Source organism: Castanea sativa, chromosome 4 (assembly GCF_040712315.1).
Source record: "Castanea sativa cultivar Marrone di Chiusa Pesio chromosome 4, ASM4071231v1".
Classification (NCBI taxonomy): Eukaryota; Viridiplantae; Streptophyta; class Magnoliopsida; order Fagales; family Fagaceae; genus Castanea; species Castanea sativa.
In genome coordinates this window covers 39,797,201-39,868,924 of record NC_134016.1, presented here as the reverse complement: position 1 = coordinate 39,868,924, position 71,724 = coordinate 39,797,201, and the positions used below count along the sequence as shown (strand labels likewise).

Sequence of the window (71,724 nt, the reverse complement as noted above, 5' to 3'; positions counted from 1 at the left end):
TTTTGAACTGGCCTGCCAGTAATTGCCACTTGTTGAAACTGAAAATGTTAAAACGTGCTATAATTGTGATCAAATCCTGCCCACACTAGGGATTGGGGGTTTAAGCAATGGGAAGGCCAGCTTGGTTCCTGCTCCATTTGCCCTAGTGGCATTCAGAATAATCATCCTTGAAAAGGCAGGAGAAATGTTTTTTCCACTCGAGGTTCACATGTTGATGATTAAATTGAAGGTCAACAACCACCACCAAATTTTTTGGGGTTGGCTATGGATCCTCTACAAGATTAGTTAGAGCCGGTCACATGTGTACTTATCCTCAATTCTATTTTATCTGAAGTCATAGTTTGTATTACTTCCTTAATTGAGATGTCCTTTTTATTTACTTCTACTAATGTTATTTTTGGTATTCTTCTATCTTTTTTGTTCCTTTAACTTGAATCAATTCACTCTTTTTTACTACTGCATTAATTGCTCTCCCCCTTTGCACATGATGAAACCATTTCAAGCTAATTTTCCATATCTTTTCATCAATAGAGGCTACCCGTATCTTTAATTGGATTTCATCATTTCAAATCCTGTCTTTCCGTGTATTTACATTTATCCATCTTAACATTCTAATTTTAGCTACATTCATTTTAAAAACAGGTTGTTTCTTGACATCCTAACATTCAGTACCATAGTTGGTTATAGTAGTTTTATAAAAAATGTCCTTTAACTTAACAAACCAACGCTTATGAAGGAGAAACATACTTTCATTGAGATACAGGTAGAAGACACGAGAAAATGATAGGCTTGTCTCTTAAAACTGTTCTGGGTTGGCATGGTAGGGGGGGAAATTTTCCAAGTAGAGGACTTTAGTGGTTGTTTTCTTCCTTGCTCATTTTTCTACTCTAATGTTTTTATTATTATTGGCCATTTGTTCTTTTGAAAAGTTAATTATCCTCTACATATTTTTAAAACTGTTCCAAAAAAAAACCCAACCATGGTTTCTTTATGTTGGAAAATTTCCTGCTGCTTTCATCTAATTTTACCGTGGTAGCAACAAATTGAGAAATTTCTTTGACTGGCTGCAGTTGATGGTCAGGTGAAGTGTGAGAAGTGGATTCGAGATGATGACAGCCGCTCAGAGGAGTCTAAGGCAACATGGTGGTTAAAACGGCTAATAGGCAAAACCAAAAAGGTTACTGTTGACTTGCCATTCCCATTTTCGGAGGGAAACCATTTTGTTCTAACTATTAGAGCTGGACTGGAGGGTTATCACGTTGATGTTGGTGGGAGGCATATCACCTCTTTCCCATATCGCACTGTGAGTAATATCCTGTAACTCACTTTTCTTAGGATCATGTGGATTTTATTTTTAAGATTTTAATTTTTAATTTCAACAGGGATTTACTCTGGAGGATGCCACTGGGCTATCAGTGAGTGGGGATGTCGATATCCACTCTGTGTTTGCTGCCTCTTTACCTTCATCACATCCTAGTTTTGCTCCACAGCAACATCTTGATTTTTCAAGCAGATGGAAAGCCCCACCACTCCCAGATGAACATGTGGAGCTTTTCGTTGGTATTCTTTCTGCTGGCAACCATTTTGCCGAGCGAATGGCTGTAAGGAAGTCTTGGATGCAGCATAATCTTATCAAGTCTTCAAATGTAGTAGCTCGTTTTTTTGTAGCACTGGTAAGTGACATCAATTTTGGCACTTGCAGTTCAATGGCTGTAGGCTTAATTATGAATTTCATGGTGGATATTATTAAATACCTTTTGAATTGACTTTTGGACAGCATGCAAGAAAGGAAGTGAATGTTGAGTTGAAGAAAGAAGCAGAATATTTTGGAGATATTGTTATCGTGCCTTACATGGATAACTATGATCTTGTTGTGTTGAAAACTGTTGCCATCTGTGAATATGGGGTGAGTTGTGGAATAAATACAAATTGCAGAATTTAATGTTAACTTCATATTGTTTAGGTTATTCTTCAAAGATCATTACAGTTAACTTCTTTTTGATGTTCACAGGTTCGCACAGTATCTGCTAAGTATATCATGAAGTGTGATGATGACACATTTGTGAGAGTAGATGCTGCTTTAAATGAAGCAAAGAAAGTGTCCGAGGGTAGGAGCTTGTATATTGGGAACATAAATTACTACCATAAGCCATTGCGCTATGGTAAATGGGCAGTAACATATGAGGTATGGAAGAGCCTGATCCCGCTTCTATAATTAACTAGTTTATAATGCCTGTAGTAAGCATGCTTCAGATTTGTTTCTTGACTTGATGCATTCTTTTTCTAGATGATATCTTTTTCTAGATGATATTACCAATTTTGGTCAAGTCTGCTGTATTAAATGTAGTCCTGCAAATCTATCTCTGTGTGATCCCACTTCTATAGTTAACTAGTTCATAATTTCTGTAGTATGCATGATTCAGATTTGTCTCTTGACTTGATGCATTCCTTTTCTAAATGATACTACCAAAATTAGTTAAGTCTGCTGTATCAAATGCAGTCCTGCAAATCTCTCTCTCTCTGTGATGCACTCAGTCTCTTCTACTGGTTATGACCATCCAATTGTTTCCTGAATTGGCTTGTTTTCTCATAGAACTGGGTAGAGGTGGGGAAGATTGATGACTTAGGTTTGTTGTTTCTCTCTCTTCTCTCTCTCTCTCTCTCTCTCTTGGTTTTGGGTGGGGGGGGGGGGTTGGTCAGGATTTGGCAATTGGCTTAAAAGTGAAATATCAAGCTTAGGTCATAATTGGTTGGAGCGGATGATGATAGGTCTTATTTATGGGCTGGATTTTTCTTGTGAGAGGAATATACCAATCATGGTTCATGTAGATCAGTATTTTTCCAATTCATTGTTTTGAGAAATCTAATTTGGTGTAAACTATGATTGCTTAATAGAAATTCTTCTGCATTTCTTGTATCAGCGCTTTACCCTACATTATCTATTACTTAGTTTATTGGGATTTTTGAGATGCGTTCTAGATTTTCACAAATGTTTGTCATTTGATGGTGGTATCAGGAGTGGCCAGAAGAAGATTATCCACCATATGCAAATGGACCAGGCTATGTTTTATCATCTGACATTGCAAACTTCATTGTATCTGAGTTTGAGAAACACAAATTAAGGGTAACTCTCTCTCCCCTCTTCTCCTCCTTGTGTGCATGTGTTTAGAGTGCAAGTGCATTGTTTTGATGCTATGTGGCATGTTTTTATTTTGCTGGTTATTGATTTAATAACAACTTTGTGTAGTTGTTTAAAATGGAAGATGTGAGTATGGGAATGTGGGTGGAGCAGTTCAACAGCACCAAACCGGTTGTGTATCAGCATAGCTTGAAGTTCTGCCAGTTTGGGTGCATAGAAGATTATTATACAGCCCATTACCAGTCTCCAAGGCAGATGATCTGCATGTGGGACAAATTGCTATTGCACGGAAAACCTCAGTGCTGCAACATGAGATGATGATTGTGGTATGGTCGATCTTCTTCAGAATCTGAGATAGAACAGGGAGAGAAACAAGTTTTGCAGGCATAGCATCATGTGTTGTATATTCTCTGGAATTTGGGTTAGTTATCTCTGGCCCTGTACAAATGCCCTTACAAATTCATTCATTATTTCACGCACCTTGTTTCCTTTTTTCTTTTTCTCCCTTCCTTTTTGGGCCCTGATGTTGGAAGACGATGAAATTAGATGTGCAGGGAAAAATTTTCATACGGATCGCAGTTCTGTAATCTACATTAGAACCACAGAGATGGAAATGAAATTAGATTAGAACTTCACGCTTGTTCTGCTTCCTTTTTATATATATTTATATTTATTATTATTATTTTTTGGGTACCTATTCATGCTTTCAAGCCTCTGAACAAGATGGTCTCTGTTCCTGTTTCTGGCATGTAATCCTGTGGACTGTGAAGAATCTCTAACATAGCATACATGACAAGATGGTCTATCTTTCCACACCTGCCATTTTGATCTTTCGCATTGAATTGTAGCTCCTCGTCATGTCTGTTTCACATTGATCACTAATCACTATTGTTTCATAGAAACAAGCTTTATAAATTGCCGTGTCAACTTTTGCAACTCCTGTTGTAAAATTCTACAAAAGTAGTTCTAGGCCAAATCATCTTACTAGTCTCAGAATCATAGAAGAGGTGGAGAGATTGGTCTTTGGCTCCATTTCACAAAGTGGGAAAGCAGGAAGGGCCCCCGAACCTTCTTAGGAGGCTTGAGCTACCCTTCAGAGAAGAAAGAAAATGATTTTTCAAAACGTGCTTGAGCTATTCACGTAGGAGGGTGGTTTAGGCTTTTTAGCTGAGGTAGATGGGACCATATCTATGACAACGTTGGTGCTACACTAGCTATAATGAAACGACCCTAGTCAGCCATATATGTAAGGCCAAAGGCCTCAACGCGCACGTGACTGGTTTTAGATTTATGTAGAATTGTAAGAACAAACACCTTTTTGTTTTTTGGCTGAAAAAAAAGGGATATCTGTGGGTTCATCGATCCTACATCACGTGTCGGTAATAAGTAATATTACATGTATCACCGAGCCCTGATGAGTTATCATCATAGACACAACATATTTGTTGAAACACCATTGTTTGAACCACTCAACTTTTGCCATTCTGCCAAACATCATGTAAAGTAATATGAGAACTCTTACCACTAAGTCACATCTTTTGGTGGTTGTAAGAACGCTTATGGTCTCATAAAAGTGTAATTCCATACTACAGAATTTATATTTACTGTCACGCCAATTTTATCTCCATAAAGGGGTCATTATTCTCAAGACATATGGTAGATTAGAAATTAAGAAACTTCATTTCAAGTTTGGAGACAGTATATGGAATATAAAAATGAAGTCTTTTGTTAATGAGTGAGCTAAGGGCACACAAGTTAATTCATATTTTATAAATGATGTTTATATATATATATATATATATATATATATATACTGTTAAATAAAGTCAAACTGTATACATATATTTATGAGATAATTATGTGGTGTCATTTGTCTTCAATAAGGATAATCTGCCCCCTACTTTCATCGCAGCATGTAAGGATGATTATCCACCTTGTTCTTTCTTTTAGTAATGAATTGCAGGTTATAAAAAAAGGAGATATTTTCGTGGTATGACGAACATATATTCACGATATAATTAAGTGGTATAACCCCACCCTATGTGTGAAGGGGTACACATTTTCTTAATGTTGACATTGTGTAACAATGAATATTCTAAATTGCTACTTTTCTTAACTTTCTAAGTATAAAAATGCCACAAGTGACAATACCTTGCAAATTCATACATGCTATAAATGTCGGCGCGCGTAGACATAGAGATGACGAACTTATTTTGCCACGTTGCAACCAACTAACATAGAGAGAGAGAGAGAGATAAACTTATTTTGCGGCCTTGCAACCAACACTCTTCACACGTTCTATAAATGTTGGCGCACATGTGCATACACACAAAAATGACAAACTTATTTTGTCCCATTGCAACCAACTGAAGAGAGAGAGAGATGGAATACTTATTTTGCCGCATTACAACCAACTAACAAAGATGATATTGGACTATCACTTAAACTCCAATTATGGTAATTAAAATTTAAGCAGTATGAGTTACATACCATAAGAGATAAAATTCATGTACATTGCATAAAGTCTACATACCATAAGGTAAAGATGGAACATACTATAAAAGAAAACATTCATACGTGGTGTGGAGGGTGAAAAGAATGAGAATTTACTGTAAGAAATCATTCATATATTGTGAGTATGAGTGGCGTTACGCCTATCCCAATTACACCTAGTCTAATACCACTTTTGAGATTAAGTCCGTCAACACTTTAATTTTTCAAAATTACATGATTTGTATTAAATTAGAATGCAGACTCGTGTCCAATGAACATGACCAATCACAACCTAACAAAAGCAACTCAAAAACGTTGACAAAGTGCAACAAAAGAATAAAAAAATTAAAAAAAAATTGTAAAAAGACTATTTTGCCCCTCTTCGTAACTTTCAAGTATAAAGATGGCCACAGAGAGTGAAGAAGTCCTAACAAAAATTCATACTCTTCACGCTTCTCGAATACTATAAACGCAGAGCCAGAGAAAACCAGAAAAACGCACAAAAAAGAAAAAGATGGCAGACTTGTTCTGCCGCGACTGCAACCAACTGACGGAGGTGGTGTTTGACCACTCCGCCGGAGACACCATATGCTCGGAATGTGGGCTGGTCTTGGAGGCTCACTCCATCGACGAGACCTCAGAGTGGCGAACCTTCGCGAACGAGTCCAACGACCACGACCCGGCCCGAGTTGGCGGCCCGGTGAACCCGCTCCTCTCCGACGGTGGGCTCTCCACGGTCATATCTAAGCCCAATGGCACTTCCTCTGGTTTCTTGACCGCCTCGCTCGGCAAGTGGCAGACTCGTGGCTCTAACTCCGATAGGCAACTCATCGAGGCCTTCAAGGCCATTGCCATTATGTCCGATAGGTTTTGTTTCTTTCTTCTTTCTCTCCTCTCAGTTTGATATAATGTGTGTCTGTTTGGTTTGTGAGAAAGCGGAGGAAGACGCGAAAGAGAGTGTGTATGTGACACGTGCTACGTATTTGTAAATAAAAAAATTTTACTTCAAACTTTAGGGTGTAAATTGTAATTTAACGAAAGTTAACATGGTTTAATGGGAAAAAAAAAATGATGTCGTTTTGAGTTTAGTTGGCACTTAGCCGTCCTTATTATGGCGAACATGCTTAATGTTAGGAGGAATGGATTCAAATTTTAAAACTTTAGGAGTAAAATTAAAATTATCCCAAACTTAAGGGTGCAATAACTCCAAAACTTTAGGTTTGTTGCTTTTGGCTAATAACTTGGGTTAGGTTCAAAAAAGGCACAAGAGATTGAAATGGCTTGCATTGGGGATGGGATTTTTATTTTTGGCCAAAATAAAGGGACCCCTAACAAATTTAAAAGTGATTGTTATTGGTCCCTAATCAAATTTAAAAGTGTTGGCTTTTAGTAACTAATGTGTCTAACATAGTGACGATGTATTAGTTTTAGTTGGGTCATGTTGCCTGAAGGATTAAAAAACAATTAATTTAAGTCATAACTTTTTTTTTTTTTTTTTTAAGATAAGATAGAATTCTAACTCTGTCAAGATATTCTAGACGTCTTTGAGTTTGATTTTTACTTTTTTATTTTTGGTGGGTATTTTGAAAGGAAATTGAAATTGGCATTTATTGCTGTTATTGTTGGTTGTAAACATTGTCAACTGCATATGTAACTGACCCAATTTATGGCTGTTTCAGGCTGGGACTGGTTACAACCATAAAGGTATTTCAGCTATTTTCAGTCATTTTCATTCAGTACTGGTTACTCATTATTATTAAGCTGTATTGTGGTGGTAATTATGCAAAATTGTGTACTAGTATAAGAGAAATGCTATGTCCACAATATTTTTACACCAAATCTTAAGTTGCAGATTGTTACTAATTATTATTGTTAGGGCAAAAAAGTCATCTTAGTGTTAGATTCAAATTTGAATCAATAACAACTAACCACCTGTGATCTGTTGTGAAAATATTGTAAAAATGTTGAAATTCTTGTTGGGCATGTTTTGACATTCATGTTTTTCAGTTGGACATTCAGGGCCTGTTTGGTAAATAATCCCAAACTCACATTTTCACATTTTAAACAACATTACATATATTTTCACACACCTTTTCACCCACACATATTTCAAAAAACTATAAAAATCTCGTCTCAAACTACTCTACCAAACACCCTCTCATTATGCGTGTTTAAGGGGGGATTCAATTTTTTTGCCGCAATCATTGCTGCTGAAAGAACTAAATGTTATGTGGACTATTGAAGTGTATGAATAAAGGCTAGAAATAGAGGTTGACAAATATGTATAAGTAGCCTGAGGAATTAAGTGGAGATTGGGAAAGTTATGGGACGGCAACTAAATGGAAAATCTATATTGGTCAAAGTAAAGAGGGTTTATTTTAAAGATGAAATCCTGAATTAAGATGGAGTGTTTTTTATAATAAAAAAATTGGAAGTTTTACTTTTAACCCAAATTTCTTAGTTTAAAAAAAAACTGTAGTGATGGCCACAATGTTTGGATGCTGGAGTGAAGAGACAAGGTCATTGGATTGGAGAGGCTTGAACTGTTGAGGATGAGGAGGACAACAGGGTGGATGTTTATTGTTGAACTCTAGAAGCATGGTGCTGTTGAGTGTGAACATGCGAGACTATACTGGAATGTACTCCCCACTTTTGCTGGGTTCACAGATTTCATGCACTGGGCTTATGAGGGATGGCCGGACATCTATGAAAGCTAGTGCCTTGGAAGCTATTCTAATGATCTGCCAAACAATCATTCTGAAGATTAGTGTGCTAATGTTTTAGTGCAAAATGATAAGCAGCTTGACAATTGTCACGAAGGCATTAAATTTGATCTAATATGAGTTTACGAGCCACTACTTGATAGTTGTTTGTTATGATATTTGGAAGCTCTACTCTTTCTTAGTCTTTTGAATACAATTTAGGATTTCTTTATGTAATATTGAAGTCTTCTTGCATGCTCATGGAATGTTTACTCAGTGATGGTTCTTACTTTTGAGTGTTGCGGTTTTATATTTTCTTTCTATATCGTTTACTTTATATAAACTAATAAATGTTGATTTAATTTAGATTGCTCATCTGCTTATACCTATATCTGATTTAGGATCGAGCCAGTGAAATATATAAGAAAGTAGAAGATCAAAAACCTCTTAGAGGACGAAATCAAGAAGCAATTGTGGCTGCTTGCCTCTACATTGCTTGCCGACAAGAAAACAAGCCTCGGACTGTGAAAGGCAAATGGCATATCTTTCATAATATTTTAGTTGATTTTTATCTGTGTACATAAGAGCCTAATTTTTGTGGATTTTATGTAGAAATTTGTTCTGTTGTCAACGGGGCCACACAGAAAGAAATTGGCAGGGCAAGAGAGTTCATTCTAAAACACCTGGAGCTAGAGCTGGGTCAATCTGTGGAAATGGGAACTATACATGCTGTGGACTATATGGTTAGCTGTTGCTCTCTCTCTCTCTCTCTCTCTCTCTCTTCCCCCTGGTTCTCCTTCATCTGAATTAGTGGCTTATTATCAGTTGCATGTGTTGTGTCCTCGAAGATTTCTTTTTGTGAAAGATGTGCCTATGCATTATTTAGTATTTATGCAACTATAATGTTCAATTTGTAGAGACGTTTTTGTTCCAATCTTGGAATGACCAATCAAGAAGTCAAGGCTGCCCAAGAAATTGTTCAGAAATCTGAAGAGCTTGACATAAGGTTTGTTCTGGGTTTTTCTTATAAATGTTCGAGTATAACTCAAAGTTCTAATTTGGCAGAGTTTGGTCCTTTCTTGTAGGTTGTTCTAATATTCTGTGCAGGAAGTTGAGAAGAAGTTATCATAGATATCCTTCACTTGAGAATTTTAGATTGTATATAAGTCTGGTAATGGCATATACTGCCACCTGTCATTTTAGTAGCTGATACCCACTGTAATGGCCTTTTGGTAATTCAGGCTTCACAAATGCCTGTATGATAGATAACAGGCAGATGATTATTAACATGAATGATAAATAAGACCCATTGGGGAGGGTGCATAACTTACCGATAAAAAAAAATGATAAAGGACTAAATGTGCTTGGGAAAATTAGATGATAACTGCTTAATGGGGACTATTTTTTTATGAGTCAGATAGCCTCTACTCCCTTTCTTGACTTTCTTGATCACATGGATTTACATGTTTGTTTGCTTTAAAAGAATTATTTAAAAAAAAAAACACTGTTTAGTAGTTTTCACGTGGCTTCAGTTTAGATCTCTTGTTGATTTGGACCAGTGACTTTTAGTTTGTTTTTGGGTTTAAATTTGTGCTACACTCCTGCAGGAGACTTCTCACATGTTCCTTATTATAATTATATGAAGCATCGTATATTGTTTCTTCAAATTTTGAACAAATGTTGTTTACTCTTTTACATCTGCAGGAGGAGCCCGATATCAATTGCAGCAGCTGTTATATACATTGTAACTCAACTATCAAATGAGAAAAAGGCACTCAAAGGTCAGAAAATTGTGATTCATATTAGTCTTTGGCTTTCTATAGGCAATAATAATGTCCTGTGACTGCAGATATCTCACTTGCTACTAGAGTGGCTGAAGGAACAATCAAGAATTCTTATAAGGATCTTTATCCTCATATCTCACGGCTAATTCCTAGCTGGTTTGCCAAGGAGGGTGATCTCAAGAATCTGTGCAAGTCCTAAACATGGATAAGTCTTATAGCTATACTAAATTGCAGCAGCTTGGTACTGGGTTTTTCATTTGGAGATGAAAGTTTTCAGTAGTATTTTTACTCGGCCTCTTCTTTCATGTATGGATGGATAGCCCTTTCCCCCAATCTCTTCTTACCCAAGTCAGCAGCAAGCATTACAGCATTATTGGACCGTTTGACTGTGGTCCATGCATTTAGTTTTTTGAGGTTCATGCATTTAGTTTTCTTTACCAATATTTTCTTGCTTCTTTTATCAATGGTCCATACTTTGCACCAACATCATTTATAGTTTGGTCTTTAACTGGTTGAGTTTTTGTTTTGGGCTGGCATCCCATTAAGTCTAAAGTAACATTTTCTGCGGCCCAAGAGAGTTGATGGAAATATTCTAGTTAGGACTTTGGATGCAAAGACAATCCTTATAATTATTAGTCAGGTTAGTGATACTGTAAGTGTCAAAAAGCAGAATCTGTCTTGGATGTATTATTAATGCGATCATTGTAAATGATTACAAATATTTTCCATGTAGTAGTTTGATCAGAAGTTGTAACCTCTTAATGCTCATTAGCTTTGAATTTGATCAGTGTAAAGTTCAAGTTGCAGTGCTAGTAATTCCTTGGTTATATACTTATATACTAGTGGAAAACTATAAATAAAAAATCGTTCTTTATATGGCTAAGATTATGGGGGAAAGGGTGTAGGGATAACTTTTTTGTCATAACTCTAGCATGGTTGATTTTAAGTGGTGAGTTTATATGAAAGTAATAGATAATTATTGTTTGGTCCATACTATGCAACACAATCATTTATAGACAATTATTTGTCTTGGGCTAGCATCCATTATGTCTAAAATAGCATATTCTTTGGCCCAAGAAAGTTGATGCAAAGATGCCAGTTAGGACTTTGGATGCAAAGACAATTCATATTATTATTAGTCAGGTTAGTGACACTGTTAAGTGTTTTTTTTTTTTTTTAGAAACAAACTAACTGTTAAATAAACATACACTTAATTACATTTTTTCACCAAGCTCAAACACATTAACTAATCCGAAATAATACTACAAAAGGATCCAACCCAAAGTACCACTACTTTAAGTAATAGACAATTATTGTTCGGTCCATACTATGCAACCCAATCATTTATAGTTTCATCTTTAACTGGTTAAGTGTTTGTCTTGGGCTAGCATCCATTATGGCCCAAGAAAGTTGATGGAAAGATGCCAGTTAGGACTTTGGATGCAAAGAAAATTCATATAATTATTAGTCAGGTTAGTGATAAAGTGTTTTTTTTAGAAACAAACTAACAATTAAATACACACACTTAATTACACTCTTTCATCAATCTCAAACACATTACTTAATCCAAAGTATCACAATATAATGGTCTAACCCAAAGTACCACTACTGTAAGTGTCAAAAAGCAGAATCTGTCTTGGTTGTATTAATGCAATCATTGTAAATGATTACATATATTTTCCATGTAGTAGTTTGATCAGAAGTTGTGACCTTTTAATGCTTATTAGCATTGAATTTGATCAGTGTAAAGCCCAAGTTGCGGTGCTAGTAATTCCTTGGTTATATTTATATACTAGTGGAAAACTATAAATAAAAAAATCCTTCTTTATGTGACTAACTTTTGTGCCATAATTTTTATCATAATTCTAGTCGTAATCGACTTTAAACGATGACTTTATATGAAAGTGATAGACAGTTATATGGTCGGCCGATTCAAACAAATGGTCCCACAAGAATTGATATTTTGGAGATATTGCCCTTTAAAATCTGAGTGAGGACAACACCTTCGTTTGTCTTGTATGTTGCTTATTGCACTAGGTGTTGACTTCTTTGAAAACCATTGGGCATGCCCAAGTTGCCAACTCATGGTATTGTCGTCTCTTGGTGAAAGGAAAACATGTTTTAAAATTTGGTGATTTTCCTCTCTGGCAGTACTTGGGGGTGTTTGATCTGAATACTAATTATACAAATAGATCGTGTCTCAACCCCGGGGCCTGCGTTCCAAGTAGTGGCCATCCTGTGAACTTGGTTTGTGGATATGGAAGTCCCAGCTTCTTGATATTAGATTGTAGGTTGTAGCTTTGACTGACTTTTCTTTTTCTTCTTCTTCTGTCCTTGTAAATATGTGAGATATTTCATTGCTCTTTGCCAACTCTGAAATCTAGGTGGGCTTTTTTTTCTTCTTCTTGTACTGTTGGAATCTCCACCATACTATGTGCTGTTGTGTCTTTATCTTATTAATGATAGTATAGAGATTGTTCCCTTTCGAAAATTATTGGCAGTCCTGAACTATACTCCTTCCCTCTCAAAGAGGGTGGAAACAGTCCATTCCTTTTAGTTTTCTAATATTTACTGTGAAATGGAAGAAAAATAAGTACTAAATAGGAAGTAAATCAAAATAAAGATGGCAAAAATGTTCTGCCTTGAAGGGGAAAAATATATATATTTTTTTCTCTCTCTTATCATTTTTATGATTCTATATTCTTTTCTCATTTTTATCTCATCAGTTATTTCATTAATGGTCCGGTTAATGTGTGCCCTAAACTATTTATTTTTGAAAATATTTTTTCGAAAATAAAAAAAGCTGTCAATACTTTTTCAATTTTTAAAATTTTTTTCCAAAAATAAAAATTATTAGGTGTCCTTAGACACACATTAACAAAATCCTTTCATTAAAAATGTCAAAAAGTCTTTTACTTTGTCCAGCCCCGACTTGTGCCTCTCTCATCCTTGATGTCTCCCCTGTTCTCAAATAGGGGATGGAATGAGGACAAGGCATCCATGATCTGATTCTGTCCTGCACATTGTCACCCCTAGATCAAGGTTATGTCATTTCCTTCCTTTCAAGCATCTTTTCATCTTGATAAACTAGTAAAATTAAATGCAAACTTCGTACTTAACCCAAAAATAAGTGCAAAGATGGAAGGTCAAGGGCCCCATTTTTCAACTTCCAGAGGCGTGCCTTCTGCCCCCAATCATTTTTCTGGGTTTATAACGTTATTTTATAGGTAATGGATTTTGGATCATCTTTCCTTAATTGAGGGATAGAGGGTGGGGGTTGAGAATTGAGATTCAATTGGGTACTTGGTTTATACTTGCCTAAAAAAAAAATTGTGCTAGGCATCCAATGTTCTTGTGACGCCCTTAACTCTCCTTTTTCTTTTTCCCTTTTTGTCAAGTTAAAAAGAAGATTAGTGGATTTTCTTGTGATTTCTTAAACTTTTTTGCATTATGAATGAAGTGGATAAGATTTATAGGAGTATATTCTCTCTCTCAAACTCGCTTAAGACAAAAGTTTAAAATGTTTGTTACACTCATTGTTTTACACATTCATACAAAATTATGTTCAAAACATAATTTCAGTCATAATTTATAATTTTGAAAAAGTAAAAGTGTCTTGAAATCGTGGTGCGCACACACACATCTGTGCACAATTTTAAAAATTGTGTTCAAAACATAATTTCAATTATAATTTATAATTTTAAAAAAGTAAAAGTGTCTTGAAATCGTGGTGTGCGCACACACATCTGTGCACAATTTTAAAAAGAAAAATGCTAATAAATGCTCTTAGAACATTGGTTAATAATCTATTTAAAAAAAAATTTTATGGAAAAAGAAAATAAAGCAATTAATATTTTGATAATTTTTTTCATTTTCCATAAAAGTGGTGTTTAAAATGGATTGTTAACGAATGCCCTAAAGACATTCGTTAGCATGACCCAAAAAAAATTGTGTTCAAAATATGATTTCAATTACAATTTATAATTTCAAAAAAGTAAAAGTGTCTTGAAATCGTGGTGCACAAATACTTTAGGTGTGTAATTAACAATGCTCAAAAAAAAAAAATTTAGTCTCAAAGATAGAGCAGGTTCTGATGTCCTCAAGTTGCATTGCATTTAAACTCCTTACTAATTTTTCTGGCTTAACCAATAACTACAGCTCTCAACATTTCTGAGATTTCATGTCCAACGAAAACATTTTGCTTGGTTTTTTTTGGAGTTACGACGACAACATAATTGAAATACAAATGCACATCATAATCGTTTAAAAATAATCGGTCCCACAACCCACGTGCATATATGTCACCAAAAAATGACTATTTGGGCCACATGACATAACCTGCATAAAAGTTAGACTTTTCAAAACTTATCGTGGTGTTAACGGTTTATATTTGCTTGATTGGGGTGCAACAAAAAAATCACAATTAAAATGGAATGGAAAACATTTCCCAACTTTCATTCATGTTTGGCCAAGATTTGTGAAAGCAGCTGTGAAAACTGATTGATCGTTTGTTCCCAATAAGTATTAGCTCTTTCTTTCACGTCTGTTCAAACAAAAAGCCTCTATCTTTCACGTTACTCTACGACCCAGTTGATCATAGAAAAAGGGAAAAAGGGGGGTGGGGGGTGAGTGGGGGGCCATGGACAGTCCATATAGTCCATACTTTTGAAAATGACGCAATAACCTTCCGGGAAAAACCATGTCCTGTGTTTCCTTGTACTTAGAAAAGCTTTACTGGCCACGTGAAGTGACATGACTGGCTTCTTTGTCTTTTCAACACAGAAAGAGAGTGACCAACTCACACTGCTTATAATGGTTGTCTGCAGTGGCCAGTGGCCACGTATTTACAGATACTTTAATAGAAAAGCGTTATCCATTGCTGGGAAAGTGAGAAAAGAAGTTGATGAAAGAGAATTATAAACTATAAATTTATAAAATGAGAGGGACCAGTTTTAATAGTCAATCAGTCAGTTCAGATAGAATCAAGTGAGAACATATTTGGACGGCTTTTATTTTATGAAAGGGCTAACCCCCATTTGCAACTGTCTTTCGGCCTAAGTTGGATCTTGGAAATCTTGGAATCATGTTACATTATAGTCGGCATAAAGCATTTGCTTTTATAAAAAGTCTTCTTTTTTTTTTTTTTAGATTCTTTTAATTTTTGTTATTCTCTTTTTAATATCATATCTAAAATCATTTGTATATTAAAAAAATTACAAGTAAAATAAACATTATCTAATCTAACTAGCATAAAATAAAGTTTAAAAATGTAGAATAATAGAAGCTAATTTATCAAAGGTATTATTGTAACTTCACTTAACAATATAATTACTTAATAACCTTAACTTTCACAAATAATGATAGATTCTATTCAAATCAGAGGATAATTGATTTTTTCCCATCAATTATATAAAGTACATATAACAAAAAATGTTTTGTTTCATCATTTTCTTAACTCAATAAGTCCAGGGAAATAAAATTTTTCACAATTGCTAACGTAACATGTTTTGATATTTCATATTTATATATAATAAAAGTAATATTGATGGTGGACATGTACATTTAAAAGTGATGTTGCTCCATTATTTTCTTGTCATCTTAATAATTGTGTTAAAAAAAAAAAGGAAAGAAAAAAAACTAGACATTGACCACTTTTCTAAGAAAATAGGTATAAGATATAATTTGTTTTAAGTTAAATTTCTGTATAAATATAATATAATATTATACTATAACTTAATTTATATATATATATATATATATATATATATATATATATATATATATATACACACACTATAAGATAAAATTTATAGATCCCTCTTCTATTTGGAGGTCTTAGACAATTGCTTAAATGCCCAAATAGAAAAGCCATTAATTTCAAACATGGAAGTGAATAACTCTACGAAAGAAAACCTTAACATAATGGAATTCCCCCTTTCTTTTTAAAACTAGATTTTGGTGTAAATTATTATACTAACGTATTCCATAGCCAGTACATCAACGACATATTGGCTTTAAGGATAGAAAATTCCTCTTTGGAGGATGATGAGATATTTCGATTACAGTTTGTCTATTGACACATTCAAACTTATGCTCAATTTCACAACATGCTTAGATATCAATTTGTAATAAGATTTTAGCACTTGCACACAAAAACACCACCAGTACTTGCTAGGAAATTTTTTTTTAGATGCACCAATCACAAGATAACACTTAAGCATGTTATGGATTTGATTGTGTCCCTAATATTATTCTTTGGGTTCAACATTTTTTAATTGTCTTCTACCTCAGTTGACAACTAGCACTAGTGAGCTTTGTGCTAACTATTTGATAAACTAAACCAACACGTATTGTGGTGTATGCCACTTGCAATCACAGCAAATAACCTAACATGTATGTGAATAAGGGAGCTCTTATTGCTATGAATGCTGTGATTCCACAAACAAATTATTAAAATACTTCAATAGCAAAGCAATAAATTGTCATGAAACTAACGTGTCTAATTATATTAAAAAAAAGCATGACTAACTTTTTAAAATTTTACCTATTTGGCTTTCTCAAAAAAAGAAAAAAAAAAGAAAAGAAAAGAAAAAAGCTTTTACCTATTAGCAGGAGGCATGAAATGACTTCATGGATTCTTGGTGTCACACTAATATCTTGCTTTCCAAGAAAAAAATTCTTCTGTATGATGAATACAGACACCTTTGTTACAACCAATCACAAAATATATGTAAGACATGCACTGACGTGTTTAAGTTTAATTTTTCTTATGTGCAATTATCAGCTTGCAAGTTGCAGCATAATGAACTTTTTTATCTTATAATTTTCCATGTCAAAAATACCATTTTTCAAATCTCTATTCTATGGAAAATTGACTAGGCCTAAAAGATCAAACATAAAATAAAAGATTAATAGTTAACCACACTCGTCCAAACTCACTATGCCCCATTTCCTGGCTTGTGCTCTCTCTCTCTCTCTCTCTCTCTCTCTCTCTCTCTCGTGCGCATGACCACTTTCCTATGATTTGGACCACTGTCCACGTAGTCCTTCCATTCATATTGATCCATAAAATTATGTTGGCACTCTTATGAGTTTTATTTAATAGTATTGTTTATCCTATTAAATTATAAATTATAAATCTAGTTGATAATCGGTATAGATATTAGAAAATCGTAATAGTTAGGATTAAAAGCAAGGGAGTTAATCTCGTACCGGAGGTTGTATCGATTTGACTAGTGGAACGATATATTTTGGTACCGGTCAATACCGGTGTACCATTTCAGGTTTACCGTTATTTTATATATATATATATATATGTGTGTGTGTGTGTGTGTGTGTATTATAATAAATATAAAAATTTACCATAAAACATTACTTCAATTCAGAACAAATTATTCATAGTTTTAGATTTTAGCATCAATTAAAAGAAAAAAAAACACAATATGAAAAATAGAAAGCTTAATTGTTCATTGCATACTAAGAAAACAAATAATATTAATAAGTTAATGCAAATAAGTTACCATTCTGCCCTTACAAAAATTCAAAAATTACAAAACTAAATTTTTATTTTTTATTTTTTTATACCAGCTAGTATTGCCCGAAATTGGCTGGAATTTAAACCGATACGAAACGTTGGCGTTTCGATACTAGTATATGTACCGGTACGGCTGGTACCGATACGGTATCAATTACATTGATTAAAAGAACTCATAATTTTATCATTGGAATACATTAAACTCCGTACTTTCATTACCTTATCCAATAAAAACCCCAAACAAAACCCATCCTCGCATATAAAAAGCACATATGCAGTGTAGGTTCTAATTAACTCAACTGGTAAAGTCTTTGATAGTTGAATAAGAGATATGAGGTTCAATTCCGGCATACACCAAATACCGATTAGTATCTTAGTTTGATGATAATGATAAAGAGCACAATCATCAGAAGCTTATACATAGTTTACAAATATTAGGATTAATGATTAATAAGATAAACAATCAACATACTTGAAACACTTAAAAGTTTTGTCAATTATTTGGTAAATATTTATTTTTTTTACCAAATGCTTTGATTTTTTAAGAAACAGAAGGTAGTGTACAGATTTATTTGTGTGATTAGTTTTTGTTCCTTTCGTCTACTTTATTTATTGAATACTTTATTTTTTACCATGCCAAAATACTTGTCAAGTTTTAAAATTCAATAGTTGTGAGTTTTAGTTATAACTAATAAAGTCTCTTATTGTCAAATAGGAGATCTAGAATTTGAATTCCACCTATATAAAAATTCAATTAGTGTCTTGGCTCGATGATAGAAATCACCAACCAGCACAATTTGTGTCGTCAAGCTTGTCACTAGCAAAAAAAGAGATTGGGCAATTACATTGGTATTGTTCTAAGATATAAAGCGTAATGACAAAGACCACCAACCAACATACCTCGAGCCATCAAACTTGTCACTAGCAAAGAAAGAAATGGGTAGTGGTATTGGTGGAGAGAGAGAGAGAGAGAGAGACTGGTTAATGCATAAAAGAAAACCCGGTTTAGCAATACAAATTAAGTTTAAAATAATAAATAATATTAAAAATTACTTAAAAATAAAACTACATCATTTTGTATGGAATTTTGATAAATACAATATCATTTTAAACCTACAACATTCACTCTATGATGATTACTTTTTATCATCATGTAAAAACACCAATTAGTATGAGTGAAATTTGAACCTAGATTTCTTATTCGACGATAAGAGACTTGACTAGTTTAGTTAACTAGAATCTACCATTAATTTTGTATGAAACTAATGGTAATTTGTTTAACGTAGTGGGGAGCAACACGACAAGTAAACTTTTAGACAAATTTGAAAAGATTTTAAAAAAAAGGGGCGGGTGAAAACAAAAATTCACCGAAATTTAAAGGATGAAGTTTGAATTTTCGTCAAATGAAAATATAAAACTCAACTGTCTAGTGCGTAGAACGGATTGGCAGCCAGTTAATTATAAAAGAAAAGATGAAGAAGTGCACCTTATAATGCAGCCATATAATCGCTTTTTTTTTTTTTGGGTTGATGAATCCACATAGTAGCTGAAAGGCACAAAGAAAATATGTGACTCAGCTTGAGTGGTAGTTAAATAAAGGACCAATGTAGAAGTTCTTACCCACACGATTCAGCTATTTGTCCCAGATGTAACATCCATCGAATTCAATTGTGAAACGATTACAAAATGCGTAGAACGGATTGGCAGCCAGTTAATTATAAAAGAAAAGATGAAGAAGTGCATCTTAATGCCCCTATATAATCGCTTTTTTTTTTTTTTGTTGGGGTTGGGATGAATCCATATAGTAGCTGAAAGGCACAAAGGAAATATGTGATTCAGCTTGAGTGGTAGTTAATAAAAGGACCAATGTAGAAGTTCTTACCCACACGATTCAGCTATTTGTCCCAGATGTAACATACATCGAATTCAATTGTGAAACGATTACAAAATTATATATATATATATATATATATATATATATATATATATATATATGTGTGTGTGTGTGTGTGTGTGTGTGTGTGTGTGTGTGTGTGTGTGTGTACGGTGTGCAGTTGTTGGCCCATATTTCATAGGCCCATATTTCATAGGCCCAATTGTGCACGGTGTACGGTTGATAGCCCATTGTGGGCCCAGATAGTATAGTGTGCACTGTAGATTTTGCCAAGAACTGTTTCGAGCCTCAGAGCTGCTATTATTCAGGTACATCCAAGAGTACCTCGATAGTGCCTTGGGGAATGTCGCTGTTGAGCATTATCCGACGTCTAGCACTAGTTACAATACCCAAGCTCCTGTTCCTAAAGTGGGGTCCACTCTTGTCTGGAATAATCAAAATGGGCCCTACCCACACAAGTGTCGTCAATAGGCAATCATCACTGACCCACTATGGAAAGGCTTTAAATAGGAAAAAAATGATAGGAAAAAGGGGTTGGCGAATAGAAGGGAGAAAGTTAGAGAATAGAGGAAAGATAAGTGAGGGAACTAAGAAGGACGAGTGTTCGGCTAGGGAACTTACTTGTCATCGGGGGGGGGGGGGGTGCTTTGCTCAATCTTGAGTAACTGCCCATTGTAGGAAACCTATCAACCTACAATAATAAGTAGATTGTGAGCCCAATCACATAGTTGGCCCATTAGCCAAGTATTGGGTGCGCACAATTGGTGCTGTCTGTGGGAATCTCCTACAAAGTTGTAGTTCTAGTGGAATTCACTTGACAGGACATGTTTGACCATCATTTGGCAAGCTATGCTGATAATGGGTCTAGGGGGCTCGTCTCGGGGATCGAGCTGGCGAGAAAGGAGGCATAAGAGAAACGAAGACCGAAGGCATGAATAAGGTGAAGAACACTGGCTCGGGAGAGGGGTCGTCGCAAACGTATTGGTCAGCGTTCGAAGTCCCTGAGCAAGAGCATCATGACAAGTGAGATCAAGAGTTGGAGCGCCTACGCAGACTTGTCAGGGATTTGGAATTGGAGGTGCGGGGTAGGCGCTGAAGATGGAACTGGATAGCCATGGAGAGGCGTCTTGTCGATCTAGTTCCCGCTGGTCAAGGGAAAGATCACAAGATTTCGCTGATAGGGATTTGATTTCCCCTGAACGGCATAGGCACCGGAGTGCCACAATGGATGCCATGAGCCGTACGCTGCGCAGGGCGACCCGGTCACCATTCTCAGATGAGATTGAACATGCGCAGATGCTGAGGAGATTTAGTAGACCATCATTTATTTCGTATGTTGGAAAGGCAGATCCTGTCGAGCACGTCAGTCATTATATTCAGATGATGTCTCTCTACAATCAAAATGGCGCGCTCATGTGTAAAGTATTCCCTTCTAGTCTTTGGCCTACTGCTTTAAGGTTGTTTAACGGGTTAAGGAAAGGATCAATTCAAAATTTTGGGGAACTGATTCAAGAGTTTGGCGCTCAGTTTATGACGTGTAGCCGAGTATTGCAGTCGGTGGATGCTTTGCTCTCTATGAAGATGGGAGCTGGGGAAACTCTTCGAAGCTATGCTAATAGGTACTGGGAGTTGTATAATGAGATTGGTGGGGGTAATGAGAAAGTGGCTGTTAGTACCTTCAAACTGGGTCTGCTGGAGGACTTAGAGTTACGGGAATCATTAACTGTAAGGCCCCCTGAGAACTTATGAGGCGTATAGAGGAGTATAAAATGCTGGAAGATGATCGGCAGCAAAGTAAAGGTAAAGCGCTAGCCACATCGCAATACTCAAAGGAGTCTTGGCTAGGGGGCTTCTAGCCAAGACCCAGAAGAGAATTAAGAATTCAAGAGCCTAATGCTCGTACTGGGGAAATCAATGTGGCGTTCAAGAAGCTTGTGCATAAGATTCTAGAACGAATAAAAAAGAGCCTTACTTTCAGTGGCCGAGCAAAATGGGGGGTGACCTGACAAGAAGGAATCAAATCCTATACTGCACTTACCACCGGGATAAGGGGCATACCACCAAGCAGTACAGGGTGTTTAAGGATCATTTAGAGGAACTAGTGAAGTCCGAGCATCTGAAGGAGTTTGTTATGGACCATGGGAATGGAGCCTCTAGACAAGCCTTAAGGTCACTGGGGAATATGCTTCCACCCCCATTGGGTGTGATCGAGGTTAACTATGCTGCTTCAATAGGTACTAGCGTGAGTCAGCGAAAGGGTGTGTTATCCGTAGTGTGGGTAAAAAATGATGGGGAAGATGTTCGACCTAGAAAGAAAATGAAATTTACTCAAGAGCCTATTGCCTTTGATGATGACGACTTAGAAGGAACAGCCCAGCCGGATGATAATGCGCTCATGGTCACTGCCTAAATAAATGGTTTTATAGTCAAGAGAGTGTTGATAGACCAGGGAAGTGGGGCCGAGGTAATGTATCCTGATCTCTTCAAAGGGTTGGGGTTGAAGACAAAGGATCTATCTAACTATGATGCCCCTTTAGTGGGATTCAATGGCAGAATGGTAACTCCAGATGGGCAAATTTTACTTCCGGTGAATACAGAAGGGAAAGAGGTGATGGTGAATTTCATTGTGGTCAGTTCATTTTCTCCGTACATGGCGATACGTGGCAGGCCATGGAATCACGCCATGAGAGTGGTCCCGTCCACTTTGCATGTTAAGGTGAATTTTTATAATGACCACGATGTCACCGTGGTAAAGGGAGATTAGCAAGTAGCAAGGTAGTGTCTAGTGGCAGCCATGAACTGAGAAATCAAACAGAAAGAGTCTGCCAAGTAGGACCATTTGTATCAATTACAGGAGCCCCCTAAGGGCAAAGGAACTGATAGTGCCAAGGATCTAATTAAAGTAAGTATACTTCCTTATGAGAATAGGTGTTTCTATATAGGAACTAGTATGAAGTATAAAGATAGGGTGAATATATTACTACTATTAGTTCAAAATCTTGAAATTTTTGCATGGAGCCCCTATTACGTGCCCGGAGTGGATCCTGAGTTCATTACCCACAAACTTAATGTAGACCCAATGTTCCCCCCGAAGAAGCAAAAGCTGAGGAGATCGGCCAAGCAATACGTGGAGGTTATGAAGCAAGAGGTTGAGAGGCTGAAACTGGCTGGGGTAATTAAAGAAGTCTACTTCCCCAAATGGTTGTCCAATACCATGGTAGTGAAGAAGAAGAATGGTAAATGGAGGGTCTGTGTAGACTTTACCGACCTCAACTGAGCTTGTCTCAAGGATCCGTTCCCAATGCCGAAGATTGATTAGTTGGTGGATGCCACCCGTGGACATCCCAGGATGAGTTTTTTGGATGTTTTTTAGGGCTATCATCAGATTGCCTTAGCTACCGAGGACTAGGAGAAAATGTCGTTTATATCTCCTGAAGCAAATTACTATTACACGGTAATGCCTTTCGGTCTAAAGAATGTAGGGGCCACTTATCAAAGGATGATGACTAGAATGTTTAGAGAGAAGATCGGGGGCACGGTAGAAGTGTATATTGACGATATGGTGGTGAAGAGTAAGGAGGATCAGAGGCATGTGCATGATCTAATGGAGATATTTGAAATACTCAAGTGGCACAGGCTGTGCCTTAACGCTGATAAGTGTGTCTTTGGCTTAGGAGATAGAAAATTTCTCGGGTATATGATCACACATCGGGGAATAGAGGTGAACCCCGATCAAATAAGTGCCATAGAGCGGCTTAGGCCACCAAACAACCCGAAAGAGGTACAGGTATTGACGGGGATGTTAGCTGCTTTAAACTGATTGGTTTTAAAGTTCGCCGATCAGTGTTGCCTTTTCTACCAATTGCTGAAAAAGTGGAAAGGCTTTCAGTGGATCGAAGAGTGTGAAGAGGCTTTTCAAGATTTGAAGAAATATCTGGTGAGTGCACCTATACTGTCATTCCCAGAGGTTGGAGAGGACTTGTTTATGTATTTAGCAGTATCTGAGCAAAATCGAGTGTCTACAGTAAGCGCGGTATTATTGAAGGAATAGGGAGGAGTTCAAAAACCAATCTACTACATTAGTAAAACTTTGGTCGATGTAGAGATAAGGTATTTACCCTTGGAAAAGTTGGTGTTAGCATTGGTACACGTGACCAGGAAGTTACCTCATTATTTTCAAGCCCACACGGTGTATGTGTTGACTGAGTACCCTTTACAGTCCTTGCTTAAGAGATCCGACTTCACGGGCCAAATAGCCAAGTGAGGCACCAAGCTCAGATCATTTGACATTTGGTATACACCAATAAGTTCGGTCAAAGGCTAGGTACTTGCCGAACTCATTGCAGAGTTTACTCCTTAAGGAGATCAGGGGATTGTGTGTAATGTGCAAGCTCGACCCTAGAAGGTGTTCGTGGATGACATGTCCAATGCAATGGAGTAGGGGCTGGCATCATCATAATATTGCCAGAAGGAGTAAAAGTGGAGTATTCATTCAGGCTGAGCTTTATGGCATCAAACAACGAGGTCGAATATGAAGCACTTCTTGCAGGGCTGAGGGCTGTGCTTAGCTTAGGGGTGACTAACTTGGAGGTGTATTCAGACTCTCGACTGGTGGTTAGTCAAGTTGAGGGAAGTTTTGAAGCCAAGGATTCTCGGATGGTTGATTATTTGAGGCTTGTGAAGCAAATGATAAGCAGGTTTCAGAAAACGAAGGTGATCCTAATTTCTCAAGGGCAGAATAGGCACACCGACTCATTAGCAACCTTGGCTCATCATTGGCCGTTGAGGTACCTCAGCTGATCAAGGTGGAAGTGGTGAAAGAGCCAAGTATTAACTCGAAAGTGAATGTTTTGGCTATTACACTCCTTGAACCCAGTTTGATGGACCCAATCATTGAATTTTTGGCTGAAGACCATTTACCAAGCGAAAGCAGAGAAGTTGACAAAATGCGTAGAGTTACTGCTTGGTTTTGGTTGTCCAAAGACCGCAGATTGTATTGAAGATCTTTTGGGGAACTTTACCTGTTGTGCCTCTATCCTACCAAAGTTAATGAACTTTTAACCGAGCTTCATGAAGGGGTCTGCGGCAAACATGTGAAAAGCCGGTCATTGGCCCACCGAGCAATGACATAAGGATTTTGGTGACCCAAGATGCAAAGAGACGCTACAGGGTATGTGAAAAGATGCAAGCAATGTCAGAAAAACACTCCGTTAATACACCAACCTACGGGAAGCTTGAATCCCATCTGCAGTCCGTGGCTTTTCGCACAATGAGGGCTAGACATCATTGACCCATTTTCCCGAGCTACAGGGAATAGACGGTTTATCTTGGTGGCTGTGGATTACTGCACTAAGTGGGTTGAGGCCGAAGTACTAGCTAATATTCAGGATGTGGATGTCAAGAAATTTGTTTGGAAAAACATAGTAACGAGGTTTGGAGTGCCAGAGTTATTGGTGTCAGATAATGGGTTACAATTTGATAGTAAGGCTTTCTGCAAGTATTGTAGTGACCTCGGCATAAAGAATAGGTATTCGACCTTGGCATATCCCCAGATCAATGGCCAAGCTGAGGCTACAAACAAATCAATTGTTAATGGGTTGAAGAAGAGGCTAGAGGAAACAAAGGGAAGATGGACTAAAGTGATAATGCGAAGAAAATTAGTAGGCTGGATGCTTCGGACTTGAAAGGACTACTTGCTCTTTTGATGGCCTGAAAAAGAAAGAAAAACGATCAAAGGTGACCGGGGTCGCCGGCCAAGAACCCTCCGATGGCAAAGTTAGTTTTCTCTCTATATTTTCGAAGTTCCAACTTTTTGGGAAATATATCGCGTACCTTTGTTTGATCTGAATGGGCATTTATATAGTGTCCTAAAGACAGTTATCAAACTTGTAACATCCCCTGGATTCGAAGAGGTGTGAGGGTTCAAAGATAACTTCCATAACTACTTAGGAGTTATATACTTCTCACATAACGGTCACTGGAAGTTATACATGTAATAAGGAGTTGTAATATACACTTGGGAATTTTCCCAAGTGTGACAGCCTCGTCCGAGGACCTTCCTGTCGAGCGTACCTAGCTTAGGAATAAGGGTCATTCCTCCTATGGACGGATTTTGTTTAGGACGAGCTTTGCAACTCTCTAGGATGAGGCGACTTGTTCCCTGATCATATGAACCTCGTCCAAGCTTCTTCCTTCATGGACGAGGTAGTTATTAGTGAGGTTTCCGGGGTCCTTGCTTCGCTGGCTTTGTCCTGGACAACCTCTATGGACGACGTCGGGGTTAGTACTTTATCATACCTTATCAGTTGCCCCCTCGTCCAAAGGTCGTCCAGAGCTCCTTGGTCTTTGGACACGTGTTTCCTTATTCATGATCATGAATTACCCCAGGTGTCACGATCTTGATGGTTGAGTTCCATTGGTTTCGGATTGTGCCACGCGTCATGACTTTATTGGTTAATCGTCGTGTCGGTTCGTGTTTTCGAGGAAGTTGCCACGTGGCTCTTCCTGATTGATCATGTCGTTCCAGGTTCCATTTTTCAACGCCTATAAATAGTAGATTTCCTCTCATACCCTCTGCATTTTTTCAAATTTTCTTGTTTGACATTCCTCGTCCATCGCCTCGTCTAGAAGTATTCCAGCGTCCCTAGTTTCGCTTCGTCTAGAGCCAGGTATTTTCTTTACACTCGTCTTTAGGTTTCCCTTAAATTTCCACAATGTCTGAATTTTTTTCTTCGTCTAGTAATAGCGTTGACAAAGAGATAGACGAATACCACAACTCAACTAGTTACAGTGGCTCTAGTAGTAACAGTAGTAGTACTGGGGGTAACACCACCGACGAGTATGTTTCTGGGGTTCCTGGGGTTCCCCTGGAAGTCTTTCAGGAGGAATTTAGGACGAGAGCGGCGTCTAGGTCTGGGGCTGGTCCCTCCAGTGCTCCCCCGTCCACCCCTAAGAATGAGGTTGAGACCATTTATAGCTGTGCTGTGGGGGTTCCTTCTAAGACGGACGAGAAGAAGTTAGCATCTCTTAGGAGCTGGTATCAGATTCCAAATGAGTTAAACCCTAGGTTGGCCGTCCGTGATGAGTGGTGTTGCCAACCTAATTTTGGCATAGGAATTTATGAGGCCTATCTTCTAGGAAGTCTTAGGTTGCCTTTCAATGCATTTGCTAGGGAGTTGCTCACTAGATTGGGTTTAGGGCTGTGTCAGTTCAATCCCAATGCATGAAGACTTATCGTTTCTATTCAAATTTTGTGGAGAGAGGTTTTTGAAAGGGATTGTCCCCTTACCGTGGACGAATTCCTTTTCTGCTACAAACCCTCTGAAATTAGCCAATCCCGTGCCTTTTATCAATTAACAGCCAGAAGAAGAGATTGTAGGATAATAAAATCGTTAGTCACATCAGATAGGAATTGGAAGACAGAGTTTTTCTTCGTCTCTGGTTTTTGGGCAGGACACCCTGTTGAGGTGGGCAGGGATCCATTTGCCCCATATACAGGAGAGTTAGGGAACCTTCATCCTGAAGGTATGCTTATTACTGCTATAGTGTTGCCTTTATCACACGTCGTTCTATACTAACTAAGATCCTCGTCCTTACTGCAGGTGCTAGAAGGCCGTCCTTGAACAAGTTTTATTTGGGACGTGTTCAAAAAGCTCATCTTCACCTAGAGAGGGACTTCCATTCCTTGGTTACCCTTCAAAGCCTTGCTACTTGGGGACTTGGCCCTGAGCCCTCACCTGAAGCCATAGCTCACGAAATTACAGTCCGTAGACGTAAGTTTTTGCCCTGAAAGATTTTTTCGTCATTTCGTTTGTTTCTCCATTACCATCATCATCATATATATATATATATATATATTTGAATGATGTTAACAACTTTCTTTGCAGGGATGGCTACTATGAAAGAGAACAAGGGCAAGGAAGTTGTGGACAAGGCAAGCAAGTGAGACGTTGAAACTTAGGCTCATCCTGTTGTAGGTGATAAGAGAAGTCTGTCAAAAGCTGTTAATCTTGAGAATCTCCCCAGCCATCTGAAGGAGAAGAGAGCGAAGCACAAGAGGTTGTCCAAGTCTGAGGTCGTCACTCCTGTTGTCCCCATTCCTCCTCCATCTCAGTCGCCGTCCATCCAGATCTTGGACGTAGAGTCGTCTGAGCCTACCCATACCCCTCCGTCCAAAACTAATGCTCCTACCTCGTCCTAGCCTCCTTTGAAAGTTGCTTCAAACATAATCAAGAATGAGGACTTGGCCTTGGAGAGGTTTGAGAAGGCAGTTTCTGGTAAGGATGTGGCTGTGTGCTACAACATGTCCTTGAAAGAGTTTGAACACTCAGGTGTCCACAACCTTTTCAAGGTAATTAATACAAACTTTTCTCCATTATTTTTCCTTTCGTCCATGTCTTCCTCGTCATACGCTTTATTTATTTGCTTTATACGAAAATTCATAATCACTTGTGTAGGCTATGTCGAAGTTCATAGCCGCGTCCAGACAGGCTACTGAGTTGGATAAGATGAGGATTTTATTGGAGAGAAGGATACAGGAAGTTAGGGACGACTGTAAATGCTGGGCTGAAATAGCAGCTAAGGCTAAGGAGGAAGCCAAGGGTTTGCTGAACCTCGTCGAAGAGCTGAAGGTTGATATAGTAGAGAAAGACACTCGTCTTGATCATTTTCAGAAGAAGACCGAGGAGTTGAGAAATTCTCTTGAGAAGGCCAAGGAAAATGCCGTAGTGGAGTTTAGGACCTCAAAGCAATTAACTGACCTGCTGGACACCAACAATGTAGCCGGATTCGAAGATTTTGGCATGGAGGCAAAGGAAAAGTTTCCCGAGGTTCATTTCAGCTCCATTGTGCTTCAATTAGGGGGTGCTGCTAGATCTTTCCTTCAGAAAAGTTCTAAAGATATCAACATTGAAGATGACGCCTCGACTAAGCCTGCCCAGGACGACCCCAACGCCGATGCCTCTGCTAGCTGAAGACGATATTTTGACTATTTGTTCAAAGTGTTTGTTTTGTTTCTTTGTTTTGGTCCACTATTTTTAGGACCTTTTTCAGATGTATTTGAATACAATTATCTCGTCCAAAGTTTTCTGGACGAGTTTATTAACAATTGTCTTTTAAGGCTTACTTTGCAGGGGTTTTTGGACGTTGGTCGTCTACCCTTGTTTTAAACTTTGATGAATGCGTACTTTTATCCAGTATTGACTTTTATTGTTTGGACGAGTTTATATTGTTTAAACGAGTTTATGCTCTGTTTTTACCATTAGATGTGGGCTTTTAAACAGTGAGCATTGTGTGATATGGTCGACCATGCATTTTTCTTATGGACGACCCACCTATGCATGGACGTCTTTGTTAGCCATTTTAATTTTTTTTAAGTATAACTCGTCTCAAAAATGACAACGATGATCATGCGTCCTTTTCCTCGTCCATGGCTAGATAGTTGGCATTCGTCTTTCGTTCAAACGTTTGTAGTGTTTACTTCGTCCTAGAGCATCTGGGCGTCTTGGCCATATGCTCGTCCATGGACAAATTTCACTATATGCCCTTTTTTTCTCGTCCGTGGACGAGCATGCCTTAGCTTATTTTCCCTTTGCTTTATCCTCGTCTCGAGAAAAGCTTATGAACGTCACATCCTTGGGTCCAGGGATTTTCATTCATTTCAGGTTTTTGCCCCCCTTGTGGGTATTATTATGGAACTTAGATTTATACATTAAACACATCAGAAATCCAAGCCATATTATTATATGAACATTGTCCACAAGTATGGCACACGTTTATAAGCTAGCGCCTTATTAAAATACTTTAGAAAATACATAACCTCGTCTTTCACAAGCTGGTCTGTAAGTGGTGCAAAAGTTTAAAAACTAGTGCACTTCTTATTCTCAATACACACCATAGTAGTAGTAAGAACACAACAGTAAATATAAGTGAACACGTAGATCATAGCTGTAACTTCGTCATTGATTTCCCTCGTCTCTGCTTATCACTGATAGTACCTCCTCAGGTGCTCCACGTTCCAAGGATGCTCTAACTTCCGTCCGTCCAGAGCTTCCAAGTAGTAAGACCCCTGCCTTTTGCAGTTGATTACCCTATAGGGTCCTTCCTAATTGGGTCCCAATTTTCTATGAGCTGGGTTCCTGGTTGCCAAGGAGACTCTTTTGAGAACAAGGTCCCCAACACTGAATCGTTTGGGTTTCACCATGGCATCATGCTGCCGAGCCATAAGATTCTTGTATCTTGCTGTCCTTTGCTCCGCATCCATTCTTACCTCGTTAATAAGATCGAGGTCAAGACGAAGTTGTTCCCCATTCTCTCTCTCTTGATACTTCATCACTCGATGATTAGCCATATGGACTTCTGCCAGTAATGACGGCTTCACTTCCATAGGCTAGCTTAAAGGGGGTCTCTCCTGTCGGAGTTCGTACAGTCATCCTGTAGGCCCAAAGAACACCTGGTAACTCGTCTGGCCATATCCCTTTTGCCCCCTCGAGCTGAGTCTTGATAATTTTCAGCAGGGATCGGTTCCCTACTTCTGCTTGTCCATTCGCCTGTGGATAGGAGGGTGAGGAATAGTGATTCTTGATTCCAAAATGTTTGCAAAAGTCCCTGAAGGGTGCGTTGTCAAACTGAAATCCGTTATCTGATACTAGTATCCTGGGTACTCCGAACCTACATAAAATATTCTTCCATACAAAATTTTTAACATTTTGCTGAGTGATTGTTGCGAGAGGTTCGGCCCCTACCCACTTGGTAAAGTAATCAATCCCTACTACCAAAAACTTCATTTATCTGGTTCCCATGGGGAAGGGACCTAGGATATCCAGTCCCCACTGTGGAAAGGGCCATGGGGCTATCATTGGGGTTTGGTGTTCTGACGGCTGTCTAGGGACATTGCTATAGTGCTGACACTGGTCGCATACCATGACATAGACCTTAGCATCTGCCTGCATTGTAGGCTAATAGTAGCATGCACGGACGACCTTATGGACTAGTAATCTCACTCCTGAATGATTTCCACATGCTCCTTCATGAACTTCCCTCAAAACATAGTTTGACTCGTCCAGAGCCAAGCACCTTAGGTAAGGTTGGGAAAAACCTCGCTTGTATAGCACTTCGTTTATGAGGACGTATTTAGCTGCCCTGACCCTCAACTTCCTAGCTTCGTCCTTGTCTTTTGGAAGCCTTCTATCTTTAAGATAGATTACTATTGGACTCATCCAATTTTCTCCCCCTTTTATCTGCTGTATGTCCGAAAAGTCTATGCTCGGCATATATTGGATGTTGTCATACTCATCCGTAACTCCTCCTGCCGAAGCTGCTTTCACCAAGGCACCTGCTTCCATATTTTCCTTCCTGGGGAGTTGAACAAAACTCACTGCTGAAAACTTTCGTGCAAGTCGTTTCACTTTGCTGAGGTATTTCTTCATCCGATCTTCCTTGGTATCACACGTTCCATTTACTTGGTTGATGACTAGCAGAGAATCTCCTTTGACTATTATCGACTCTGCCCCTAAGGAGTTAGCCAATTCCAATCCTTTGAGTAAAGCTTCGTACTCAGCCTCGTTGTTGGTGGTTTGATACTGTAGACGGGCCGCGTACTCCAGCTTGTCACCCTCTGGGGACTTTAGTATGACTCCAATCCCTCCTGCATATATTGTGGATGATCCGTCTACATTAATAACCCACCTTTCAACTCCTTCGTCTTTGTCCAGCTCATCCTGGCTGGGGGTGAACTCTGCGATGAAATCTGCTAATGCCTGCACCTTTATCGCACTCCTTGGAAGGTATCTGATGTCAAACTCGTTAAGTTCCACAGCCCACTATATTAATCGTCCAGCAGCTTCCAACTTGTTCATTGCCTTCTTTATGGGATGATCTGTTAGGACGTTGATAATATGAGCTTGGAAATAATGCCTCAGCTTCCTGGAAGTCGTAATCAAGGCAAAAGCTAGCTTCTCCATTATCGGGTATCGTCCTTCTACTCTTCTCATCGCATGGCTTGTGTAATAAACCGGTTTCTGGATTCTCCCTTCTTCTCTGACCAACACCGAGCTTACTGCGTGTGGGGACACCGCCAAGTACAAATACAGCTCTTCTCCAGGTACAGACGGACTCAGTAACGGCGCTGTCATGAGATATGTTTTCAAGTCTTGGAAGGCCTTTTAGCCTTCGTCTGTCCACTCAAATGCTTGCCTGAGGACTTTAAAGAATGGAAAAGATTTGTCAGTAGCTTTCGACACAAACCTATTAAGGGCGGCAACTCATCCGGTAAAAGACTGGACTTCCTTGATATTTTTCGGTGGTTCCATATTCAGTATCGCCTGGATTTTGTCCGGATTTGCTTCAATTCCTCTTTGCGAAACCATGAACCCCAAAAACTTCCGCGACAAAACTCCAAAAGCACACTTGCTTGGATTTAATTTCATGTTATACCGCCGAAGTGTATCAAAAGTCTCTTGAAGGTCGTCCAGATGATTTCCCTCGTCCAAGCTCTTTACCAGCATATCATCTACATAAACCTCCATATTTCGCCCGATTTGAGGACGAAACATGTGGTTAACCAGTCTTTGGTAAGTCGCCCCTGCGTTCTTCAAACCGAAAGGCATTACTTTATAGCAATACAACCCTTGGCTTGTAATGAATGAGGTCTTTTCTTGATCCGCTTCGTCCATCTTTATCTGGTTATAGCCTGAGAAGGCGTCCATGAAGCTCAGCACTCTGTGACCTGCCGTCGAGTCCACCAGCTGGTCAATGCGTGGCAATGGGTAACTATCCTTGAGGCAAGCTTTGTTTAAGTCAGTAAAGTCCACGCACATTCGCCACTTCCTGTTAGCTTTCTTCACCATGACTACGTTTGCCAACCAATCTGGATAATAAACTTCTCGGATGAACTCCGCGGTAACCAACTTCTGGACCTCTTCCTTAATGGCATTGTCTCGCTCAGGAGCAAAAACCCTTTTCTTCTGACGCACTGGTTTGGAATAGGGACACACGTTTAGGCTGTGAGTAATAACACTTTGATCAATACCAGGCATGTCTTCATGACTCCATGCAAAGACATCGAGGCTTTTCTTCAAAAACTTGACTAAAGCATGCTTTGCCTCTTCTTCCATGCTCGCCCCAATTCTAGTGAACTTCTCAGGCTGGTTCTCGTCCAAAGGGACATCTTCTAACACCTTAGTAGGTTCCGCTATGATCCTTCTCCCGTCTATACTCATTGCCTGTATATGCTCGTCCATTGCCAGCATGGCTAAGTAGCACTCTCTGGCGGCCAATTGATCTCCTTGTACTTGGCCCACTCCGTGCTCGATCAGGAATTTGATGGATAAGTGGTAGGTAGAGGTTACCGCCTTCCAACTATTTAGAGTTGGTCTTCCAATAATTTCATTATATGACGATGCACAATTAACTAATTTACCTCCTTGGTTATCTGCTGTGGATATGTTCCAACAACCACTGGTAATGTAATGGTGCCCACTAGTTGCACCTTCATTCCTCCGAATCCCACCAATGGCGAATTCACTGGTCGAAGCTGATCTCGTCCTAGCTTCATTTGTTGGAAGGCAGGGTAATACAAAATGTCCATAGAACTGCCATTGTCTATTAACACCCTTCTGGTCATGTAGTCAGCAATGAGTAGGGTGATGACTATCGCGTCATCATGTGGGTGATGAAGTTGTCCTGCGTCCTTGTTTGTAAACGTAATGGCCTGCTTGTCTACTTCCCTCGTCTTAGGAGGTCGTCCAGACAGCTAGATGTTCTACACCACCTTCAGGTATGTCTTTCTCGACTTGGATGACTGCGCTGTCGAGTTTCCTCCGATAATTGCTCTTATTTCTCCTAGTGGGGGTTGTGATAACTCTTCCACTTTGGTTTTCAGTTTCTCATCTCTCTGGTCTCGTCCAAGGAAGTTCCTTAGCTTTCCTTGTCTAATGAGGTTCTCTATCTGCTGCTTCAAATCAAAGCACTCGTCCGTGTCATGCCCGTGGTCTTTATGAAAGCGGCAATACTTGCTCCTATTGCGCTTGTTAGGATCTCCTTTCATCTTATCCGGCCACTTCAAGGACTGATCATCCTTAATCTGCATAAGGACCTGCTCTAGTGGCATACTCAGGGGTGTGTATTGCTGATTTCTCGCTGAAGAACCTGCCTTCTTACCATCCTTGTCTTTTCTCTCGTCTACCCGAGCCCTCTTTGAACAAGGTCCCTGATCTGAGTAACGTTGGTGGCCCGCTTCCGAGTGCTCTGCTCTCTTTCTCTTCTTGGCTATGATAGCGTCCTCAGCATTCATGAAATTCTGGGCCGAATAGACTAGTTCGGCCATAGTTTGTGGTTCCTGCTCGTAGAGCTTATGGATGAACAAGTCAAAATTGACCCCATTGTGGAAAGCGGCCAACAATAACTTGTCATCCATTTCGTCCATCGTCAAGGCTTCCCTATTAAACCGGGTAATAAAGGACTGCAAACTCTCATTTTCCCCTTGCTCTATAGTCAGCAAACTAGAAGAGGAACGCTTGTGGCGCTGTCCTCCAATGAAATTATTGACAAACAACTTACTCAATTCTTCAAATGATCCCACTGAGTTTGGGGGTATTTTGCTGAACCACACCCGTGCTGGTCCCTTCAGTGTGATAAGGAAAGTTCTGCACAAAATCTCGTCTGGGACCCCTTGAAGGTGCATGGTCATCTTGAAAGTAGCAATGTGATCACACGGGTCACGATTTCCATCATACGAATCCAAAGAAGGCATTTTGAATTTCGGAGGTAGGGGATGACTGTTGATGGAAGCAGTGAAAGGGGAGTCTGTTCGGTGAACTAAATCATCCACTAGGTTCACCCGCCTCATGTTCTCCCTCATCTCATCCATGGCTTTTCTCATCTGGTCCATCTCTCTTTCCAAGTGTGGCACTCTTCTTGAAGCGGTACCCCTTGTCTAATTTTCGGACTCAACATTTTCTCCTCCACCTTCCTGAGTCTGGGCTCGTCCTTCCATGTGCCCATCTTGGCGCTGCCTCCTAAGGTTGATCTCCCTATTCAACTCCTGATTCTGACGAGTAAGTTCTACCATAGCGGCAGCCATGGATTGTATATGTTGAATAGAAGGTGCTTGCATGACAGGCGCTGACCTGCGATCGCGAAGGGGATTACTAGAAGCATCCTTACTCTCCTGGTGGCCTAGGCTGGTAGCTCTTGATCTTGTTCAAACCATTCTGCCTTTTGTCTGGGAAAGGCTAATTGTTGACAACAAAACAGATAATCGAACGAAAAGAACAGTGATTGTTCCCACAGACGGCGCCAACTGATAATGCGAAGAAAATCAGTAGGTTGGATGCTTCGGACTTGAAAGGACTACTTGCTCTTTTGATGGCCTGAAAAAGAAAGAAAAGCGATCAAAGGTGACCAGGGTCGCCGGCCAAGAACCCTCCGATGGCAAAGTTAGTTTTCTCTTTATATTTTCGGAGTTCCAACTTTTTGGGAAATATATTGCGTGCCTTTGTTTGGTCTGAATGGACGTTTATATAGTGTCCTAAAGACAGTTATCAAACTGTAACCTCCCCTGGATTCGAGGAGGTGTGAGGGTTCAAAGAGGTGTGAGGGTTCAAAGATAACTTCCATAACTGCTTAGGAGTTATATACTTCTCACATAACGATCACTGGAAGTTATACGTGTAATAAGGAGTTGTAATATACACTTGGGAATTTTCCTAAGTGTGACAGCCTCGTCCGAGGACCTTCTTGTCGAGCGTACCTAGCTTAGGAATAAGGGTCGTTCCTCCTATGGACGGATTTTGTTCAGGACAAGCTTTGCGACTCTCTAGGACGAGGCGACCTGTTCCCTGATCATACGAACCTCGTCCAAGCTTCTTCCTTCATGGACGAGGTAGTTATTAGTGAGGTTTCTGGGGTCATCGCTTCGCTGGCTTTGTCCTGGACGACCTCTATGGACGACGTCGGGGTTGGTACTTTATCATACCTTATCATAAAGAGTTACCAAACATTATGTGGGCATACCGAACAACACCACGGAGATCAACGAGTGAAACTCCTTATTCCTTAACATATGGTGTGGAGGCGGTTATACTGGTAGAAATAAGTCTATGTAGCGCAAGTACCTCAGATTTTTTCCTAATCACGAATGAGGGATCAATGGTGAGACAGTTGGATTCACTGGAAGAACACTGAGAAGCAACGATTATCCGTTTGGTAAATTACCAACAAAAGTTGGCTCAACAGTATAATAAGGATGTGAAAGAGAGAGAGAGTTCAGTGCTGGTGACCTTATGTTACGCAAAACTGTGGGGAATGCTTGGGATATCAACGCCAGGAAGTTGGCCCCGAACTGGGAAGGACCGTACAGAGCAAGGAAGTCAATTTCATATCGGAGGCTATACTGGTTTAGCTAATGGAACAATATATTTCAGTATCGGAGTACCGTTTCAAGATTACCGCTAATTATATAATAATTATAATATTAATAATAAGTATACAATTTATACATTAAAAAAAACATCACTGTTGTACAATTTACATAGTTTCTTTTTTTGATAGGCATAGTTTATAATTATAATATATATATATATATATATAAGTACTTTTTTTGAGTTAAAGATTGAATTGGTCTCATATGAGCAAACAAGTACTCCCACGTGTCCATTTGGATGGGTAAATGTGTCCATTTGGATGGGTAAAAAGTGAACAAAAGGACTAGTCTCTTTCACTTCCCATCAGACCACAAGTTTCAAAATGCGCATAGATATTCACGGAGGAAAAAACAAGAAAAAGAGGGGGAAGAGCAAAAAGTGAAATAGAAAAACAAAAGAAGAAAGAAGTAAAAGAAGGAGAAGCAGGTGATGAGGCAACAAACTTGAAACTAAGAACTGAGAAACACCAAAAGCTTGGTCGATCTACAATGACTAGTGAGCAAATTTTTCAAAGATTTTAATAAGCTTCAACTTTTTGTCTTGTTATTCTTTTTCTAAGCCCTCCCTTAGGGGTTTTGGTTTTGGCCCGGTATCAAATTACCGGCCGAAATTCGAAATTTACTCTGGTATGGCTGGAACAACTCTGGTACAACCGGTATTTTAGCCGGAACAAAATAGTAGATTTTTTGTACCGGCCAAAGCTCCGGCACGGTAAATACCAGCCATATCGGGCAGTACGGTACCAAATCAACTCCACTGGTACAGAGTCACTGCTATAGCTGGAGTAGGAGCATACTATCTAGAAGACATGGAAGAAAGATCACTGCCCCGGCCATGAAATGTACAAAACTTTAAAAAGTATTATCACTAAGAATGTAATGCTTGGATGGTCGGTATCTGCAGTAATTATCATGTACATTATGATGAATGCGTACTATGTGAATTTTTGCCACTTAGGACTGCTTATTTCTCTAAGGATAGAAGCCTTGGCTTAGCCTGACCCGACTAGGTAGAAACCTTAGCCTAAATTCTCCAAGGACCAGAAGCCTTGGCTCGGCCTGGCTTCGGTCACTGACCAGGTGGAAACTTCAACATAAATTCTTGAAATTCCATACTCGAACACTAATTGAATGAAAATCGAGCAAGTTAAATGAAGCAATGACATGCAAACCTTTGAAAGAGTAAAGATGGTAAAGTAATGAAGGGAAAGAAAGAATAGAAAATTAATGAAATTCAATTGTCTCATCACCAAAACGTGATGACCCAAAATGTAAATTTAAAGTGTTATCACCAAAACCGTGGTGATTTTAAGTACTAAAGTATCGCATACAAAATATACGCAACGGAAAAATAACGGATCTACTTCATTCATAAATGTTAACATGTATTATGTAAGTTTCAGAATTTAAGAACAAGAGAGTGTACTTTGGGGCGGTGAATTTCAAAACCGAAGATCAGAAGCACTTGGGAACACTTTTAATCTTCACTCCAATTCCACTAACGCCTAAGAAGTGTGGTCTCTTAATCAGTTTTCCAATGGAGAATGTCAAAGTGTCTAACACTTCTTACACACCTTTTCACAATGGTATTATTATTTTTCACACACCAAAAATTCTGTATGTTTCTCCCTTTGCATCTAACTGATTATCTAATTGGACTGACCTTTTGGGCCTTTCCAATTGGGCTAAATGTGTGGCTTGGAGTGGGACGAAAAGGGATTAATAAGACACTAGCTCTAATGGGTCTTGAGCTTTTCTGTCAACTCTTGACAGGTCCAAAGTTATCATTAACTATGTTTAATACCACTGTGATTTATATCTTCTGTGACTTTTCACATACATCACATACTATGCATCTCATGGACTATATGATAATGTCTCAATATTCATGCTACCATTATTTTTAGATAATAATAAAATAACTTTATTAACCCCAACATTAAGTCATACATAATGTCATACATAGTATCATACAATAGGATTTAAGGGCACACATCCTAACAGAAAGGTCACATTTTTTTGTATAGAAGGTAGTCTTTTGGATGTATTTTGGAAGCTCTTTTTGTATAGAAGGTAGTCTTTTGGACACACATCCTAACTTGCTCAATTCTCACAACACCAAGATCAGAAAGGAATTTCTTGAGCCAAACAGCCTCCTTTGCTGCTTCACAAGTAACAACATATTCAACTTCTATGGTGGAGTCAACAATACAAGATTGCTTAACACTCCTCCAACTTATGGCTCCACCTCCCAAGGTGAACACACAACCTAAAGTGGACTTTCTAAAATTAAGATCTGACTGAAAATCTGAATTTGTATAACCAATGGGAATCAAATCCTCACTATGGTAAACAAGCATATAATCTCTTGTTCTCCTTAGATACTTGAGAATATGTTTTACGGCTTGCCAATGTTTTGGTCCTGGTTGATTGATATCGGCTGATCATGCCAATTGAATAACAAATATCCGGTCTAGTACAAAGCATAACATACATGAGACTTCTCACAATAGAAGCATAGGGAACTTGTCTCATCATATTTTCCTCGTCAGACAGCGGAACTCCATGTCTAAAAGGAAGCAATCTTTTCTTGGAGTTTTGCATGCTAAACCGTTCTAGAATCTTATCTATATATCCAGCTTGTGACAAACCTAACATTCTATTCTTTCGATCTCGCTAACCTAGAATATAGTTAGCTTCACCCAAGTCCTTCATATCAAATTGGCTTGACAACCAAACTTTAACTGATGACATTACCCCTACATCATTTCCAATGAGTAGAATATCATCAACATAAAGCACTAGGAACATTACTACTTTATCTCGATGTCTTTTGTACACATATGGTTCATCAAGATTTTGTTCAAAACCAAATGACTTCATTGCTTGATCAAATCTGATGTTCCATGACCTAGATGCTTATTTAAGTCCATAAATGGACATTTTCAACTTGCATACCATATGCTCTTGGTTCTTTGCTATGAAACATTCCAGTTGCAACATGTAGATTTCTTCTTCAAGTTTTCCATTAAGAAATGCAGTCTTGACGTCCATTTGCCAAATCTCATAATCATAACGAGCAGCAATGGATAAGAGAATTCTGATAGACTTAAGCATGGCTACTAGCGAAAAAGTTTCATCACAGTCAATACCTTCTTTTTGTGTATACCCTTTCGCCACTAGTCTTACTTTAAAGGTTTCAACCTTTTCATCTATCACTCTCTTCCTCTTGTAAACTCATTTGCAACCAACTGGTTTAATGCCGTTAGGCGCCTTTACAAGATCTCAACCTTTTCATAGCTTGGACCCAATGATGTGCATCTATATCATTCATTGCCTCCTCATAAGTGTAGGGATCCGATTCAGCCTCTTCTAAGATAGCTTCATAAGTTTCTCCCAAACCTATAAATCTTATAGAAGGCCGAACAATTCTCCCACTACGACAAGGCACCTGTATACTAGATATCTCATGAGTAGTATCTTGTGGTGTATCTAATACAATCACATCATCTCTAGTTTCATCCATTGGATGTTCAACTACAGGTTCTTTCATTTCAGCCAATACAACTCTACTTCTAAGAGTAAAATTATCCATGTAGTCATTTCCAAGAATTTGGCATTTGTGCTAACAAACACTTTATTATCCTTATGACTATAGAATAAACCTCCAATAGTTCCTTTTGAATACCTTACAAAAAATACCACTTCTGTTTTAGACTGTAACTTGTCAGACTTTTCTTTTAACACATATGCTGGACAACCCCAAATATGAAGATGTCTTATACTAGGTTTACACCAATTCCACAACTCTACAAGTGTTTTAAGAACAGACTTCAAAGGTACTAAATTCAGAAGATACGTTGCAGTATTTAAGGAATATCCCAAAAAAAAAAATTGGTAGAGTCAAATAATTCATTATGGACCTAACCATATCTAAAAGAGTCTTATTCCTTCTTTCTGCTACACTATTTTGTTGTGGAGTTCCAGGTGTAGTCAATTGGGATACAATCCCATTTTTAGTTAAGTAATCCTTAAAATCCCCAAGAAGGTATTCGCCACCACGATCAGATCGAATGGCTTTTATGCGTTTTCCCAATTGATTCTTAACTTCAGTCCTAAAATCTTTGAACTTTTCAAAAGCTTCGGACTTCCGTTTTATTAGGTACACATAACCAAATCTAGAGTAATCATCAGTGAAAGTAATGGAATACTCATAACCACCTCTTGCTTGGATTGACATAGGGCCACATACATTTGAATGTACTAGTTCTAGCAAATCTTGGGCTCTTCTACCTTTTGCATTAAAAGGCCGTTTGGTCATTTTACTTTCCAAACAAGATTCACAAACTGAAAATTCATCAAAGTCTTATGGCTCCAAGAGACCATCTTTGATTAGTCTTTGAATCCTATTTGAATTAATATGACTCAAACGTAAATGCTAAAGATAAGCATTACTAGTAGAAGGAAACTTTCTCTTCAATGATTTCACATGTGAATTATTATCTAATTCAGAATTATATAATTCATACTTATCAGAGGTTAAAATATAAAGATCATCCACAATATTTTCAGAACAGATAAATACTTTACCCTTCTTTATTACAACATTGTCTTTAAGGATAACAAAATATCCATGTTTACCTAAATAAGTTGCAGAAATTAAATTCCTAAGAACATTAGGTACAAATAGACAGTCTTGCAATATTAAAATCCTCAACTTAAAGCATAAATTAACAACTCCAACAGCTATAACCGGAATCCTGCTCCCATCAGCCAAAGTAAGAAACAATTCTCCTTCATTAAGCTTTGTGGTCTCCTGGAACCCCTGCAAAGAATTGCAAATATGATTAGTACAACCTGAATCCACACACTAGGAATTGTGGGATTTTGTATTAAACATATTTCAAGGAGGAATGAACTTTTCATACCCTTATTATTGGTAGCCTTGAATTTTGGACAATTCCTTTTTTAATGTCCTTTCTCACCACAATGGAAACACTTTCCTTTGATCTTCTTTCCTTTATCAGCAACCCCTAAGACAATTTGTTTACCCTCTTGCTTGGTGAAGTCTTTTTTCTTTTTTTTCTTACCCTTGCCTTTCAACTTAGGTTGAGAAATAGAAATTTCAGCCATATTAGCATCAACACTAGAAGTACCAAGAATGTCTTCCGCCGCTACCAACTCATTCATTAATTCAAACAATGAATAAATCTTTTTGTTCATATTAAAATTGAGTCTAAATTCCCTGAATGATTCCGGTAGTGACTGGAGTATCATATCCACTTAGGATTCTCCATCAATATCGGCACCTAAAACTTTTAGTGTATTCAAATTAGAGATCATTGTAAGACAATGCTCCCTCACTGAATTGCCTTCAGCCATTTTGGTATTATAAATTTGCTTCATGGTTTCTTACCTTGCAGAACGGCCTTCCTCACCAAACATCTCATTCAGACTTAGCATTATGTCCGAAGCTAGTTCTACATCCTGCATTTGATACTGTAGAATATTTTAAATAGATGCTAGGATATAGCATTTGGCCATCTCAATAGATTTCTACTACTGATTATATCGCTATTTTTCCTCAAGAGGAGCATCTAATGAAGGAAAGCTAGGACACGGTTGAGTAAGCACATATTTGTGCTCTTCAGCAGTAAGAACAATGTCCAAATTTCTTTTCCAGTCAACATAGTTGGATCTAGTCAGTTTGTTTTAATTAAGAATAGTAACAAGTGGGCTAAATGATGTCATGATCAAATCTGAAAATAATAAACATGTATATAATAAATAAACTGGACATTATCAATTTAGCATATAAACATATAGTATGGAACCTTAATAAAACCATAATATAATATATGCAACGACAACCCAATCCCATATGCAATATCCCTTAGCATAGAGTGAACATTGAATACTATGATTGATTGAGAACTATTCTCATTATTAGTACTATCATAATAACTCTTATCAAACATTAATAATATGCCGTTTTAAATTTAGCCTCTAAGTAATAATAGTAAGAACTCAGCATAGAGGATGCTATAATACTTAGTCTAGTGTATACCATTGTCTAGAATCATGTGTAGCCACATTTCATCCATTTAACAAACTTATTTTGTAGTACCATGATAGAAACACCCTCTGCATGGAATGCAAAGCTCGAAACTAAGACAAGGTGTTTGATCAAACCACTATAAATTAGAAAATTCAATCTTGTAGGACCATGAAACAAATACTCTCCGCATGGAATGCTAAGCTCGAGGCAAAGACAAAGTATGTATTTTACACTACAATGAACAAACAATGGAGGCCGTGAGATCCAACCCTTGTATCTCTCTCCCACTAGATGTTTTAAAATAAAGGTTTTTTAATTTAAAACATGCGTAAACAAATTACACATAGCCTTGCTCTTTATATATGTAAAAAACACTTAGAGAAAAATCTGAATCTTGAGTCCTCAATTAATCGAGGATGTACCTCGATCGATCGAGAAAAATTCTACTAGCTCGATCAATGATTGACAGATCCTCGATCGATTGAGAAAAATTCCATGAAGCTCGATCGATGCTCAACAGATCCTCGATCGGTCGAGAAAATTTCTGCTAGCTCAATCGATGCTCAACAGATTATTGATCGATCGAGCTTCGCGAATTTTGAATTTTTCAGAGTTTTTCTAAGATAGTTTTTTAACGTTTTTATGGACAAATCAACCATCATATGAACATAATGAACAGAGATTGATATAAGAATTGAATTTCATTGATGTTATAGCCTTAACGTTCAATTTAACATACTTAAACTCAAATTTAAACAACATCATAACATCAATATCAGTTTTATCAAACAATAATTTCAACAACCATACAGAAAACTAATTTCTAACAACATGAAACAATTGTCACTAATTCCAAAACTCACAAAGCTCCAATACCATTTGATGGATAAAAACATGTTTGTATCGCATACAAAACATACGCAGCGGAAAAATAACAGAACTACTTCATTCATAAATGTTAACATGTACTATGTAAGTTTCAGAATTTAAGAACAAGAGAGTGTACCTTAGTGCGGTGAATTTCAAAACTGAAGATCAGAAGCACTTGAGAACACTTTTAATTTTCACTCAAATTCCAATAATGCCCAAGAAGTGTGGTCTCTCAATCAGTTTTTCAAGGGAGAATGTCAAAGTGTCTAACACTTCTTACACACCTTTTCACAATGGTATTATTATTTTTCACACACCAAAAACTCTATATGTTTCTTCTTTTATATTTAACTGATTATCTAATTGGGCTGGCCTTTTGGGCCTTTCCAATTGAGCTAAATGTGTGGCTTGGAGTGGAACCAAAAGAGACCAATAAGACACTAGCTCTAATGGGCCTTGAGCTTTTCTGTCAACTCTTGACAAGTCCAAAATTACCATTAACTATGTTTAATACCACTGTATAAATATAATTGTACCCTAGGCCTTATTTATAAATTATATCCCAAGACTTTATTATACATGCAACCCCTTCATAAAGCATTCTTAGTAATACAAAGTCATGAATGTAGACTGTCACTTTGTAAATTACTACATCTTATCCTTGAGTACCCGGTTTAATCCTTTAAAGTTATTTGTCATATATTTATGAAATCTAATTTCATAAATATATACTTTAGTAATTTCTTACCAAAGTGGTTAGACTTAACTCTCTGAATAACCAAACTCATTAAACTTATCTCAAGGGAATATTTTGTATCTCCGCTAAGAGATTATGAATTACATCTTGAGAATATATGTTCCATCAACACTAAATGTGATTGCCCAACATATTGAGGTTTTTATCGTTTCTTTAGACCTCACTTCTAATATATCAAAGCAACCTACACTTCATGATTAGGTCCATTATCCTCTCAGGATAAAGAGTTCATATAGATAGAAGTCGTGAGTTTATTATTCATTTGACAGTCGTTAAGAGAATAAAAAATCACACAATGGTCCAATTCAATATGTTTTAACTCTTAAAACATATCAACATACCAATTAGAAATTTCTATTTCCATGATCAAGACAAATCATCTTAGTTGATATGTTATAATCTTCGTAGATGAAATGTCCAATTTCATCACCGACTATGAACTATAATTCTGAGTTTACAAAGAACTTGTAATTTATATCTTCTGTGACTTTTCACATAAATCACATATTATGCATCTCATGAACTATATAATAATGTCATAATATTCATGTTACCATTATAACCACAACATTAAGTTATACATAGTATCATATAATAGGATTTAAGGGCACACATCCTAACAGGAAGGTCACATTTTTTTGTATAGAAGGTAGTCTTTTGGATGTATTTTGGAAGCTCTTTTGGACAAATATATTATGGAAAACTTACTGTCTATGTTGGCTTTATTTTCCATAAGTTATGGACTTGTTAACTATAGAGAATAGATTAGCTCTTTAGTGCTTTAGAAAAGATATTTTTTGGAAATACTTATAGAATTTCATAATTGTAACTGTTTATATACTGGAACTAAATATATACTTATTGTAACTAATTATATATACTGTTGTAAATACTGCAATTAGCTTACTGGGAAATATTAATCTGGAGTGATATTGCATCATGCAGAGCTTGAAGATCCAATTTAAAATAAATGAAGTAAAAAATAGAGCTTGAGGGCCATTTTAAAATAAATGAAGTAAAAAAGAGGCTCAATCTTAATATGTATACAAGAAAAATAAAATCCTTGTAATTTTAAAGGCCTATAAATTTTCGCTTAAAAGGCCCACAAAAAAAATCCATGAAAATCTACACATTGGCCCAATCTATGGTTCCGACCCACCATATTGTTGACTCGAACCATCAGGTTTGACCTGTAGGTCAGGTCAAGTACGGGTCCTATTTTTAATTACCTGACCCAATCGGGTCGAGTGTGGGACAGACCCAAACCCGAGGCGACCCGACCTGTGGACAGCCCTTAGAATGGGATAGAAACTGTCATATTTATAATAATAGAATGAGGATAAGAAGAGTCAAAATAAAAGGAAGAAGAAGAGATAGATAAAGAGTGACATTAAAATTAAGAGTAGTGGAGAGATGAAAAGATAAAAGAAAAGTTATGGTTGGAAGTAGTGGAGAGAAATGAGAAATAGGTAAATAATGTGGCCACTGATGTGGCTCAACAAGAGCGTAGCAACAATAAATATTACGCTTTGGCTTTTAGATATATATAAATATAGATGACACCATTTGTCTCGTATTGTAGGTGTTTCTTAATGGCACATGTTTATGGCTGCTTTTAAGTTTTAACCACTTTGAAATTTATTGGGTTAATATCACTTTTTTTTAGCATTTTTTTTATTGAAAATCCTATCGCAAAGATTGCCACATTAGTTTCGTTTTTACAATTGTTTTCCCTTTATTACACCACTAGCATGTAACTCAATGCAAACGCATAGATGTATTTAAAATTGAACAAAATTTTTATTATAAAATATAAATAATTAGTCAAAATTTTTTTTTAAAGCGTGTAACACATGCATTCATGCATACATATAGATACATTTAAAATTAAACACCATTTTTATCATAAAATATAGATAATTAGTCAAATTATTTTTTAAAGTAAATGTAATTAGTCACATATTAAAATTATAACCTAAATTTAATACTACTTACGATAATTTTTTTCTATTTTTTAATCAGATAGAATGTGTGGTGATTTTTATTTTATTTATTTATTGAGAAATATGTGGTGATTTTTATTGAGTATATGTGATTTTTTTTTTTTTTAATTTGATAGTTCATTAATATTAGATTCTTAGCATTTTGCACTCATTAACTTACTTGACACAAAGATTAAAAAACTTAAGCAGGCACATGGCACAAGCTTAAGTGGATAATTATGGTGTAATTCCCACATAAATTTAGACACATGGCACAATTATATTATAATTTCAAATTCTAATTCAATTTTCTCTAAGTTTTACCTATTAATATATATATATATATATATATATATATATATATATATATAGAGAGAGAGAGAGAGAGAGAGAGATGAATAATAAATTTGAATTTTTTTTTTTAGTTATATGATTATGTTTTTTATGGTTTATTATATTAGATTCCTCGCTTTTTACACTAAATTAATTAATTTGGCACAAAAATTTAGATTAAATGGGACACGTGGTGCAAAATTAAAATATAATTGAAATTCAATTTTTACACTAAATTAACTCACTTGGCACAAAATTCTAAAATTTAGATTAGATGAGACATATGGTACAAAATTAGACTCTAATTGAATTTCAATTTGAAATTTAATTAGATTTTTTCTTTACTTTGCCTATTATTATATATATAGATTTGTCATGCTTTCAATGAATCAGGAAAATTTAGATTACTACCAACAATGTTAATGCATTATATTCCAAAAAGATCATTTTAAATATTGTATGCTTTAATTATAAAGTTAATGTATGGAGTATACAGTATAGTAATGCATTCTTCTCTGTTGAGGTTCTTAATAGAATTAGGGCTCAAACTATAAATTCATTGGTATTGGTGTTTTTTACTGTGTTTGATATGTGAGATTCAAACCTTATGTCACCAATCAACTTCTATTTATCGAGAGGATATTAAATGATACGGTCTTATGAGATTATCACTTTATAGTATGTATGATTCACACATGTTGTAAGAGAGGTTTGTTAAATTATCTCATATGGTATTTTTTTCATATTTACCTATGAAAAAAAAGTTCTCATAGAATTACATTGTTGAAAGCTATTACAGTTTTTTACTACCCTATTATTTTCCTATTAGAGTTTTTTACCCATCATTTACAAAGAATTAGAGCATTCACATAAATTCGTCTAAAAATTTCCGTCTATTTTAATATAAGAACCTACTTTTTTTATTTTATACTAACACTTTACAAAAACTCCCACATTAGATTATTTATTATACACTCTATTTTCTTTAAATAATAATTTTGTATTTATTATTTTATCTACCCACATACGTAAACATAAATGAGAGTCAAGGCAGAAGAAAGAGTATTAAAATAAAAAGTTACCGTTTATATTTACATGATTACTATAATAATAATAATGTATATGTACAATTTTTTAGCAAAAAAGTGAAAGACTACAATTTGTTTTACCGTGTGGTAGTTTATTTTAGCAAAAATGTGAAAGACTACAATTTTTTTTTTTCCTATTTTGCAATGTCTGGCTGAGTGCTTTTGGAAACAGAATTTGGATGTAATTGACGGTGTGAAGCATGTGACCCAAGAAGTACCACCTCATAAAGATGAAACCCACTCAGTCAAAAAAAAAAAAAAAAGATGAAACCCACAACCAAAAAACGTGAATACTTGAATGATATTGAAGCATGTAAATAAGATGAAAAAGTTAATGGATAAATTAAACAATAATTGTCAAAATGTTGACATGCCATTATATGATCAAATCTCAATTAATGTCCTAGACCTTCTTTTTAATAGTACTACAAAAAGGTGTCATTAAGCTTTTAAGCCTAGTCCTACTTCATTCCCTACCAACCTGTGTTCACACCTACTACTTTATATGAGTGAAACACAGCCAAGAAAAAAATGTCTTCCAATTCCATTAGCCTAAAATGAAAAGCTCATAACCCAAAGACTGAACATGAAAAGTCCCATAATGTTTCCAGCAACCATGACTGAGATGTTTACAACAATGGGTTCTACCTTAGCTAGTTTTATGTTTGTATGGGCAATCATTCGCCAATACTGTCCATATGAGCTTCGTCGTTTCTTTGAAAAATATACACAAAAAATCACAGGTTACTTCTATCCTTACATAAGGGTTTCTTTCCATGAGTTTGCAGGAGATAGGCTTAAGCGTAGTGATGCCTATTCAGCTGTTGAGGCATATCTTAGTGCTAACTCTTCCAAGAGTGCTAAAAAACTCAAAGCTGAGATGGGTAGAGATAGTAGAAAATTGGTGCTGAGCATGGATGAATATGAGAGAGTTACTGATGATTTTCGTGGTGTTAAAGTTTGGTGGTTATTAAGCAAGTCAGTATCAGCAGCAAGGCAGAATTCATATTATCCTGAACAAGAGAAGAGGTTCTACAAGCTCACATTTCATAAGAAGCACCGTGATATTATCACTGAGAAATACTTGGAGCATGTTGTGAGTGAAGGGAAGGAGATTAGGGTGAGGAATAGGCAAAGGAAGCTGTATACTAACAGTCCTGGTTTTAAGTGGCCAAGTTACAAGCAAACTATGTGGAGTCATATTGTGTTTGAGCACCCTGCAAGCTTTGAAACTTTGGCTATGGACCCAGAGAAGAAGGTGGAGATCATAGAAGATTTGATGACTTTTTGCAAGAGTAAGGACTACTATGCAAAGATTGGAAAGGCTTGGAAGAGGGGTTATTTACTATATGGCCCACCAGGGACTGGAAAGTCTACTATGATTGCAGCAATGGCAAATTTGTTGAACTATGATATCTATGATCTTGAGCTCACAGCAGTGAAGGACAACACAGAGTTGAGGAAGCTTTTGATTGAGACAACTAGTAAGTCTATTATTGTGATAGAGGATATTGATTGTTCACTTGACCTTACAGGTCAGAGGAAGAAGAAATCAGAGAAATCTTCAGATGATGAGAATGACAAGTTGAGTAAAGAAATTGCTAAGAAGGAAGCAAAGGAAGAGATTGGCAGCAAAGTCACTCTTTCAGGGCTTTTGAATTTCATTGATGGGCTGTGGTCTGCTTGTGGGGGAGAGAGGTTGATTGTTTTTACTACTAATTATGTGGAGAAGCTGGATCCTGCACTCATAAGAAGGGGTAGAATGGACAAGCATATTGAGCTGTCTTACTGTACTTTTGAGGCATTCAAGGTGCTTGCAAAGAACTACTTGAGTCTTGAAATGCATCCCATGTTTGATACAATTCAGACGTTAATAGGAGAGACCAAGATCACGCCTGCAGATGTTGCCGAGAACCTTATGCCCAAGTCCTCACTGGATGATGCAGAGAAATGTCTATCAAGCCTAATACAAGCTCTTGAGGAAGCGAAGGAAGAGGCAGCAAAGGAAGAAGCAGCAAAGAAGGAAGAGGCAGCAAAGAAAGAAGCAGCAAAAAAGGAAGAGGCAGCAAAGAAAGAAAAGGAAGCAAAGGAAGAGGCAGCAAAAAAAGAGAAGGAAGCAAAGGAAGAGGCAGCAAAGAAGGAGAAGGAAGATGCCGCGAAGGAAGAGGCTGCAAAGGAAGAGGCAGCAGAGAAGGAATATGCAGCAAGGAAGAAAGCTGGAATAAAAGAGAATGGCCAAACCAAAGCAGATGCTTTTCAGTCTCAAGTTGACAAAGAAACTGAAAATGTATTGTGAGTTAGCTATGCAACCATGTTTTTTGAAATAATAACTGTAAATTTCTTCGGGCATGTGTCATGGCGACAGGTTGTTCACTTCTAGAAATTACAAATATATTTAAGCGCAAATTACTTCGTGCAGAATTCTGTTCTATCAATGTATAAGAGCAAAAGCAGTAACATAAGCACTTTTTTTATATTGGCATCTTTAAGCCATTAAGGAATTCATCAAACATGTTCAAAGAAAGAAAAGGGGGAGGGGGGTAGGTCATCAAACATGAGAACAAAGTAAAAACAATTCAGAGATTCTAAGATTCAGGGACAAAATGAGAGCGCAAGTGAAATAAAGGTACAAATTAGTTATCTTTTGAGGGAGGATGGTTCCATTACAATAAACACAACAGTTTCTAACCTGATTGCTTTATCAACAGACCCAACCAACCCAAATGCTCACAGGCAGATCATTGTCATGAACATGAGAGATAAAACTACAAGGCTCGAACATCTAATAGCCCAAATTTTTCAGTTACAATATTAGTTAATGGTTATTGTACATTGATTGGATGAACTAATGAACTCCCAGCAAATTCCGATTCATCTGTCGTAGGTTTCTTTGAATGTAGAAATACTAAAAAATGACTACCTAATCTACATAACTCTCAGCATCACATTGCTCCCCGCAGCAAATCATGCACCAAAGTAGCTGCTTAAATACACCATGGAAGAATGACTGTAAACTTCCTCCGTTGGCTTATCACAAAATTTATAAACTTAACTATCGTACACAGCTTCCCTGGGAGAAAACATACCCCCTTGCTGTCCAGCACAGGGAAGCCTTAGAAGTCATCTGTATCTTCATCTTTCATTACCGTGTTCAGGCCATCATCGAATCCAGAACCAGGAGCAAGCTCATTTAGGTCAAGAAAACGTCTTTTCCGTACACCCTCAATTTCATCTTGACCTGGACTATTTGGTTTCTCCGGTGGCTGTTGTTGCTCTTTCTCCACCGTCTGAGTGTAATCTTCAACAGGCTGATCAACTTTCATTTCCTGGTCATTATCATTGCCATCAGAATTCTGACTTTCCATTGAATACTCACCATTCTCACTTGCATCTGAGTGTGCATCTGATGCAATTGACTTCTCAGGTTTCATAGACTCTGGTTCGGATTCTGACAATTCATACTGTCGATAATTAATACGATTTCTGGTGGCCCTCTTACTGCGTCTTAGACCTGACTGGAGCTCATCAACTGACCTTAGTTTTGTTTCCCTCCTAGTACGGCCTGGCAATTTTCTAAGTTTCCGAGGCTCATCACTATCATCCTCACTGGCACTTAAGGAATCATCATCTTCTTCTTCTTCCTCTTCCTCTTCTTCAGCATTTTCGTCATCCCAATGATACTCCTCATCTCCTTCAGAGCTACTTGAAAACTTCCTCCTCTCTTTCCGTTTCTTCAGATATTCCTCATCATAAACAGCTTCCCCAACTATATCATCATCGCTATCGTAGTCTGCATCATTATCTGAAACTGCTTCAACAAAATCTTTTGCCGAATACCGTTGAGGTCTCTGTCTCCGCCGATTGCTATATGTGAATACAATCAATACAAGGATCAGTTTAACACATGGAAATAGATTCAGAAAAGCAAAAGGGGAAAAAAAAATTTAACACACCTTCGATCCAGGTCTGTTTTATTATCTTCCTGACCATCATCAAAATCAGGTGACGTGGGAGATGGTGCACTGAAATTGTCATGTTGTGCATGTGAAGGACCACTCCATTTACCATTTGCAGATGCTTCAGGTTTCCCAAATTCTCTTCTATGTAGAGGTTCAGGGGATGGCTGTTTTCGCCTGACACAAAAGTAAGAACAAGAACGTAAGTCAAGAGTTCATTGTACTGGTATGATGATATCCAAATCAGAGGGAGAGAGAGCAAACAATAAGACCATATGTCTAGGTGAATAAATTCCATACTTGGTTATCTTGATAGCCTCATTAATGGACCGGTCATAGTCATCTGCAAAACCATTAAAAACAATCACATTTAATACATCCATCACAAGAGAATAGCATCAAGCACCATAAACATTTCACTCTCATGACATGGTCACCTGGCAGCCCCAATAACAAGAACTACTTTCTATGGGGGATTAGTTCTTTATGAAACTAATAGTAGCTAACCCATATGGCACTGATTGTTTTTTTTTTTTTTAAAAGGGTTGTATTATGCCTCCCCATGAAAGTCAATCGCCCCCCCCCCCCCCCCACCCACTCGAGGCACAGGCCGCCCCTCTCTATCTCCCCCTTTTCCACTTCTACTGCCCATTCATGCCACTTGCCTTCTGAAACTCATAATGTAAGGTTTCCAATAATGGGTGCAGTACAGGGCAAGACACATATACCAGAGGATATGGCTCAAGATATAGCTGACTGACAAAAATATACATTAGATGACCCCTACTTGTTGGATTTAAGGTTTTATTGAATTTAGTAGCAAATTATCATCAGGCACAGAGAAATATATGTTCGTCTGTTTAAATGATCTTGATACAGCTACAGTTAATCCAAATACACATCCAACATAGGAAGATTCCCCATAAAAAAAACATGGCAAATGTGTGCCATCTGCCCAATGCATTGATCACATCCATCCAATTGTTCACTACCTATGTTCTTTAAGAGAACAACTGAGAAGAGAATGCCTGGGTTAGAACCAATGAATTTCCCTGTCTACATTCTTAAATTTATGTTGTCATTGGACAAGTTTAAAACTATACAAATTATGAACAGGTTGCTCTTACCAAAGGTATAGGTGACAGGTTTTCTGTCACGAAGGGAGCGCCCTGGAGCAAGCCCATCCACACTTAAATAATTATCAAGAAGAAGAGCTTGTCTGTGTTGTTTTTTCAGCAACCTCTCTTTCCTCTGCAAATAACAATTAATTGCGGCATTTCAGATAAAAATCTTGCTAGAGCAACAGCAAAAAATAACATGAATCATTAAAGCAAAATAACAATAAGAATAACAAAGTCAAGGAAAATGAATCAAGAAAGACAACCAATCAAGTTAAGAAGGTTCTGGAAACCAACAGCTTTGAGTACCTTATGATCCTTCTCAATCTCTGGAAGCATGTCTATCTTCAACTTTTTTCCTAGTGAAGCCTCTGTTCTATTTTTACTTGAGAAAAGCTTTTCCTGAGATAGATGGACAAGTTTAAATGAGCAGCAGCAGAGAAAAACCAGGAATATATTTTTGTTTAATTTGGCATGCGGCAAAAAATTTGTTACTTGTCTATTAAAACAGATAAGTACCATTAAAAAAGAATCATCATTAATCATCACTTGTAGGTGATGAAACATCTTCAATCTGAAAGATTTTATTTGACAAGCTTAAATTTTGCTTGACTCTGAGATAAATATATAGATTAATGAGCACAAAATCTACCAGTGAGGGGGAAACCCCCCCCCCCCCCCCAACAAATGGATCCCATGTATTCTCAATGCCCAACTAGTTTTCCCAACTGTACCAATGTTTCCTACCCAAAAAAAGCAACTCCATCCATCGCACAAAACTCAACTCATATAAGCCTTGATTCCAATGTATTGACACTGGCTGCGAAAATCCCCTCTCAAAAACTAATACTGGTCTGCTTCTAGTTCTTCTGAAACTCTTATTTCTGACTATTTTTGTGTATAATTACTCAACTTTGTGATAGATAAAGGAAGCTAGAGTTACACTCAATCGGAGGGGAGGGGAGGGGAGGGGGAAGAGGACTAGGCATCCCATAAAAATTTTATTTGAAAAAAAAAAGCACCATACATAGATTGTAAAGGTTTATTGAAAATGACCATAAACAAACCAAAGAATTTGTACCATTAAAAATTGCTAGCACTATATATCCACCAATAGCTTTTGACACCTACAGACACTGATTGTTTTGAAAGATAGAGGATGTCAGATGATTAACCGGGTATTTGGTGTTCATGTTTCGCAAATTTACAGATGTTTGAATCCTCTTGGTCATGAGTGCTTGAACTTTGTGGTGCCATAATCACTTACTATAATCTGATGTACATCTTACACACAAATCTATAGCTTTGAAGGACAGTTACTATTGCTTGGAATAAATGATGATAATCCTTCACTGGCCTCCCTCTCCCCAATAAGAAAAAGTCCAGTAAAGCCCCAAAAGGCCACAAGGCCCACAACAGACCTCTGCGACAGCAAAATGCATGTCCAGCTCTCCACACTTCATACAAACATTTTGTTTGAAAAGTATTTTTCAACTTCAAAGGCTTCTCAACAGTTAACACACCAAAGAGAATATTTATTTATTTTTGATAAATAACGTAAGAGTATTATTAATAATAATAAAGGAATTGCCAAACCGAGTACATTGGGGATGTACTAAGGATGCAGAAATCATGAAACAAGAGAACAAAGGTCAAGAAAAATAGAAAAGGAAGAACAAGAAAAATGAGAAAAAACCACTCCATTCGAAGAGAGTGTGTAAGAAAAAAGACTTAATCTCCAACAAAGAGCGTTCGCAACCCTCAAAACTTCTAGCATTCCTCTCTCGCCAAATGCACCAAATCAAATAGTGAGGTACCAACTTCCAAATATCAATGTGACGATGTCTCGCAAACTTTCCTTGCCAAGCCTCAAACACCTCAAGAACAGTACAAGGCATAACCCACTGAATACCAAACAAGCAGAAAACCAAAGACCACAGCTCCCAAGCTATGGTGCAATGAAGTAGAAGATGATCCACCGACTCCCCACACCTCTTACACATAAAGCACCAGTCAAGCACAATCACTCGTCTTTTACGAAGGTTGTCTGTTGTTAAGATCTTACCTAAGGAAGCAGACCAAGAAAAGAAGGCTACCCTTGGAGGAGCCTTCGATTGCCATATCATTTTCCATGGAAAGGAAACAAGATTATGAGGATAAAAGGAACTGTAATAATTCTAACCTCAAATCCTGTATTCCTTGCAGACTTCCAACAAACCTTATCTGGTCCAAACCCTCTCACTGACGAGAATATTTATAATAATTTCATGTTTGGTATAAATGGAAAAACATATAGTGGTGAAATGGACACCGGTTAACTCACTCACATGGAAACATCAGTCATGTGAAACTATTTTTAGCACACAGAAATGAGTTAAGGCTCCTGATAGCATTAGCCCAAAGGCTAAAACTCCATTCTAAACATAATAACCTTTCTGTCAGTAAATATGTATTTAATTCTCCATAAATTTTTTTAGCATCTCCAACATAGATTTTTTTTTTCTCTTGAATCAAGCATCAACTCCATCTAAATGGGAGGTAATGTACCAGCCTATTGGCTAAAAGCCAATGCAAGCCCTCTAATGATATATTTTTGAGACATACAGAACATTTTGACTTATCAAGATAAAAAAATAATACACACACACACACACACACTTGAAATTTCTTTAAAGTAGAAAACAGTATATCTAAAAATTCACAACTGCCATTGAAGAATATCACACAATAAAATGTCCTCTATGAACCCAGACAGATCCTCAGACCATGAGTATTTATCTCAATTTGTCTTTAAATTTAATAATGCACAGATGGAAAAAGATATTCAAAATCAAAACATTATAGTTTAAAGATAAATATTATTGATTGAGATTTCCCTTTTTTCATATTAATCAAAGTACCAACAATCACAACATGTGCCCTCCCCCTTCCAAAAAATTTTTTTTTCAAATTATTAAAAAAAAAAAAAAAATATATATATATATATATATATATATATATATATATATATCAATAACAGGAAGTTGGATAAAAAGAGAAAAAAGAGAGTTGAAAATGAAATTTGATCTATATAATATTTTATAAATATCTTAATGTATGCACATGGACAGACAGATTATGAGACTTACAGAAACATCTTGAAATTCATCAAAATTGGTTGCCACAGTTTCCCACAGGTATGTTGCACTAGGAAGAACCTGGGAACCCTTTGTCTTCGCTTTCTTCACCTCAACTTTCCTTATCTCCCGATACAATCGATGACCAATAATAGGATCATCTTCATACCTGCACTGACCACATTCACCAAGTGATTAAACCATGCAAAAAGCACAAAAACTTGATCAAGGAATTATAAATCTTCCACTCAAACTAAAAGATTCTCAGTGTATCTTTTATGCAATGTCTGAAAATAATGAGCAATTACACTCCACTCCCATACAATTTGATTTGAATTTGATCTACCAACTTGTGATTATAAAGTTGCACTTTACCCACATGAGGTCAAACCCATTAGCATCTATCAGTCCCAATCGTATAGTGTCACGCGCCTCCAAAAAAATCCCCAATATCAACAGAGGAGTTTATCTGAGCTCTTTCCACCCAATGCCACCAAAATCCATCACCCATCTCCACCATTTTGATCAAATTTCCATTCAGCTGTGGCCCAAATTTGCCACCCACAATTCATCCCAAAAACCATAGTTCCAAGACCATTACACCACCTCGTTCTTTGAGCCTATCAATATATTTTATAGTTGTATAGTTATGGCAACCCAGTCAAGGACAAGGGTGAGATGGCCACCAAATTCCTTAAGTGGGGAGTGACATAAAGGAGGAGATTGGATTCAGAATAAAGTCTCTCTAATATCCCAACTTAGGGAATTTTATTCTTGTCCAAATTTAGGAATCCCACAACTTCCACCTCATCAAACCCAAAAGAAAGCATAGTCAGTACCAACAATTACAACCCAGAAACAAATCTAAATGCTTAAGCCCATCCTCATCTTGGGACAGTATATTGTGGCAAAGGGATTTAGTTGTCTCAACCCAAAGTAAATTGGAGAGGTGGATGTCATTGTTCGATGTTGCACATTTGGCAGAAAAGAAATAACCGGAGCTTTGAGGATTCTGAAAGGACAATTCCAGACCTAAAACTTTGATGAATGCTTGTAATTTGCGTGTTTGATTGTACTTGTCGCTAGTGTATCCTTTCTGTATACTTGGGTGACACTTTTTTGAAAGTTTATAAATTTTTCATTGCTTTTATATAAACATGTGTGTATATATATATATATATATATTAAGAGAAAGAAAGAGAAGAACCAGAAGCTGAAAGAGCAGCGAAGGAGTGTTATAATGAGCTTTGAAAGAAGAAACAGGGGCTTACTTCAAAAAATAAAAAAATTTCCAATTTTTCCTAAACAAAGTTGTGTTTGGCCTACACATACTTTTTTAACGGTAGGACTGGCAGTGGTTAACAAGTACAACTCTTTAAACCACACGTTGGCAACTCAACCCATACTCAACTCACAGGTTGGTAAGTGTTATAAACACTGACAAGGACAAGCAAAGACATGCAAGCTAATAGAACTTGATGGGTATGGTCTATGAGAACATTAACTACATTACCAGTAAGAAATTCCTTGTGAATCACCCCCAGAACGTTCTTTACGAAATGCAGAAAGTTGAACACCATGTTTAAGCGAGTTGTCAATATAGTTCCGGATATCTTCTTGCTGCAAAAGGTCACTCAAATTCAATACTTATACCAACGGTACTATAGAAGCATAGATAAAACAGTCAAAAGTACTAAAATATCAAATTTCAAGCTCTAAATCTATGGTTCTGAGACAGTATCTTTTAGAAACACAAATGGATGCACAGTTAATGTGTATTTAGATAATGTTGCAGAACAACCTCTTAAAACAGCACTACCTAGCCACGAAAGGGAATTATTATCCCAAAAAATAAAACAAAAAACATTAAAAGCATGACAGGATAGCAAACCAATTGGTTTTATACCAAAACTTAGAAAGCTATTTTCTTGCTTAGGTGACTGCTGGATGGTTTTAGAAGAAAAAAAACTTTGATGAGATCTCAGGTAAAGCCACAGCATGTAAAGAGCTGGGATGCACGGACGCGGCACCGGAGGTGCCGCACCCGCGTCCGACGCGGCGGGACTCGCCGACGCGCGAGGGACGCCGCTGCTCGCGCGTCGGTGCGGCGTCCGGCCGAGTCGGCCACGTAGCATCTTTTTTTCCCCGCCGACTCGCGCCGACGCGGCTTGAATCGCGCCGACGCGGCGCCGATTCAAGCAGATTCGGGCCGATTCGGCCAGAATCGGCCAGAATCGGGCTGTTTCGGCCGTATCGGTCCGTATCGGCCGGTGACCGAAACGGCCGAAACGGCCGAAACAGACCCGAAACGGCCGAAACAGGCCGAAACAGGCCTCTAATCATGCTGCAACCTCCGAAATCAGCTCTAAATGAGACCCAAAAACCCTAAATCTATCATTCCTTAATTTTATTTTGAATATTTGTTGCTTCTTTTGTGATTTCTTTTTGGTTTTGTGTTGTGTTTTGTGTTTCTTGCTTTTTTCTTTCTTTGTTTTGTGAATCAAGGCATAGTAAATTAGTAATATGTTTTTTAAGAATATTTTAATAGTAAAAATATATAGAAAATATAAATAAAAATATTTTTAATAATTTTTTAATTGTCGAGTCCCGCCGCACCCGCACCCACTTTTTTCAAAAATTGCCGAGTCCCGCACCCGTACCCGCACCCGTACCCGTACCCGCACCCGCACCCGCACCCGTGCTTCATAGGTAAAGAGTTGCGGAAAAGTGGTGGATTCCAGAAAAGAAGGAGTATTAATTAAAAAGTTGGACATTATTAAGGAGATCTTGAGTGAGCAGACTAAACAGTTTCCAAACATAATAGGTTCAGATCAAAGAGCACTGAACTATTATAATCTTGCATTGTTCCTCAACAACTTCTACAGCTGCAATGCCAAGGGACAAGGACCTGGATCGAGTGTACTGTATGAAGGATACATGTGCTAAACTCAAGAAATCAAGATTCAAGGTTTTGTTGAACCAAGCAGAATTTTCCATATACATTAAAATAACAAATTATGAATCAGGGGCTAATAATAATGCATGAATGGCTTGGCCTTAGCATAACCCTCACACTTCTAGCAAAGTTTTGGGGCTAAGTAAAATAATAATAATAATAATAATAATAATAATCAAGCTAAGTGGCACATACTATCAAGAGCTAATGATGATACTACCTCAACACGAATGTCACAGAGTGCTTTCAAGATGACCACGCGAACCCCAGGATCAAGTGTCTTGTATGCATCAACTTCCAACCTAACAAATTAGCATGATTTGATACATTAGTTATATACATAGATTCATATATGAGAGAAATCCATAGATACACGGTACTCACCCATGAGAAGCAACAATGGGTAGATCTCCATCTGCAACCTACAATCAGGTACCAAGCTCATGTTAATTTTCCACTACCAAAAAGAGATCCAATCAATAATGTCCATAATCAGTTAAATGAGTACAATGATCTAGTTACCCAATGCCACCAGTCTCTCAATTTTCTACATAAAACGGTGACCCAGGTATCACGTGTAAGTGCCATTCGCGTAACAGGAGGGATCGCCTATAGAAGAGATGAATTAGAAGTGATACTGTAAATGAATATTACTAAATAAATAGAAATCTTCCAACAGCACAGGCATTAACAGGGTCATGCTTGTATCATAAATTCATAATTGCCAGAGAAATGCATCTTACAATTTAATCAGCAATAGTTTCAAATATAACATAAAATCCAAATTTGGGCAGCAAATAGGAGACACTTTATGTTTAACGTCTACAAAGATTATGAGACAAGGCAATGTGAAAGCAATATCTCAGGGTAAACAAAGTAATTGACCATCAATCTGTAATATTACAAAGTAAACAAGATTCAATTTACATTATTCAGATTTTACAACTAAGGATGAAATTCATAGTATACAAAGAAGGCCAATATACCTCAGTTGATTCCTCTGTCAAATGACTTTTATGACAAAAGCCTTCTTGCATGCATGATAGATCATACATTAGCTTTAGAGAGTAATAGAATGGAGAAATCAAACTTAGGGTATCAATTCTTATTAAAAAAAAAAATTAAAAACATGTTAAGACTGTTTTTAGGAGATCCAACTTTAAAAAAATGCTCTCAGATCTCTTTGCAGCCAAATGTATAATTGCTTAAAATTCTGAGGTGATCTTATCAAAAGTAAATGAATTAAAATAATAACTGCCCTTAAGAAAAGAGCAACAATGAACAGCCCTATTGTATTGAGTATAATAAAGTTTTACCATGGCCTTCCTTCTTTTTACCGTTTGAATATTATAATGGACATCAGATAGACTATTGTGTTGTCCCTAACACATTATGTAAGTAGCTAAAACTTAAGCTCCCATCCTATAATCTCCATCAAATAATGTACCATACTCCTGAAACCAGTGACATGTGACTTTGCAATAAGAATTGACAGTGGATCACAGGCTTGAAGAATGTTTGGCCAATGACCACCTATTCGGGAGATTCTACTGATAAAAAGTGCAATCTTTATCTCCAAAAAATGACATGGGAATTTAAAATGCTTGTAACGAATTAGAAGTAGCAGAAAACCAAGAGACAGGAGGAAGAGCATTTTAAAAGAAAGAAAGAAAGATGAGCTCTTTTGGGCCTTTTCCTTTTACAACAAAAACTATCCCAGCTTTGTGCCAAAAAGTGCACACAGAAAAGTCCCCATCCTGGTGTGGGCATAAATAACAAATTAAACATACATTGCAAAACCTAAAGGTGCAAACCACCCCATGTTCTATAACCAGCAGCTAAATCATGCAGGTTCATTGCACTTAGTGGGAATCCTACATTTCCAACAAAAATCTCAAATGAAGTTTAGAAGCAAACTGCTATCAATATATTTCTTTTAAAAATACTAAATCTTTGTCTTCCAGATATTCTAGTCAGCTCAACAAAGCTTCAATCCCTACCACATGAGGCCTAATAAAAACACCTCCAAACTCCTTTCTTCACTTCTTCTAAGCTTAGAAAAACATTACTAAGACGGGTGCTCGAGTTTGGAAGTCCAAAAACCCACTGCTTAAGCAGTTTAGTTTGATTTCTTAGACTTATGGCATTCTAACCAGCACTTAAAAAAGTCTACAAAACCACAAAGAACGGTAAGAATAATATAACAATAGCACCTATCAGACCAGAGGATTCCAGCATTTCCCTATCCTACCATTCCAGAAACTACTGCATATACGAAGTTCATTACTAATAATCAAAGTATACAAGAAACTCCTACATTCTACTAAGCCATTCTTATTTCTTTCAAGAAACACTTCCAATACTCAACAAAAGCAAACAACAAGAACCCATTTTGAAACTTACCCTCTTTACAGTTTAGCACTCAATTTAAATTGCACAGAACTAAAGTTGTAAAACTTTGCATTCAAACTAGCTCAACAACACAAACACAAAGTGCACATTTTAATAAGCTACAAACAAACCTTCAATAAAGGAATATGTATGTCACTCAAAGTATCATTGGGAGTAATCAAAGCCGTCTCGAACTCCTCAGCCGAGAACTCAATCGAGATATTCAATAGCGGCCTAAACACCTTCAACACACAACAAAAACAACAATAAGAACAATTAAATAAAACACAAAAACACGCCAAACCCTAAAGTTGAAAGCTTTTTATAGAAAAAAGAAGGAGATCAAAGACAGTACATGCAAGAAATTGAGTATAGAAGCCAACTCCCACATGGAGCGGAGAGTCCAGCGCGGCAATTGAGCCGGCGGGGGCGGGTCCACCAGCTGCGTGACGATCTTGCTGCATTGCTCCTTCTGCGGCGACTCCTCCAATTGCTGCTGCCGCTGCTGCTGCAATTGCTGCTCCTTCTTCTTCGGCTTGCTCGCCGGAGCAGCGGCCGCGTAGAGCCTCGCGGCGGCCCGGATAGTGCACGCGCGGGATGGGCGGTTGCTACGGTTGACGGGGACAGGTGGGGTCGGGGCGGTGTCGTTTTGGGGAGCTGTCGTGTCGTTTTGGGAATTGGGGTTGGGCTCTGGCGATGAAGATCGGTGGTTGTTGGGGATCGGAGACGAGGAGGACATGGTAAAAAATATTGTGGGTAAGAGAGAGAGAGAGATCGAGAAGTAGTAGGGTTTAGGAGAGTTATGGTGGGCTTACATGTAGAGGATCATATGGATTTGTTCGCATTGAAAAACAACAACAACAACAACAACAACATGGACATGGAAGAAGAGGACCAAAGGTCCAAACTCCAAACCATAACTCACTTGGGTTTTTTTTTTTTTTTTTTTTAATGAATGAATGTTCTTCTATCTAATGTTTCTGTTTCTGTGTCTGAGGTTTTTGTATTTGTTTTTGTTGTCTTCTTTTCTTTTTTTTTTTGGGTTTGTTTTTGTTTTCGCTTATGTGAGTGAAAGAGGAAGAAGGGTTAGAGAGAGAGAGAGTGAGGGAGAGGAAGGAAGAAAGGGGACACAAACAAAATGCACAATCCCTGGAATTTTGGGTGAAAAAAAAAATTTTGGGGTTTTTTTAATTTTTTAACTTTTGGGTTATTAGGTAAATTTGTTTTTTGAATCTGGGTTTTATAAATTTGGGAAATATTCTGTGGCGGCTAATTATAAAAAAAATAAAAATTTATTTATGTTTTGATGATTTTGATTAATTTGGGATTAATCAGAAAATATAGAACAGTAATGAGTAAAGTATTTGATTGGGAAAAAAGAAAGAATCTGGTAAGTGATAAGGATCATCTATGAGGATTTAAATTTAACTAGGGTTTTTTTTTATTTTTAGTTATATTTTCTAGTTTTTTTTTTGTCTTTAGACTTTAAAGAAAATGGATTTGACTTTTTGGCTGACTTGTTTTGGTTTCTGTGCTGGTAATTGTTTACTTGTGGTTTAACATGTCGTGAATTTTTTTTGGTAGAAAAATATTCAAAGTCCCATATTTGTAAGATAATCTGCTTTATATTATTGGTTGAAACTCCTTTTTTTTTTTTAATAAAAATAACCATACCATTCAACAAAAAGGCATAAAGGAAAAAGAAAAAGAAAATAAAAAAGAGTTGAATCTGAATGTGAAAACAAAATTGATCTATTTTGTGACAACTCATTTATCATTGGAGCTAAAGATGAACCTGTTCTTAGCTCTTCGTTCTCATCTTTTTGTATGTACTATAAATGTACTAGGCACAAAATGCTTTTGTTTTCAGCCACAACCTTTGTAAAATCAATTTTTAGCACATATTTGTTTAATAAGGGGAAAAAAAATTTGTAAAATCTACCAATCATTTGCACTTTGCAACCCCACACTTACCCAATTTCCAGTGCTCCATCCGCTCCTTCCATTGACTGCATATCTCTCACCCCTAGTTTTGATTAACCAAACCAAAAATAGGAAAAATAGAATTGCAATATTGCATGTTGTGTTGATGGAGCCATGACTATACACTATACTTATACAAACCATCTCTCATGTATTTAATATTTCTTTCTATCCAAATGAGTTTTGAGTTTTAATTATTAACTTACAGTGACAATTATACACCTTTAATAATTTCTTTTTGATAAACTAGATTGCATTAAATAAAAGTTTCTAACAAACAAGATACACATTAAATAAAAGCTACACGTAACGCGCGTTAAGATGATTACAAAATTACATTTTGGTTGCTCAACATGTGTTTGAAATAACTTGATATGTGCCAGTAATCTATTGGTTTAGTTGAAATTTTCTAACATCAACAATGACAAGTGATAACGTTCAAAGTTTGACTCCTCAATCTTTTAATGCACCAAAAAAAGAAAAACTAATATGTAATATTTAAATCTTCACTGAAATAACTTAATATGTGCCTGTAATCTACTGGTTTATACCGATAAAGTACTTCATTTTTCACTGAATATAAATTAAATTGTTTGTTGATGTAGTACAAATACTTCCCCTTTTTTAGACAGAGAAAAAAGAGCTGTCTTTCTCTCTCATGCACATATCCAAAGTTAATTTTGCAATGTTTTGGGTTACCTAGCTAGATTCAGTAATGGACTAATGGTTTAGTTTCTTTCTTCATAAGATTAAATGTGGGCTCTGATGGGCAAGCTGGGACTAAATGTGGGCCTTTTTATCAAACTAGGATTTGAGGCTGTAACCTGGACCTATCAGAATCTGGCCCAATCAAAGGTCAGTTATGGAGCTTCCGAAAACTTTTTTTCCTTTTGTGATTGTTAGATAGGCCCGAGTTCAGTTAGGTCCATTACGTTTAATATTGTGCTTATAATATACTATTTTTTAAAAAAATTAAATAGTTACAATAACGTGCTTATATTATAGTAGTAGCTAAATTGATTAAGAAAATACATGATTTGCTCTTGTATAATTTCAATTTGTGTTACAAATTGATGAAGAACCCATTGCTTGAACGTGTAATGACTTATAAAAAATTTGTCAGATAATTTCAGATCCTGCAAGAAAATAACTCAAAAATTCAGACATTAAAACTTCTAAAAGACCAAAAAATATTAAAGAAAAATTATCAATGTTTGAGTTCGAGTTTAAGTTAGATTTGTTAAAGAGATAGAGTTTCACTCCTTTTTAAGTTTTAATTAAACAAAATAATTTTGTTTGAAAAAATGATGAGTTTGAGTTTAAGTTGGACTTATAAGATAGAGTTTCACTCATTATTAAGTTTGGACTAAACAAAAATAATTTTGTTTAAAAAAAATGATGAGTTTGAGTTTAAGTTGGACTTGTTAGAGAGATAGAATTTCACTCATTGTTAAATTTGAACTAAACAAAAATAATTTTATTTAAATATTGTGCTGACGTGAAAAATTATGGGAGTTTTAGAGGTTTCGGTTTTATATATATATATATATATCATCTAACCAAACATTTTCATAAAAAAATAATACAAACCATTTTTGTGATACAATGAGCAGCTTAGAGCATCTCCAACAACTTAACCAAATTTTCATATTATTTGAAAAGTAAATAGTTTTACCTGCCTATTTTTTCAAATACATTTTCCAATAGACTCTTTATCCGGTCTCTATCATATTTAAATATTACATTTTTATTATTTCTTACATTTTTTTTAGAGAGTCCAAGATACCAATTGGTTTTTGGTGTAAGTGAGAATCAAACCCCTCTTTATTCTTAATGTGCACACAAAAAAAGAGAGAGATTGAATATTTTAATTAATGGAGAGATGGAGCTGAATATTTTAGTCATTAAAATTCATTTGGAGAACAACAATAACTCTCAATGTGTGGAAAGTATTGTAGCTAATCTATTCTATTTCTATTGTCACAATTTGGAGAGGTTGTTGGAGCTTTTTTTTTTTTTTTTGGATTTGCTCTCCAAATATGTTTTCATATTCGAAACTTTAAAATTTTTTACTAAGTGTCATCTGTCAACAAGCTTTTGTGTTATTGTCTTCAAATTCAATCCGGTTTCCAATGGCTCACCTTGATTTTAAGGGATTATTATGTTCCCCTTAGGCGCAAGGCAATCGGACCCACTGAATCCACCGTATTTTATAATGTAGTTTGTTGTTTATTATAGTTATGATTTAATAATATGGTCTTAGTGTGGGTTCTAGTTAGCTTAACTGGTAAAGTCTCTAGTGGTTAAATAAGAGATCGGGGGTTCAATCCGCGCTCCGCTTACATCAAAAGCCGATTGGTGTTTTGCTCTGATGATAAAGAGCTAAAACAAACGATTTGGCCAAATCTAGATAAGAATGGGCTAGAATGGAGGCCTGATACAATTAATTTAAAGCCTTGGATTATCAAGGCTAACCCTTCAAGCCTTAATAACTTCTCTTGGTAATTTAAAGAAAGAAAATTGGCTAAGAAGGTAGTTTAAGTAGAGAATGATAGAAAGAAAGATAAAGATTCTAATTTAAGTTCTCCCTCGGGCTGTCCGAGGAGCAATAGTTCTTTGGGATATACACTTCTCGGTTACACAGTTCTTAATTTCCCTCTCTCTTTTATATTTTTACCTCCATTTATCTCTCATTATCTCCCTTTTCAGGAGGATCTTCCTTCCTATATATAGCTGCTGAGATTGCATCCAAACCCTCCACTTGGATGATCGTTAATTCTTTCTTGGATACTTATCCCATCATTACTTTGTTGGTGGTGGTAGAGTAGGATGCAGGCTGTGGGGGCACTGTTCAGGAGTCATTCTGCCATTAATGTGACAATCTAAATTCGTACAGTGCATTAAATATGGAGGTGATGAGTGTTTTATCTGGAAGCTTTCTCCTCCCATTGCTTGCACGTCCTTACTTGCTTCCTCAGCCTTCGACCCTATGGCCTTGGTGGTTTGTCTCCAGTCTCCCGATGAGTGTCTGCCCCTTGGCAAGCCACCTTCCTCGGTTTCACTGACTGGACCATCCTAATTGTGTTGGGCCTGATTTGATGAATAGTTAAGCCCATTTGATGATCTTCCTTCTTTGGGCTTTCCCCTCCCACAATTGTGTATCGCATGGGCATAATTAATAAAAACTAGTTGAAGGGCCCGTGCAATGCACGGATAATGTTGTAAGTTGTTATATGAGAAAGTTCTAATTCTATATATAGTTAAATGATAGAATGTGATTGAAAAAAAATTTGCAAGTGATATTCAAGGCCTTAGGAGGAAGCTGATAGAATGCATGCAAGACACGTAACAATGAGAGTTCCATTAGATATTTTGATAAGTTGGAAATGAAATCTCATCATGTCCCTCTAATTTCTTCTTTCTTTGAAGTAAACATTTGTGCTAATCTTAGTTACCTACTAATAAAACTTGACATCCATGAATCATCTACCACCTCATCTTTCAAATAACATTCTCCAATTGTTCAACAATCAATCAAAACATTCCATGATCTATAATTTCCAATTCAAGAAAAATGTTGGTAACTAAGTTTAAGAACAGTCTCACGCTCCATTAGCATAAAAGTAGGAACCATGACTCTACCATATGTATTAGGAATCCTATAGTTCACTCAAGACTTCTATCAAACTGCTTGTGCACATGGAATTAAGATTTTTCTATTGCATTTTTGCATCAAAATAAGATCATAAAATTAGTGAAGAAAAAAAAAATTGTAAATGACAACAAAAAAAAATCTTAAACATTATGGAAAAGAAAGAGAAAGTACATTTTTCAATTAAAAGAAAGGCAAATGATGGCCATATAAATAAACCTTCCCCTTAGGGAGATTTAAACAAATACAATATAATGGTTTCTCATGGTATAGTCATGCTTTTAATTTGTCAAAAAACAAATCACAAAAAGTTCCAAATGAACTAAAGCTTGTGGGTTGAAAGGGTAATTCTGGTACCACACCCTATCCCACCACTTTGTACACAACTTTCACATGTGGCAAGCCACCTCATCACCTTGGGCCCACCAACATTCCACAACACTTAAAGTTGAGAAATGCCAGAGCGCCAAAACAAATCCCACAGTAAAAACTTGAGCGCTAGTTACTCCTTTAGTCTTCTTCTCCCTCCCTCCCAAAATCCATATGTGAAAAAGCTTGAGTGCCAAAACAAATTGCAGCTGTTGGAGTACTGGAACTACAATGTGAAAATGAAAAACTCACTCCAGAAAACACCATCCTACACCAAAAAATAAAAACCCAACCTTGAAAAACATTACCTCTCCACCGAAAAACCAAAACCCACTGCTTCCCAAACCCACGAAAACCATCGTTCATATCAGCTCCATCTATTGTGGAAAAAGAAAAAGTTCTCTTCTAAATCTCAGAGTTGATCACCATGCCATCCAAGGAGGTGATTTTTCATTCCGCTTTTCCTAGTATTTTCTCTAGATTTCTTTGTTAGTCTTTGATTCTTTGTTTTCCCCTATATTATTGCTCTCATTCAGTAAAAATGATTGTGCATTTCTGTTAGTTCACTATGTATTGTTGTGCTATTAGTTTACATTGTCAATTGTTTGTTGTGTTCTTAACTAAATTGTTGCTAGGAGGTTCCTTGTTTTAGGGTCCTCCACTGCTTTATATACTCCCCTTATACTCTATTCTGTTTCAATGAAATCTAAATTGAAATATCAACAAAAAAAATGCAATCTTGAAGTTGTGAATTTGTTGCCTGTAATAATTGGGTTTCCATTTTTCTGTTGCATTTGGAAATGAATTTTTTTTCTCTTTTGTATTAATGGCCAGAGGCTATAGACAATAAAAGTAATCCATCACTTGCTTTGCAAAAATAAATGTGAATAACACATTTATATGAAGCACAAAATCTTTGAAATGATAAATTATAATATTTAGAATTATTAATTTCCTTATGATTAAGTGACTTTATATTTTGATAATGTGTTATGAATTATATTGTATAAGCATGGCAGATGAAATATCAAATGTTTTCTCACATGTGAAATCAAACAAAGATAATATTGAGAATGATATGGTGGAGGGGGATTCAAATGAAAATATCGAGAATGATATGGTGGAGGTGGAGTTGAATGAAGATAATATTGAGAATGAAATAGTGGAGTTGAATGAAATGGTAGAAACAAAAGGTATGGAAAACAAAGCAAAAGACCCTAAGTTGGGAATGATGTTTGATTCCATTGATGATGCTGTGATATATTATAGAAGATATGCTAAAGAAAAAGGCTTTGCAGTGGCTAAAAGAACTTCTAAAAAGAGGGATGATGGGGTGGTGAGGTATGTGACCATTGCTTGTAGTTATGCTAGAAAGCCAATGATTAGATTAAATCGTCCTGGAATTAAAAGGACTAGATCTACCAATCTAGTTAAATTGAAACCTCAAACAAAAACCGATTGCAAAGCTCAACTTAGGTTGGTTCTATACCCAAATGGAAAGTGGATACTTAGATCCATGGTACTTGACCATAATCATGGATTGAGTCCTAGTAAGACCAGATTTTACAAATGCAATCGAATAATAGAACCACATGTGAAAAAAAAGCTTGAATTAAACAACAAAGCTGGTATTAGAATGAACAAGAGTTTTAATTCATTTGTGTTGCAACAGGAGGACATGAGAATTTGTCTTTTCTAGAAAAGGATTGTAGAAATCACATGGAAAAAGTCAGACGTTCACTTCTCAGGGAAGGAGATGCTAGTGCAATGCACCATTACTTTTTGAAAATGCAAGCTGACAATTCTAAATTCTTTTACACAATGGATTTTGATGACGATGGTCGGTTAAAGAATGTATTTTGGGTTGATGCAAGGAGTAGGGCAGCATTCAAAGAGTTTAGTGATGTAATTACATTTGACACTACATATATGGTTAACAGATACGAAATGCCATTTGCTCCATTTGTTGGGGTGAACCATCATGGGCAATCAACATTACTAGGATGTGGATTGATCTTCAGAGAAGATACCAATTCATTTATATGGCTATTTAAATCTTGGCTTGCATGCATGTATGAATGTCCTCCCAATGCAATTATTAAGGATCAAGACAAAGCCATGAAAAAAGCAATAGAGATTGTTTTCCCTAATGCACAACATCGATGGTGCTTGTGGCATATCATGAATAAGTTGCCTGACAAATTTAAAGGGTTCAAAGACTATGAACCAATAAAATTCTGTATAAAAAATGTTGTTCGTGATTCATTGACAAAAGAAGAATTTGAAGAAAGTTGGGGCAGATTCATTAAGAAATATAAACTTGAAAGCAATGAATGGTTACTTGGGTTGTATGATGAGCGGCATCTTTGGGTGCCTGCCTTTGTGAAAGATACGTTTTGGGCAAGAATGTCAACAACACAACAAAGTGAAAGCATGAATGCTTTCTTTGATAAATACATTAATAAGAAAACTACTTTAAAACAATTTGTTGAACAATATGAGAATGCTTTGGTAGCAAAGGTGCATAATGAAACTATTGAAGATTTTAATTCTTTCAATTCACGCATTTCTTGTATAACTATTTATGATATGGAGAAACAATTTCAAAGTGCTTACACTTTGAGAAAATTTACAAATTTCGAAAATAAGATAGTTGGAAGTATTTGTTGCAGTTTGTCTTCATGCAGGGAACATGACAACTTTTCAGAATATGAAGTACATGAAGATGTATCACGTGGAGAACGTCAGCGGAGTGTAATTTTTCATGTGTATTTTAATGAGGATAACAATGAAGTTAACTGCAAATGCAGGTTGTTTGAGTTTAAGGGGATAGTATGCAGGCATCAAATATTGGTGTTTATTCATAGGAAAATTTATCGAATACTAAACAAGTACATCTTAAACAGATGGAATAAAAATGTCAAAAGGAGGCACACTAAAGTTCGAATAAGTTATGACAATTGGTGTTTGAAACCTAAAGCATTTCGCTATGAAAAGATGTGTAATGCCTTTTATGAGGTTGCTAATTTGGCAGCAGATTTTGAAAATGCATATAAGAATGTGATGACACAAATATGTGAAATGAAAAGGGAGCTCAAGGAAGGGGGAAATGCTTGTGGTAGCAATAAACCTATTTCTATGGATATTCAGAATGATTCCACCTCATGTGGCAATGGACTTGTAATATCAAAAGAAGCTAGAGAAATTCTTGATCCAGTGGCTGTTTGTCAAAAGAGGCGGCCATCATTTTAAAAGATGTCAAAGGTTGAACAAGTTGTTAAGAAAAAAAAGGAAAAGGAAAAGAAAATGAAAATGAAGACTATAATTAACGAAGGGAATGTAGTTAACCCAATTGAGACTTCAATTCTTGAGGAAATTTGTGAGAAGGTTAGGCTATAATTATATTATTTACTTATTTTTTGGATAATTAATCATTGTTATTACTATTATTAACTTTTGTACTTTGTGCTTTTGTAGGATTCTACCAAGGTTGGAATGCTTGAAATGCATGAGAGTTTTATTTTTAATGTAAGACTCTTTATTTTCTATTATCAAGATGTTTCTAATAGGTTTAAATTAAGTATACTGAAATGCAATTATATTGTATATAAAATGTAGAATTTTGAAATGCAACAGTCACAATCACAGCATATTGGTGATAAGAGTTGTCAATTTTTTCCCCAATCACTCGTGTGGCCAAACATAAGTGGAATTCCTAATATCCTTGGGATACATCCATATTTTGGCCAACAAAATATGTTACAAGGAGGAACTTTTCCATTTCAAACAAGTATGGTAAGTCAAAAGTTTGGCATGCACCCTTTTCTTTACCATGATAATGTATCTCAGGTAAGCATTTTTTCAGTTAGCTACTTTTAAAATTTTAGCGAAATTTACGTTGCAAATTTGAGTGTATTTATTATAATATGTATTATCATTCATTTTATTTTGTAGGGTCATCACTATCAAAAGGTTGGTATGAATCAAATGAAGAAAGTTGGTAACGAATCTCAGATATAATTTTTTCCCCTTAACTATTTTAGAGATTTTATAAATTTATAGCAAATTTGAATGGCAAAACCCCTAACCCCACTGAAGTTATACTAACAGCCCAATCTTAGACTTGAAGGTTCAAGGAAGCTTTTGAAACAAAGAAAAACCATGGCAGACCCAACAAAGGAATTTAGTTTAATCACTAGAATATTGGAGGATGTTGGGATCTTATTATCAAAATAGCAAGAGCTAGGAAAGCTAGACCAAAGATGACCTCTTTTACTTATGAAGCTTCAAATCTGCAAGGAAGGATCATGTCCTCAGGTTGTGCCAGCAATGGAGCTTCTACAATTACTGCAGCAACGTAAGAAGCTTTAGTATTGTCTGCTGTTAAAGTAAAGAGTTTGGGATTTTGCAGAATTTCGATCATGTGTCGTAGTAAAAGTTTAGTTAGTTATTGTAATTTGCAGTGTAGTCCTAACTAGCAGCAAATAACCTTGCTCTCTGACTTGGCATATCTGCAGCAACAAGACTTGTGTTATAAGACCCTTTTTGTTCCTCAGGTCATCTTAGGCTCAATTTGTAACACAGCGAAGTTTACTCTTAAGGTCCCTGGTCCTTATTGCTGGGTGCAGCCAGCATTTGTATAGTTTGTATTCCTTCAATTATGGTATCAACAAAAGAAAAAGAAAGAATGTATATATTGTAATTGATAGATTATGGATTTTGAAGACTTTTGTAGCAATTGACAGTTAACAACAACAATATGTGCATTTGTACAATTGATAGGTACTGTAGTGTGATAGTGGATATTTGCAGATATTTGTAAATGTATGTATGTGTGGATATTTGTAAATAGGTATTGTGACAATTGTAGGCTATTGATATTTGTAGATAATTATAGATATTTGTAAGTAGGTGTAAGGGTGTGCACAGGTGGTGCATATATAGCTGCTGGGGTGTGCGTGAAGGTGTGACAGTTGTGTGTGTAAGTGTGTGCAGGGGAGTGTGCGTGTGTGTATGCATGGTGGTGCGGATATAGCTGCGAGGGGGTGCGTGTATGCTTACATGTGGGTGCGGATATGGCTGCGAGGATTGTAAATCTCACGCAGATAAGAATTTCATTGTTTCTTCCC

The 71,724-nt window shown here is 36.9% G+C and overlaps 6 protein-coding genes and 1 pseudogene across 6 annotated transcripts in view; 6 read left to right on the top strand and 1 right to left on the bottom strand.

Moving 5' to 3' along the window:
• LOC142631600 (hydroxyproline O-galactosyltransferase GALT6) overlaps window positions 1–3,823 on the top strand; it is a 5,452-nt gene extending 1,629 nt beyond the window's left edge. Inside the window, exons 2-7 of the mRNA XM_075805804.1 lie at window positions 1,071–1,303; window positions 1,383–1,673; window positions 1,778–1,906; window positions 2,012–2,185; window positions 3,017–3,124; window positions 3,248–3,823. Of these exons, the coding sequence (XP_075661919.1) occupies window positions 1,071–1,303; window positions 1,383–1,673; window positions 1,778–1,906; window positions 2,012–2,185; window positions 3,017–3,124; window positions 3,248–3,457 (1,145 nt within the window). The 3' untranslated portion in view covers window positions 3,458–3,823. The remainder of the gene's footprint in view (window positions 1–1,070; window positions 1,304–1,382; window positions 1,674–1,777; window positions 1,907–2,011; window positions 2,186–3,016; window positions 3,125–3,247) is intronic.
• Window positions 3,824–6,090: 2,267 nt separating this feature from the next.
• On the top strand, window positions 6,091–10,923 carry LOC142631030 (transcription initiation factor IIB-2-like). The gene is made up of 7 exons (XM_075805088.1): window positions 6,091–6,499; window positions 7,312–7,336; window positions 8,736–8,865; window positions 8,947–9,077; window positions 9,252–9,340; window positions 10,039–10,115; window positions 10,184–10,923. Exons 1-7 carry the CDS (start codon window positions 6,147–6,149, stop codon window positions 10,315–10,317), a joined length of 939 nt encoding a protein of 312 aa, XP_075661203.1. The 5' UTR covers window positions 6,091–6,146; the 3' UTR covers window positions 10,318–10,923.
• A 9,721-nt stretch (window positions 10,924–20,644) lies between these two features.
• On the top strand, window positions 20,645–21,295 carry LOC142632891 (uncharacterized). Its single transcript, XM_075807210.1, has one exon. It carries the CDS (start codon window positions 20,645–20,647, stop codon window positions 21,293–21,295), a length of 651 nt encoding a protein of 216 aa, XP_075663325.1.
• Window positions 21,296–22,013: 718 nt separating this feature from the next.
• LOC142632890 (uncharacterized) lies at window positions 22,014–22,823 on the top strand. The gene is made up of 2 exons (XM_075807209.1): window positions 22,014–22,295; window positions 22,401–22,823. The coding sequence occupies exons 1-2, from the start codon at window positions 22,014–22,016 to the stop codon at window positions 22,821–22,823; spliced, it is 705 nt and encodes a 234-aa protein (XP_075663324.1).
• A 24,712-nt stretch (window positions 22,824–47,535) lies between these two features.
• LOC142630759 (AAA-ATPase ASD, mitochondrial-like) lies at window positions 47,536–49,473 on the top strand. Its single transcript, XM_075804800.1, has one exon. It carries the CDS (start codon window positions 47,641–47,643, stop codon window positions 49,348–49,350), a length of 1,710 nt encoding a protein of 569 aa, XP_075660915.1. The 5' UTR covers window positions 47,536–47,640; the 3' UTR covers window positions 49,351–49,473.
• Window positions 49,474–49,670: 197 nt separating this feature from the next.
• Window positions 49,671–61,728, bottom strand: LOC142630758 (DDT domain-containing protein DDR4). The gene is made up of 12 exons (XM_075804799.1): window positions 60,947–61,728; window positions 60,723–60,833; window positions 58,723–58,809; window positions 58,585–58,622; window positions 58,421–58,502; window positions 56,758–56,864; window positions 55,257–55,413; window positions 52,438–52,530; window positions 52,138–52,261; window positions 51,311–51,353; window positions 51,008–51,187; window positions 49,671–50,918 (listed from the first exon to the last, which is right to left on the bottom strand). The coding sequence occupies exons 1-12, from the start codon at window positions 61,328–61,330 to the stop codon at window positions 50,168–50,170; spliced, it is 2,157 nt and encodes a 718-aa protein (XP_075660914.1). The 5' UTR covers window positions 61,331–61,728; the 3' UTR covers window positions 49,671–50,167.
• Window positions 61,729–67,607: 5,879 nt separating this feature from the next.
• On the top strand, window positions 67,608–69,847 carry LOC142632889 (protein FAR-RED IMPAIRED RESPONSE 1-like; annotated as a pseudogene).
• Window positions 69,848–71,724: the final 1,877 nt, after the last annotated feature.

What these genes read in the sequence shown, in the direction of transcription:
- LOC142631030 (XM_075805088.1), top strand. Translation starts at nt 6,147, where the DNA reads ATGGCAGACTTGTTCTGCCGCGACTGCAACCAACTGACGGAGGTGGTG. An exon ending in ATTGCCATTATGTCCGATAG is followed by an intron (nt 6,500 to 7,311) that starts GTTTTGTTTCTT and finishes TGGCTGTTTCAG; the next exon opens with GCTGGGACTGGTTACAACCA. An exon ending in TACATGCTGTGGACTATATG is followed by an intron (nt 9,078 to 9,251) that starts GTTAGCTGTTGC and finishes TTCAATTTGTAG; the next exon opens with AGACGTTTTTGTTCCAATCT.
- LOC142632891 (XM_075807210.1), top strand. Translation starts at nt 20,645, where the DNA reads ATGGAACTGGATAGCCATGGAGAGGCGTCTTGTCGATCTAGTTCCCGC.
- LOC142632890 (XM_075807209.1), top strand. Translation starts at nt 22,014, where the DNA reads ATGTATCCTGATCTCTTCAAAGGGTTGGGGTTGAAGACAAAGGATCTA. An exon ending in ATGACCACGATGTCACCGTG is followed by an intron (nt 22,296 to 22,400) that starts GTAAAGGGAGAT and finishes TATCAATTACAG; the next exon opens with GAGCCCCCTAAGGGCAAAGG.
- LOC142630759 (XM_075804800.1), top strand. Translation starts at nt 47,641, where the DNA reads ATGAAAAGTCCCATAATGTTTCCAGCAACCATGACTGAGATGTTTACA.
- LOC142630758 (XM_075804799.1), bottom strand. Translation starts at nt 61,330, where the DNA reads ATGTCCTCCTCGTCTCCGATCCCCAACAACCACCGATCTTCATCGCCA. An exon ending in TACATATTCCTTTATTGAAG is followed by an intron (nt 58,810 to 60,722) that starts GTTTGTTTGTAG and finishes TCTCTTCTATAG; the next exon opens with GCGATCCCTCCTGTTACGCG. An exon ending in AGATTGAGAAGGATCATAAG is followed by an intron (nt 52,262 to 52,437) that starts GTACTCAAAGCT and finishes TGTTATTTGCAG; the next exon opens with AGGAAAGAGAGGTTGCTGAA.